At 42.6% G+C, this 72,089-nt stretch overlaps 1 protein-coding gene and 1 pseudogene across 1 annotated transcript in view; one reads left to right on the forward strand and one right to left on the reverse strand.

Moving 5' to 3' along the window:
- The first annotated feature begins 938 nt into the window (after nt 1–938).
- Nucleotides 939–29,343, forward strand: LOC150005198 (BRISC and BRCA1-A complex member 1 pseudogene; annotated as a pseudogene).
- A 40,900-nt stretch (nt 29,344–70,243) lies between these two features.
- EOMES (eomesodermin) overlaps nt 70,244–72,089 on the reverse strand; it is a 6,235-nt gene continuing 4,389 nt past the window's right edge. The window contains exon 6 of the mRNA XM_090283030.1: nt 70,244–72,089. This exon is cut by the window's right edge and continues 78 nt beyond it. Coding sequence (XP_090139156.1) covers nt 71,429–72,089 — 661 coding nt within the window. The 3' untranslated portion in view covers nt 70,244–71,428.

The raw sequence follows: 72,089 nt of genomic DNA on the forward strand, positions 1-72,089 counted from the left end.
TAATGCAACTCTGGAGGGAGATGTAAAATGACTATGGAGTGCTAAGAGGACACATTGAAAACCAAACCAAACAAAGAACCATGAGCTACTAGTGATCTGAAGAGTTTTCTTCTGCCTGGGATGACCCTGGAAGCCAGAACATTTAGCATTAACATGGCACCGTCAATAGCCTGGCTGGGTGCCCATGAGATACAATGTTTGATGTCCGCATGGGGTTGTTTGGCTGCTTTCCCCAACCCTCGTATCTGCACAGCTGTAACCAGTTTATCAGTGTCTCCCTGGCGGCCTGCTGTTTGAGCCGGGAGTGTCCAAGACCAGGCAGAGCCCAAGCCCAAAAGACCCCTCAAGGTCACCGAAGTTATTTTGCCTCTGATGTCTGGAGAAAGGCTTCTTACACCATGGTGACTTACTCTTTGTCACGATCATTTGTAAGGAGTGTTGGCAGTATGTTACTAATAATATAGTGCCAATGCTTGCATACCATTTCTTATATTATTATTTTTACTAATAGTAGCAATGGTTTATAATGAGTGTTTATAATGTCCCAGGAACTGTGCTCAATGGCCTGTATCTCATAGCTCATTCTTCCCTTAAAACAACTCTAAAAGTGGATGTGGCTGGATTTTACCACTGCTCCGGCTTCTAGGCAGATGCACAGACTCATGAGAAGTGCTCTAACCCTCTCCTAACCCTCCTGGTGCCTACAACCCACCGCAACGGGCAGGGCTGCTGAGTGTAATGAGTCATGTGGAATATGTCACACGAGTTCTCTGAATGTTGAGGCCAGGTAGGTATCACTTCTGCTAGATGATTACTAGGCAATAGCATTCTTGCCTGCTGAGGTTGAGCTGTCGTCCATGGACACCAAGAGGCAAGATACCTAATGCAGCTCCTCAGCACAGGCAACACTTCTCACTGGGATGGGCACTGGAGGCTCCATGGCACTGGGAGTCCACTCAGCTTCCTGGTGCGAGCAGCACATGATGCTCATGCCGCCTGGTGGAGGCTGCAGCACTCTGGGTCTCTACATGGACCACGTAGATCTGGTTTTTCCATTCCAGGACCCATTGGCCTAGTTTCCGTACACCAGAGCAATGGTAAAACATACCCCGACAAAGTCTCATTTCATAGGGTTGTTTGGAGCAACAACTAAAATATGAGATCTATCTCATTTTGCACTGTGCTTGGTGTGTAGCAAACAAATGTTCAAAACACAGCAACTGTTATTAGAATCATCATTGTTGCTGTTGATAATAGTAACAGCAATAATAGCAACGAGAATGATAATACAAATATTGATGTTTTACTGTTAGTCACTCATTCTTTGCAACTCAGGAATCTATCTAGTCTGTGCGTGTGAGTGTTGTGAAGTTGAAATAAAGATTTGCTCTGACCGATTATGCTTTCTTCCATGTCCTGACCCCACCTCACCCCAAAGCAAATACATTTCAATTTCACTTCACATGTGTGGAAACAGAGGCTTAGATAGGTTAAGAAAGTTGTCCCTTGGATACTTTTAGTAACTTTCCCTCCCTCTTTGCCTCTCTATATGCATTCTTGAATGGGAAAGAAAGAGATGAGGGTGAACCCTGGGAGTAAAAAACACAACACAAAGATACCTCATGGCAGTGTGTTGGGCATGTGGATTTTATCAGTCCTGTGTGTCACAGCTCAAAAATAAGGCTTCTGGAAATGTAATATGTCACTATCAAGAATGGCTCACAGGCAGTGATGATGTGACATCACTGCTGGCCGAGGAACAAAAAAATTCACCCAATCAGTCGTATAGTCAGGAAAAACAATGACCTAAAATCACTGTGATCTGTCTCTGGAATCCAGTTGTTTGCTTCGTTTTAAATAAACCCAGCATCAAAGCCACACCAGACAGGAATTCTCTTAATGATTAGAGCAGTGATTTTCAACCAGTGTCATGCAAGAATTTTTAAAATATGCAATACCTGACTATTTAGTCAGGGGTGCTGACCTCTTTTTTTTTTTTTAATCCTCATCCAAGGATATGTTTACTGATTTTAGAGAAAGAAGGGAGAGAGGGAGAGAGGGATGGGGGCAGAGAGAGAGAGAAAGAGAGACATTGATGTAAGAGAGAAACATTGATTGGTTACCTCCTGCAGGCACCCCAATTGGGGATCGAACCCACAACATTTTGGTGTATGGGACAACACTCCAACCAACTGAGCCACCCAGCCAGGACAGGGCAGACCTCTTTTCCCTTATACTGTCAAATTAAAAAAAGTACAACAGCCAACACAACCATAGCTGTCTGGTGTGAATGAATCAAAATTATACCAATTTTTTTTGTCAGATTGGCAAAAAATATCATTTTTTGGTGTGCCACAGAATTTTAGTAACTAGTTTATGTGTGCCATAAGATTTTTTTTTTTAAAGGTTGAAAATTCCTGGGCTAGAGGATGGTGGAGCTAGGATCTGTGACAATTATCTAAGAAATGTCCCCTCAGGCTGAAAGGCCAGTCTGGACTTTGGGCTTCCCCTGTCTTCGCAAGACTTTGGATCAACTCCAGAATGATTTCGGGAGTGGAGACTTCATTGTGTCATTATTACTAAGCTGTTTACATTGCTTTTCTTCATGGACTGGCCACAGGCTACTTTTCTTGTCACTAAGGGCAGGATGATAAAGTTCAGCCTTCATGTGCCTAAAGTGTACATTTCTCATAAGGGCAGGAAGAGTTACTAGAACTCAGCCTCCGCAGTCAGCAGACCTGGGCATGAGTCCAATCCCACTGCATCTTAGCTGTGTGGTATGGGGACAAGGCATTCAACTCTCTAAGCCTCAGTTTCTCTGTATGTATGTCAAGAATGATATGAGTGATAAGAGTATCCATCTTGCAGGGTGGCTGGGAGGTTTCAATGAGCAAAAAGGTTCTTAAGGTGCTTGGCACAGTGCCTGGCATGGAGTAAAACAGGGTTCACAGTGGCAGTCCTCACATCCAAACGGCCAGTGGTCAACATATTTAACAACTGGAATGGGGAGGGGAGAGACTCATCAGAATGGATGCTGTTAGAGTCACCATTCATTCTGATTTGTTGATACTAACACTGTTTTTGTTGTTAACTATTTTGTATATCACTCCTGGTATTAATCATTCAATAAATGCTGATAGTGATGATTATTATTACTTTTCTTGCAAGGAAGGGAATCAGGAGTTCATAGGGCAGAGTAGCCTGTACAATTTGTACTTGTACATTGTAGGTTGTATTTCTCAGTCCCCCATCCCCACCTCTTCCTCGTTGCCAGGAGGAAACAGCTTCACCATGGCAAACAGCATCCATGTGTCATCCATTAAGAGAGGGAAACTGTTAGTGTTTCACCTATGGTGTAGCAGATGAGTAGACTCCCTCACTCCCATAGCTGAATGCTTCCAAGAGTACAGAGCATCACTACTGAAAAGACAACTGTGTATCTTCATCAAAGAGAGGCAATTTTTCCTATTCCTTTCATGCTCAGTGGAAAAACAATGAGCTCAAGAAGATAAAAGGCAGAGAACTAACACGTGAGGAGGCCGAGATGAAAGAGATGGCTACTCCCATTTACTAAAACAAAAGTAGAAATAACAAACAATGCCACCCCGTATTCAATCAATGAGTTTATTTGTTACATTTTTACAATGGACTCGCATGGGAAATAAGATTATTTCCTTCATTATTTGTACCAGAAAATGGTGTTTCTAAAATACACCTGTCTTTTGATTCTCCCTCAAATTGTTTCTTGGGTTATCTGATGCACTGGAGTTTAACAATAACAGCTGCTTTGGCACTACGTCATTCTCGAACACGAGTACTCTTTGACGTACTCCAAAAATATGCACAAGCTCAGGTGACACGAAATAGGTTAAATGCATTAGATGCCTATGAAGCCTTATTTGTCCTAAGGACACTGAAAGGCATCATTTCATCCTTTCTCTGTGAGGTAGGGAGTGGGAGAGGTACCTGTGTCTATTTCATAGAGAAAAGAAGGGAATCAGAGCACTGGAAAAAACTTGTAGTAGGATTTTCAAGCTTCCGATGTCAGAAACTTCATTATTTCATATATATATATATATATATATATATATATATATATGTTTTTTAACAATTATGAATTTTTATTTGTCCATCTAATTTTGTGGTTTATTCTCACATTTTTCCATTTTGTGTAATACACAGAGAATTATTCACAAATTGCTTGATAATATTAAAAGAAGTATTGGGAGAAAGTTTATATTGTTGTTTTTATTTTATTTTATTTATTTTTATTGTTTTCTATTACAGTTGTCCCATTTTTTCCCCATTATTCTCTCCTGCTCTGCCCACCTCCCTCATTATTATATTTGAATTTATTACCATTTGTCCTGGAATTGAGCTAAAAATTACCATTGACAGTCAATTAATATAAAACCTTTGTCTTAAATAAAGGGAGTAAATCAGGTTCTAAGGCAAATGCAAACCATGGTAGAGATGGGCAGATCCTAGTGCGGCTCCCTGTTCATGTCCTGTGTAACCTTCCCTCCTTGAGTGTGGAAGAAACATATTCCTTGCCTTTAACCAATAGAGTATGACAAAGCTAATGTGACATGCTCCTGTGATATGGAGAAGGTTAATCTTGTTAGCAAGCATCAGAGACCATCTCTCCATTGCTGGTTTTAAGCCACTAAGTTTATGGTAATTTGCTACATATCAATAGAAAGCTAATACATAAACTTGCATCTCTCAGCACGTATCAGATGATCTTGGTGCCCAGCACTGTGGCAAATGGCATGCTGGTTACGAAAGAAATATGTAACCTAATTCCTGCCCAGAAGCCAGTTGGAGAGTGAGAATCCTCAGCAGATGGAGAAGGCGGCATAATTTATGATTTCCCCAGATCTCTCAGATGAACAGACAGAGCAAGTAGGCTACCAAAATCAAACGCCCACAGGCAACATCTACCATAAAACTGCATGGCAAGGTGTCCTCATAAACCCCAAACACAGGCAGGTGAGGACAACCTATCCAAAGCTTCAAGACCCATGTGGAATAAAGAAATGTATGGATGAAACAGAGATAAGGCAACTGGGCTTCTGACAGCCCCTCACTTACCGGAGAGCACAGCGCGTCAATCTGAGAATAACCGCTAAGTCTGGAACGGTGTCCCACAAGATCCAGCGCAGGTGTGTGTGCTAGAAGATAGCAAAGCAACAGTGTTTGACGGTGCTGAGTCCACCCAGCCCTGGGAAGTCCCCAAACTAACACAACAGGAGCTCCCTTCCAAGGCACAGCCCTACAGAGAAGAGAAACTGGGACGTAGAATCCAAACCAAGCAGGACTGGGACAATGGGGACAAAGGAGATTTTAAAAACGGGGTCCAGATATTAGTAGAAAAGGAAACAGTCCAGATATATGAGCTTTCTAAATGATTTTTGAATCAAAGAAGAAGTGACAAGGGAATGTTAGAAAGTATTTTCAACTGAATGATAATTTAAAATACGTCAAAATTTGTATATAGGGTGCAGCTAAAGCAGTGTTTAAAGGGCGACATTTAAAGCTATAGATGCTTATATTACCAAAGAAGAAAATTTAAAGTAAATTATTTAAATTTTCATATGAGGAAGCTGAGAAAAAATGAATTCAATATAAGAAAGAAAAAATAAAGTTGCTCTTTATCAATTGACTGCATTGAATTTCTCTTATTTTTTCTGTTTAGTAGTTTTCAGTGTAATGGTTTTGCACCAAAAAAGCTGAAATCAATGTGAAAGAAAACAAACAAAACCCAGAAATTTAAAAATCTTAAATTTTATTAATTAAAAAGACTAATAAAATTGATAAGTCCCAAGTAAGAAAAAGGAAAGAGAAAATAAAGATTATCAATATCAGAGATGGGAGAGATTACCTATGTAGATCCTATAAACATCAAAAAGATACTGAGAATATATTAGCAAAAACTTTATGCCAATAAATTTAATAGCAATTGAAACAGACAACTTTCTTGTGAAACTCAACTCTCAAGCTAAACAAGTAGAGAATTTTGAACAGCTCTCCATGTGTTAAGTCAACTGAGTATCAAACTTAAAAATCTTCCACAAAGAATGCTCCAAGACCAAATGGTTTCATGGGAGAGTTCTATCAAAGGTTTACGGAAAGAATAATACTAACATATACAAACTCTTTTACAAAATGGAAGTTAATGCAGCCATCTCATTTTCAGACCAGCATAACATATAAAAATCTGACAAAGACATGGTAAGAAAATTATTGACCTTTTAATGACTACAAGTGAGAAAATTCTCAAAAAACATTAACAAGTCAAATCCAGCAATGTGTAAAAAGGATAATCTATCATGACTAAGTGGGATTTATTCCAAGAATGCAAAGTTGAGTTGACATCTAAACATTAATGTAATTTGTAAAATTAATAAAATAAAAGAGAAAAATCATATAGCATTTTCATAAATGCATAAAAATACCCATTCATGGTAAAAATCTCTCAGCAAATTAGAAATTGAAAACAACTTTCTCAATCCAGTAAAGAGTATATTTTAGAAGCCTGTAGCTAACAACATATGTATTTAATGATGAAAGAGTAAATGTTTTCCCTCTATGATTGGAAACAAGGCAGGCTAGTATATTCCTACCATTTCTAGTTAACACAGAACAGGAGTTTCTGGCCCCCCCAAAAGCACAAAGTAAAAAAATTAAAGACATAGGCTTAGAAAAAAAAAAAGACAAAAGTATTTATTCATAGGCAACATGAACTTCTGAGTCAAAACTAATAAGAACTTCATCAGATCAGTGATTGCCTGAGGGAAAGAGGGAAGAGTTTTACGAAGCAGCACAGTTTTCTAGAGTGATAGAACTTTTCTATACCTTGACTGGAGTGCTGTCTACATGGATGTAAACTTTGACAAAGGTTATTAATGTGTGGATTTTATTGTATATAAATTACACCTCAATGAAGTTGTTTTAAATGAAATTTCTATTTCTTAGATCTGTCCCCTGAAAAAAACTAGTAACAGTGGCCAACCCACTGCACCTAAACTGGTGTTTGGAGAAATGGCTGATTCCTATTGGAAACATTGTACATTTACATAATCAAATGGCATCTACCACACTTTTTGTCATGCCATAAAGCAAGATAGCTCTCGTGACAACGAAGGTGGTATCAAAGGACAGATGCCAGATCTGGAACGCTCCCCACGGGGCATGCTCACTCAAGGGCTTTCCCACCCATTCCCCACATCTGGAAGGAACCCTCACACTTTCTGCAGTGTGATCCTTCTGTCCCTGACAGTTTACTAGGTGACATCAGCATCATGGCTGGGTGAGAAGCTTCTTTTGTCTCTCCTTTTCAATCTACAGCAGTGGAATATCTATAACTCAACAAAGGATTTCTCTGCTCAACACACCAAGATGCCAGAGAGATCCCTGCATCTCCACCCCCGAAGTTGGGTGGATTTGGACACAGAGAGGAGGTGATTCTTGTAATTGGACACCCTGATCGAGGTGGTTGAGCTCATAGCCCCAGCAAACCCCATAGCAGCAGTGAAGGCAACCAGTGACCCCACCCCCACCCCCCAACAGAGCACCAGTGAGGAAAAAAAAAAAAGGCAGCAGCAGCAACATAGCCTTCCACACCAGCAGCTGAGGTGGTACCACACTCCTAGAGAACTAGTAAGTAGCATCAGTTGGAGGCAGCACACACAGCTGTAGTCCCTAATGCAGCAATGGCACCCATGACCCTGGCCCCCAACTCACAGCGTTAGCACTTGCAAGCCTGAACACCACCAATACAGCGAAGGACGCCTTGATGGCTTTTCACTCCTACCCTTCTCCCACCATCTCCTCCTCCCTCTCCCCACCAACAGGGTGGTGTCCTGAGACCCTGGATGCAGTGCAGGCACCTGACATCTCAGAGACTCCATTGACAACCTCCATGACGTCAACAAGCCCGCAGCAGCAAGGCACCAACAGTTTTGAGAAGCAAGCCACAACAATGAGGGCACCCAGGTGGCCTCCCTGGAAGAGGCAGCAGAGCCTGGAGAACGCTGGCTCTCAAATATAACCAGATGCAGCACAGGTGAAGGAAAACAAAATCTTGTACTATAGCACCACCTACTGGAAACAAAAGAAAGACCTCCAATTACCAGCTAGAATCAAAGTAAACAATGCTTTACCTAAATAAAAAAATGTGCTGGCAGAGGAAAAAGTCAGCAAAGCACCATGAGAAATCATGGTAACAGTATCACACACAAAAATGACAATTCTTCAGATCACATCTAAAATCATAGGAGATTGTGCTCTGATAGAACATTCAAAATAATTGTAAAGAAACTCAATGCACTCCAATAAAGCTCAGAAAGGAAGTTCAGTGATCTCAGGAATAGCTCTAAAAAAGAACCAATCAAAAATTCTGGAGCTGAAGAAAATAAATGAGATGAAGATTTTACTAGAAAGCATTGGAAATAGAGTAGATCATATAGAAGAGAGAATTAGTGAGCTTGAAGATGGAAATCTATAAATAATTTAGGTGGAAGAAGAGAGAGAACTAAGTTTTTTTTTTTTTTTTTTTAATGAAGAAACTGTACATGAACAATCCAACTTCACTAGAAAAAGCAACATAAGGATAATGGGTATCCCAGAAAGAGAAGAGAGGCAGAAGGAGCAGAGAGCTTATTTAGAGAAATAATAATTGAGAACTTTCCAAATCTGAAGAAGAAACTGGCTATAAAAGTCAGTGAAGCTAACAGAACACCTAATTATCTCAACACAAAAAGACCTTCTTCAAGACAAATTATATTAAAACTATCAAGAGTCAGTGATAAAAAAAAAATTTCAAAGGCATCCAGGAGAAAAAGACAGTAACCTACAAAGGAATACGCATTAGGCTATCAGCAGATTTCTCTGCAGAAACACTGCTGGCCAAGAGAGAGTGAGTTGACGTATTCAAAACACTAAGTGATAAAAATTGCCAGTCAAAAATATTCTGTCCAGGAATATCTTTCAGCTAGGAAGGAAATAGAAATGCTTCCCCAGACAAGCAAAAGCTGAAGAAGTTCACTACTTGTAGATCTGCCTTTATAAGAAATGATGAAATCGGAGCTTTCCCACTTATAATGAAAAGGCAAAAGTACACAAAACTTTGAATAAAGTGATTAAAAGATAGCAAGAAAACTGCCACTCTACATCAGAGTAGGGTGTTAAACCCTTAATTATAGCATAAAGATTAAAGGGAAAAACATTACAAATAACTACAGCTACTGCAGTTTGGTAATGAACTCATAGCATAAAAAGGAATAATTTGTGACAACAAAAGTATAAAAGGGGAGAAGGAAAAGGATGAAAGCTACACAAGCAAATAAACATAGGATGCTATCAGCAGAGATGGGACTATTTTTTTAATGAGGTGTTTTATACAAACCTCATAATAACCACAAAACAAAAATCCAGAGAAAAGACACAAAATATAAAAATCAGAAACTGACAACATTGTAAATTGGTATAGTCAGTATGAAAAACACTATGGAGATTCCTCAATAAATTAAGAATAAAACTACCCTCTGATTTAGCTATACTACTTCTGGATACTTACCTGAAGAATATGAAAACACAAATTCAAAAAAATATATGCACTCACACATTCACAGCAACACTATTTACAACAGCCAAGATATGGAAACAACCTAAACATTCATCAGTAAATAGATGGATAAAGAAGATGTAACACACACACATACACACACACAGGAAGACTACTCAGCCATAAAAAAGATGAAATCTTGCCATTTGTGACAACATGAATGGACTTTGTGGGTATTGTGCTAAGTAAAATAAATCAGAGGGAAAAAGGGAAATACTGTTTGATTTCACTCATATGTGGAATATAAAAACAAATGAGCAGGCATAACAAAACAAAAACAAACTTATAGAAGCAGAGAACACATTGGTAGTTACCAGAGGAGACGAGGAAAGGGGAAGGGTGAAATGGGTAAAAGGAACTCAGTTATGTGGTGACAAATGAAAACTAGATCTTTGGTGGTAAGCATGCTGTAGTGTATAGAGATGTCAAATTATAATGTATACCTGACACTTATATAATGTTATAAACCAATGTAACCACAATAAAAAGAAAAATCAATAAAGTTTACTATTGATCAAAAAAAACCAAAAAAAAAAAAAAAAAAGGTCATATTGAAGTCCCATTGGTCTGGAGCAAATAAAGCATCAATAATGAATTAAAATTCTCAGATATGTTTAAATCCATAAGATCATTATGATACTTAAGAACATCTAATCACCTTATTAAACCCCTTTAATAATGCTACAGAAGTACTTCATTGTTTTTAAACTGGCAAATAAAGAATCAAATGTTAATCCTATCTTTACTGTGCAGAAAATTAGCCAAGAGTCAATATGAAAAGTTCATAGAAAAATTGCAGCTAATAAATAAAGAATGAGTGATAGAGGTAGGATATTACCATTTGAATTACAGGATCTAGGCAGTTCCCATATCTACGTGTAGCAGTTAAAAATTGGGAGGGATATATCAACTGCAGAGGTCCCCTCTGAGGAACAAGGAGCCCCAGCCCCAGACTAGGGTCCCCAACCCAGGGTTCCAGTGCTGGGAAGAGAAATCCCCATAACTCCTGGCTGTGCAAACCAGCAGGGATGGTGGCTGAGGGCTACTGGGATCCCAGGTTTTCCTCTTAAAGGGCTTATCTCCACACTTACTTGGACTCATTCACTCTGAGCTCCAGTCCTTGGGCAGCAGCTCAAAGTCACCTGGGACACATGGGAGGAATTGAATTATCTGGCTTCAGGACAGATTTCTCCTAGACAGAAGTTCTGGCAGAAGTCATTGTTCCTTCGCTGAACGCTCTCCCTGCAGGCTCAGGTGAGCACTATATCTGAGTCTCTGTCAATTGGCTATCACAGTTTTCCCTACCCTGATGATTCCCTGAGACTCCACCCCACCCAAATTTCAGGCCCTACCAAGCTGTTTGCAGTGGCTTTTCCATGCAAACAACCTGTCTTGGCTTATGCTTCGGACTCTTCTAAAATGTTTCAAAGGTCCACAACCCCAAACAAGCAGCCTCTGACCTCAGCATGTCTCCTACCTCTGGCTAAACAGCCGCAAGCCTGGCACTATCGGCAACTGGCCTCAGTTTGCCGCTTAGCCTCCTCCTGGGAGCTTAGCACAAGTGGCAACCATCTGCAGATTGATTTGTAGCTCGTGCTGGGTGGCCTGGGGCAGGCATAGGCAGTGGTTGACCTTGACCTGAACCTCCCCAGAGGCCCCAGAGCCAGCACACCCAGTGGACAGCTTCAGACCAAGCCAGAATGCCACCCAACCATCTTCACAAACATCACACTCATGGAGCGGACTTATTGGGCACCAGAGCTCCACTGAAGCGAGTCTGTTCTGTGCATGGGCCCCTGCATAGCAGCTCCTCTGCTGTAGTCAAAGCAGCTCCTCGCAGCCTAACAGACTGGGAGTCAATGCCTCCCATTGATTTGCCAACAGCAATCAAGGATCAACTACAACATAAGAGTGCACACAGCCCACACAGGGGTGCACCTGGAGAGCCCTGCTTAGGTGACTGGGGAGGCTGCAGGCCCCACAGGACACCTACCACATAAGGCTACTCTACCAAGATTGGGAGACATTGCAAATGCTGGCCATTCTTGTAAAGCAGCCAGTTTAAAACAAGATCATTTTTTTTTTAAGTAATCCAGTGATTACACTGAGGACATCTCTAATGTAAACAAACAGCCCTGATATTACGTGACTAGCTACTTGAAGCTTGGAATAAATTCTCTAGCAATAACCCCATACAACATTTCAAGAAGGACTTATTTGGAAGTAAAAAATTTAGTTGGAAGTGAAAATGAAATCATCTAGCCACTGTGTGTGATGAGTCAAAATGTCACCTTAGTGATGACTAAGACCTTAAGTTGCAAAGAGGAGTTTAAATAAAACTGTCTCATGAAATGCGGGATAAGAGCAAAAGGCAGTATTTCTAAGTCAAGATAGCATTTTATATAAAAAGCCACTTTAAAAATGTTTGGTGTATTAAATGAACAAATTAAACGTGTTAAGTAGACATTTCACTATTTCATCGACATCATCAGGAGTTTATACATTTAAATTGGCCAAATCCCTTTTTCTTCTGGTGGGGGCAGTTTCTCATTGGGACAGTGGGTGACTTTCCCACCTGGGATTGCCTATATTCTGATATGTATGGTAACTTAGAGGTGCTGTTGGTTAGAATATAGATTATGTGGGCGGTTACAGTCAAGGCAGGCCTCAGGAACAAAGGTGTGATGAAAATGGGCAGGTTCTGTATTAGTACGTTGGAGAACTCTCCAGGTATGGCAAAGAGGTGAATAAAGACAGATTAACAAAAGAGAGCCTGACCTGAAACTCTCCCCCAAATATTGGTAGGAAAGGACTGATTTGATTAGTGTGGAGGGCCCAAGCATAGGAAAATCAGGAAGGGACTGTATTTGTGAAGTGAGGCCCGGCTGGGAAGGCCTTGAGAGTCAGCCACAGGGCTTTGGATAAATTCTGAAGACTATTCCCAGAGAGAATGGCCCCCCGATTATAGTCAGATCTATATGGTAACTTCCATGGGCCATATACATTTTTGCCTTCATAAAAAATATATTAACAATTACATATTGACTATATTAATATAACTCAAGCTGCATATATATTTTTTCATTTATTGTTATATTTATTTTTTCTTCTTATTGTAAAATAAATGAAAATTAAAACATTTTCCTGAGCCCCTAAATGTATCATGGGCCTTAAGTACTATGTCTGCTTTGCCTAGTGGGTAAGTCAGCCCTAATTAATATTTGCGATTTTGTATTTTATATATAGTATAAGTATTTTATGTTTAAGAAATTGTTATGGTCATTATATATATACCTGTGGACAAAATCATTTTCTGTATATAGAGGGGCTGATCTCACCTAAATCACCAAATGCTTCCATGTGAGTAAAGCTGGCTTAGGAAGGATGAGACTGTTTGTTGTGTCTGCCATTTGGCTGTGACCATGAAATACTCCTCAAATGGAAAGCAGAACTTAGTGGGAGAACACAGTATGTCTGAAAGACTTATATATGGGTCTCTTTTTGGGGAAACAGCTTTCAAGACACTAGAAATGAGATGGTGTTCATCATAATGACAGTTGGCCTTGGAAAGGAAAGTCATATATTTGAGTCTGATTACCATATGCCCCTCAGAATGTCTATCACTACTTTCTTTTTGTGCTAAGTATAACCCAGAGAAAGGACTTTGGCCATTCCCAGCTGAGGGCTTTAAAGTGGTAGCAGAGAATCCTCTGGGACTGGGGAGATAATGGCCGCAGAGATCACAGCTAGAAAAAGACTAAGAGTGGGGAGTTTTGGAGAAAACTGCCAGCTTTACTTGTTCAGCAGACCTTTTCTAGAGGAGTCAGCTAGTCAGTGCCTCAATGAGAACATCCGGGTATTCTCACCATTGTAAACTTTCCTTTCCCTTTTCATTTGGGTGATCAATAATACTACTGTAAGGTTTTTGCTTTTGTTTTGGTTTTTTGGTTGTTGTTTTTCTTTGCAGTTCACAGGGTATTAATATCTTGGATTACTATGTACATTTGAAGAAGTCATAAACAGCATTTATTACCTTGGTAAAAGTCATATCATTAAAAAACAAAAACTAGTCAATGCTTTCCTCTTCAACTGTTAGAGGGTCCTGGGTCTCTTTTCCTCTAAGGGAAGTTGATTGATCCCTTAGTGAAACAACCAGGACAATACTTGGAAAAGACTTATCTGCCAGTGGGACCCAGGAAGGGCTAGAAGAGGGACGGTTACCAGCAGGGCCAACGATGAGGTTAGATTTGGGGTAAAATGGGGAAATGTGTGGAAAGGATAGGCTAGGGCCTTGTAACTCAAAGTGTGGTCCCTGGATCTATACGACCTGCACCAGAATATAGATATTTTAGCAAAATCCCCAGGAGGTTTGATACTATAACTGAAATTTGGGAAGCACTGAGCTAGGATGTTAGCTGAGAGACTGAGGGAAGGATAGATTTGAAAAGCATATGGAAGTGGCAATTAGCAGGCCTTGGTATCTTGATATTTTTAGAGAGAGGGGTCACTCAGATTTGGGAGATTAAAGAAAACTAGCAATTTCCCAACACTCATTTACCTACAAATAATTGATAGTCTAATTAAAAATCATACCTATTAATTAAAACAATACACCCACTCTCAGACCACATATTTTGTTTTGTTCATCACGTTTGATATACCCAATAGCATTATTTTTATGCATCTGAGAAAACTTGAATCATCTTTTTTTGCTCAGTAAGTCAAATTCAGGTTGTTCTTACTTATATCCATTCCCCTCATCATTATTTAGTTAGAATTTCCTTTCTATGAATTTTTTGGTAACTTTGGACATCGCTAATCATGAGGACAATTGCAAATGATGGGCCAGCTTTCTCCATACATAACCTATTCAGTTATAATTAGGTAGCATGAGGGTTACACATATGCTCTAATTATGAACCCTGTAGGATGTGACTTAGTTTAGGGGACCAGTGAAAATGGTCTTATATCTTGGGGCTATGAAAGGAATAGAATAGTTTCCATGAGCCCCTAATTCGTAGTCCAGGAATATGAAATTGAGTGACTCTGGGTTCCTCTGTTGGATGAAAGAAGAAAGAAAGAGAAAGGCATCTTATCTATAAATGGAAACAGCACCCTTCCGGTACTCATATGCCAGGCATATATCCAAAGGTTGGCAGCTTCAGTGACTCATCCGATGTTCTGACTACATGATACCAGGCTCGGGAACATTTGCAAACACCCATATAATTGAACACCTCTTTCCATTTCCATCCCATCATTTTCTTTCATCATATAAGAAATGTAGTGCTTCTTGCCCTCTCTCCCAAGTGCAGGGGGAAGAAAGCACCCGTGAACACATAACCTATCCCTTTCAACCTCTCCTCAACACCCAGCCATTTCCAAATTAGAATTCTAATTTGAACCAAGGAAAATAGTGCTCCCTGAACTTTTTTCTCCCTGGGCAAAAGGAGAGAGGATACAGTTCTTTTCTGTGTGACAAAGGTAGAGGGTGTTGAAAGCTGCAGACTTTATTACTCATACTATCTGTGATTTTGCTTTCCGAAAGAAAAAGAAGTAACTCAGAGGAATTTCAGTGCTCAAAATGCTGAGAGGTTCTAGCTAGTCCTTCATGCAACAATAGCAAAGTGAACTCAGCGCCTTACGGCTTAGTTTGTAACACTGGGCTACCTCTGTGCGTTCCAGATATTACCATTTCCCACTACAAGTTCTAAACTGGTAGCCTGAAGGCAAGGTCTGACCCACAGACAGGTTCAGTTTGGACAACAGAGGGTTTTACAAAACTTGGGCCAATGTTTTAAAATAGGGAGACTTCACATTCTCTGTATGACAAAGATCAGCTGAAACTGGCCGGTGACTTACCCTAGGGGTGCCACAGCCCCCACCACTCCCAACCACTTCTCTGACTTTGAGGCCAAGCGCCTTGGCTGTGAGATAATAGAAAACATACATAGTTTTCCTACCCCAGTTCCTGGCACGGAATTCCTAAACCCCCTGTAATTTCCTAAGTGATAAGAACACTAGAAATGTCTTTTGTTCTAACATTTGTTCTTCGGCCCCAATTCCTGACACAGAGCTTCTAAATCCCTTGTAATTTCCTGGGTGATAGCAGTGTCTTTTGTTCTAATGAGGTGGCTGTCGGTGGCCTCCTGGATGGGGGATGGTCACCAGAAAGACCAAGCCATGATTAGAAGTCTGGACTTTTCAGCCCCACCCCTCATTCCCTAGACTGGGGAGAGGGGCTGGAAATGGAGAGTATGACTATGTGAGGCAACCTTCATAAAAGTCCCAGCAGTGTGAGGTTTGGAGAGCTTCTGGGTTGGTGAACATATTTACAAGTTGGGAAGGTGGTGGACTCCATCTCCATGGAGACAGAAGCTCCTGTGCTTGGGACCGTTCCTGACTTTGCCCTAAGTATCTCCTCATCTGTCTGTTCCTTTGTATGGTTTATCATATCCTTTATGATATAATAAACTGGTAGATGGAAATGAGTGTTTTCTTGAGTTCTGTGAGCTGTTTTAGAAAATGACTGAATTCATGAGAGGACATGAGAACCTTTGATTTGTAGCCAGGTTGGACAGATGTTGTGGGTAACCTGGGGACCTACTACTTGTGATTAGCATCTGAAGTGGGGGGGGGCAGTCTTGTGGGACTGAACCCTTGGCCTGTGACATCTGCGATAACTCCTGTTGGTGTCAGAATTGAATTATAGGACACCCAGACTTGCTTGGTGTGAGGAATAAAAACCTACATCTCTGTTGTCAGAAGTGTTGGGAATGTAGCAATAGTGCGAGAGTAAAGGAGAAACAGGAGAAGTGAGTTTTTCCTATTCGGTGCCCATTTTCATTTATTGATCTTTGTACTTGGTATGTTATTTTTCTTGAAATAAAAGAAGATTTATCAGGGCCCATGCCTTCATTAAGAGTGAGCTAGCAAGAGATAAACTGAGAGTTATATTTCAAAAAAAATGGGAGCGCACAAATTTCTTTTTGGACTTAAAGAAAACTCCTGCATAATCAATAGGCAAACTGTGTGTGTGTGTGTGTGTGAGTTGAAAGATAACTTACGACCCTGGTTGCTGCCTGGGCCCTGAGGTCAATGAATGAGTGACCAGCTCTTCTTTATCTCCCAGATTTGGAGAGGAGTGCCGAAATTGCCAGTGACAACAAAAATAAGTTTGTAAAACCACCTGGCATCATGTACAAGATGTCCGTACAGTAAGGTACCTTGAACTGGGGGAGCCTGTTCAGTGGTGTTGTTTAGCGAGTGTTGTATTCCCTTCTCTGCCTTTCCCCTATCAGGTCAAAAGCAGCAGAATAAAGATCTCTGCCTCCCCCACCCATAGACCCCTAGCAGAGCACAGTAAACGGGACTACTGACTGTCATAGTCAGTTTCTGATGCTATAACTAAGTACCACAAGCCGGATGGTCTATAAACAACAGGAATTCATTTTTCCCAGTTCTGGAGGTTGGAAGTCTGAGGTCAGGGTGCACGCAGGGTCGGGTTCTGGTGAGAGCTCTCATCCAGGCTGCAGAAGGCTGATTTCTCATTGTACCTTCCTGTGGTGAAGAGCAGAGAGAAGAAGCAGCGTCCTTGAGATTTCTGTTAAGGGCGCTAATCCCATATATGAGGGTTCCACCCTAATGACCTCCCAAAGGCCCCACCTTCTCATATAAAAATATTGGGAGGTAGGGTTTAAACATATGAATTTGGGGGGAACACAAAGCTTCAATCTATAATGCTGACCCCTTCCCAGGGCAGAGAGCAGAGCTGCAGCATCTTACAAACAAACAGAAGACAAATCTACTTGGGATGATGTGTATAATAAATAGCAGCACAAGTTTTCTGAGCTCATCTGTAGGTTCCCACCTGTGAAGAAAGCTTGAGTCACAGACGAGAATTAATGTGAACTTTAAGTAAGTGCCTAAGCAAACCTGAGGGTTGGGATATTGCAGAGAGACAGACTGAAGATAATTAGTAAAACCCTGAAAAAGAAATATTCAGCCCATAGCAGAACAGAGATGATTCCCTTGGCTAAAACCCCTTGTCTATCCCCTAACCCCCAATAATAGTTGGTTAATAGAAGAAATCAGAAATTACTATAGATTGTTCATGATGAGGTCCTGGTGGAGCAGAAACAATATTCTTTTCTGTTGTTTTGGGAGAAAGTGGGGGCAGGGCAGTGGAAATGACCAGCACTTTTTATTTTCAGAGAAAAGACTCTCTTTGGTTTCTTTGGGGCAAAGGAAGGTGGAAGGTAGATTCACTGCTCTGGACCCTCGCCCTTTACAGAGCTGGTCTCCAAGGAAGATGTAGAAGAAATGTTTAGAGAAAAAGGAGCCTGCTGGGATAGGATGGATTAAGAAGCCCCAACTCTTACTCTTTTGGGGTTCAACACTTTGAGAATCTCTCTTAGATTGGGATACATTTACTGATAGCTGCTATCAGGAAAAAGCCTCAAAAATGAGCTTTTTGTGAGGGAGGGCAATATCAGGGCTGTTAGCCCGTGGTCACTGCAGGGGCAGTGGGAGAGGGTGTCGGGGAGGGTTCCTTCGGCACAGCAGATGGCTAAGGCCAAATACCCAGGGGCAGTGGCCAACCTTAAGAGTTATGTAAACACATGAAGGTTAATTAAAGGAGCTGTAACCTTGGATCAGCCCCAAACTGGCGTCACTTGACCAGCAAGAGTCTCACTGTAATAGTGGATATATCCCCAAGCCTGTGTGGGATCAGATTCAATAGCCATAGTCAAGGAAACAATAGCATGAGACCACTCTTCAGCACTCTCTCTCTGTTTGGTTTGAAGAAGCCTCTGACGTTCTTTGTCATTTCAAGCAGTGGTGAGTTGGTCCTTGAGAGAGGTTGCTGTGCTTTGTGGGAATAAGGGTATAGGTTTGAGCTCATCAACCGAGCCATAAGAGTGACGAGGTCTAGGAAAAACATAAAGACTAAATGCATATGGTTACCACCTGATCACATAGATTCTGTCCTTCTTTACAAAACTTCTGGCTGTTCTGTGTGACTTTGAGCTAAAGGAAAAGAGATACCTGGGCAAGGAGGACCCTTCTGGGTAGTTGTAGGTAAGACCGGGGCTTGGCATGGATGAATCAGGTGATTGACGCTGCCTTACTAATGTCTGCCTTAATGAGGTTCATTTGTGTCTCAATACACAGCATGGCTCATGTGTATGAGGTGGAGGTGGGGAGGGGTTGAAGATGAGTGGCAATGGGAAAGAAATATGTTTACCTTCCATAAGGGAGGTGACCACCAGCTGCCAGAAGGTGGGTGCAATTACCTACAGCAGGTACACTGCTTGCACCTACACAAGACCAACCCTGAGCAAGGCTGGTGGAGTAGGGGAAACGTGCCTGCCCCTTGGGTTATCACAGCCCTGGAGATGGGCCTTGAGGCACAGAAGTCAACACGGGAGCGGGAGCTGACTCCCCTCAACCCACCACTACAATCTGGGAGCACTGGGCTTGGGAAAACATGCCCGCCATTTAGCTGAACCTTGAGAGGTTTCAGCATGTTCTAAGGCACAGCAATCAAGTTAGCACATACCAGCACAGCTTGAAATGGCAGATAATAGGCATTAATCTTCCTAATAAATTCATTAGTCAGCTCTATGGTCTTGAAAGAGGTTTGTACACTCAGATCGTAAATTCAGCCCCAGTTAGATATTAACCTTCTCTAACTGCTCTGCCAATCTCCCAGTAGCTCTAATGGGATCAAAAGTTTCTTCAGCCTTCCATAAGATCTTGTTTTCCCTTGCCTAATTACACTGATACAAAGTTTCACAGAACATTTTAATGACATAGTTAAAAAAAAAAAAAAAAAAAGGTAATGCCTAATCTAACTTCTATGAATTTATTTACTGGAAAAAAAAAAAAAAAAAAAGAGAGAGAGAGAGAGAGAAAATGCACACAGTCATTCAGGATTCTGTGTTCCTGGGAACAGATTTCTGCAGGACACCTTTGTAGGGAGATTAGAAAAGCTATCCATCATCACTTGGCACTTTGCTCAGGGTTGTCTTCCTTCATTCCCAGGGCAGTGGCCTCTTGGTCTGTAAGGCCAGCCCTAGGTCCAGTTGTCTTGCCCTTGGAGTATAGTGCAATATCTCCTTTTTTTTTTCAAAGCTTTTATTTTACTATTTGCTCTTAGAAAAGAAGGGAGGGAGAAAGAGAGGGAGAGAAGCATCGATAAGAGAGAGAAACATCCATTGGTTGCCTCTCGTACACACCCCTACAGGGGACTAAACCCACAGCCCAGGCATGTATCCTGACCAAGAATCGAACCAGAGACCTCCCCCTTTGTGGGACGATGCCCGACCCACTGAGCCACACCGGTCAGGGCACAGTATCTCTTCTATAGGGCATCTTTAAGCTGAATCATGCACTATCTAGACAACACTTTGCAATCCCTGTACATAGAGTACTTTGGACTAGAGTAACTTAGATACCAGGAACTCCTGGCAAAATGGCTTTCAAGACCCTGCCAACTACTCCTCTCTCTCCATCTCCAGTCTTATATTTCCTTCCCCCTGCCTTGTGCTGCCTGCTCAACTGAGAAAATCCGGTTTTGCTTCTCTACTCTCTAACCTTTCCACTCAGCATCACCGCACACAGGTTCAGAATGCCCACCTCTCCCGATTCCCCCTTATCTCAGCCCCTCACCCCTATCTGTTCAAACTCTCCCATCAACCTCTGCTGTTTACTAAAACCTTTGCAGATGGTCCCTCGTACATTATCATCTCCTCTTCTTCTCCCATTACTGGGCACTTGGAAGTGAAGGATCTCTGCATCGTAGATATTGGTTTTCAAATATTTTAGAATTTAAATCTTCCAGGTAGGCAATATCCACCACCAAGTGGCAAATGAATGAGAGCCATGGCAACATGTTGAGTGTCTTTGTGATAGGCATGATTGTGGGTGATATGAAGGTGAACAAAACAGAAAATATCCTTACCTCCTCAAGCTGACATCCTGGTTGCCAAACCTCGGGTTGGGGTCGTGGGTGGTTACTGAAGTTTTCTGAGAGTAACACAGTAAGACTTTGTATTTATAAACATATATTTAAAAAAATAATGTAGAGAGGTTCTGATATATTCTTGATGAGAACACAGGGACAGGTATTCCATTAAGACTGTAATTGTCAACAAGAGAAAGATGAAGAAATGTTTAGATCATTAATGGGATCCTGCTGATGGACTTGCCCTCCCAATAAATTTTTAATACCAGCTAAGTTCTCCTTCACCTGGAACATTATCTTATTTTACACAGATAAATACATTTATTAATGCATTTCTTATTGTTTTAAAAGTTCTCATGTGCATTTGTTTTTCCATATTATGAATGCAAAATGTAAGTTTTTAAGGGCAGAGGGCAGAACAGAATATGGACGTATATTCAGTTCTTTGGTCTGAAATTTGCATGGACTCAGAGGGAATAATTAAATATTTAAGAATACACGTAGCCGAGTTCTGACCATTCAGAACAGGTACAGCTTTACTGGTGTATACCAGCTGAATATAAATCCTTGAGTGACCCCAGAAAACTGTCTCCTCTCAACTAAAGGGAAACTGATTAGATTGAATTTTCACATATTAGTAGTCTACAGATGGATATGAGTCCTGAAGTTTAATTTTATTTTGTTTTGTTTTTGGCCAGTCTAACATTATCAAAAATTAGACAGAATACACATTCTCCAGTTCACCGCAGGCCTCACCACTCTCTATAGTATTTTCACAATTGCTTTGCATACATTTATATAATCAGCCATGATACCTACCTGGCCCATGCTGACATCTGAGTTTATAGTCCCTGAATTAAAAGCTTTCCTAGGTCCCTTCTCAAAGACTGAGTTTGTTTTTGTCAGCCATTTATTTTACACAGGTTCACTACAGAAACTCCACAGTCCAACAGTGTACAGGATGATGTCTCTTAAGCCAATAAAGAAATAACATACTCCAGAGCAATGATAGATCAATTCCACTATTGTTTTAGGCAAGGGCAGCTGAAAGACATGAAGTCCAAATTTAGTTGAATTTCTATGAAGTTGGTTCTTGAGAATGATGGTTTCACCAACCACAAGCTGACTTCTGGCTACCAGTGCAGAAAACAAAAGCCCCCTGTTGCTAGAGCATGTTGCTAGGGAGTGGAGGTGCTGAAGGGCCTTCTTGGGGCCTCTACATGGCTTTCACCGCTACCAACCAGTAACTAATGGCAGGAACTAATGCCCTAAAGGTCTTGAGAGGGGTATTTAGATCAGCAAAGGGTTGCCTTGCCAAGACCAAACACTCTTGAATAGTCCTCACAAAGTCTCAGTATTTATAGTCTAACTGTCCCCTTGTGTTGTTGCTTCTCCACATTGTTTTATTTGGTAAACCATCAGTGGGGACCCTTGTGGCTGAGCTACTGTGTGCTTATCAAGGACAACAGAGGAATGGATGGCATCCTGACACAGCTTTCCTCATGCTTATATCAAAACAATTTACTCTAAAAAACAACTTCATTTTTGTAATAAACAGGTGGACTGGAAGTCATATCAAACTAATACACAACAGTCCTTCTTTCAACTCTGACAGTTCTGGTATTAGTTCTTTCTCAGTAACCTCTTAGTGTTCTGCTGTTTCCCCAGGACTCACTAAGTACCCTGGGAGACAAAAACATTAAATATATTACTTTTAGATGTCTCTTAAGCTTTGTCCTCTATCCTTCCCATGGTTTGGGACCTGGGTTCTGTTTAATTTTATCAGTGTTGGATGAGAGAGCCAGTGACAGATTTTTAAACAGGTCTGAGGTGCAAAACTTAGCAAGAGAAATATGGACACAGAAACTTTTTCCCTTTCACCCACCCAGAGAAATTGGACTTTCTGGTGATCAGTTGGACCCAGCCGTCCCTGCTCGGTTGTGCAATGTGTCATTCTAGGACAGAGGCAGGACTCAACTATGCAATCTGAAATTGTTGATCTGGTTTGGCTCACTTTTTTGGGTATGGTTTGGGGAGCTGGGGATGAAAAAAGAAGGGGAGTGTCATCCAGTACATTATCGCCTACGACCCTATTGTCATGGCTTGAGCCACCTAAAGCTGTAAAGGGTAGTTCTCTACCTTAATCTCTCTACTAACTGCCAGAGGGCCTTCTCTGGCTTCAAATGAGTTTGTAAGAGACAAGGAATTCAAGTTCAGAAAGACAATTCTTAACCAATAAAGGAAAGGAGTCCAAATAAATACCCCAGTCCTTCCTGGTTTCAGTAGGGCAATCCTTTTTTTTTTTTTTTTTTTTGAGATTTCATTTATTTACTTTCAGAGAGAGGGAGAGAAACATCAGTGTGCAAGAGATACATTGATCAGGTCCCTCTCTCACGTCTCCGAACTAGAGACTCGGCCCACAACCCAGGGATATGCCCTGACTGGGAATCAAACTGGTGACCTTTTGGTTCACAGGCTTGTGCTCAACCCAATACACCACACCGGCCAGGGCTCAGTAGGGCACTTCTAAGGCATGTTCTGCATGGTTCCTCAGAGAGTCCCCTGCTGCACTCAGCCCTGGTTTCCCAAGGCAGTGACCAAGGCATTATCATTGTGGTGGGTCAGAGGCTTTGGATCCAACTCCCTGGGTGCACATTCAGGCTCCGCAACTAACTAGTAAACTAGTTATTAACCATTCAGAGCTTCAGTTTTCTCATCTGTAAAATGAGAATAACAACAGTAGCTACCTCATACAGTCGGCATGAGGATTAAAGGAGTTCATACAAGCAAGGTGCTTACGAAGTGCCTGGCACATAGTAAATGTATAATAAGTGCTTGCTATTATTATCTAATAAATCAAGGTCTCTTGGGTGGGGCCCAGAAATGTGCTTTTAAAATACGCTCACTGAGTGATTCTCATGCACTATAAAACTTGAGAACCGCAGAAACAGAGACACACCTTTTGGCAATCCTGCACTCGAGAACATTTGAGGAAGCCCATTCTTCTCCAGCAGATAGGCAGCCAAACACCTCTTGCCTGAGAAACCTGGAGGGGAAATAAAGAGCTGGGTCACTGTTCAGAGCACTGGAGAAAACAAGGACAGATGCTTCCACCCTGGGGGTTTGCCAGAGGGGGCTGAAAGCATCCCTTTTTCATCCCTCGGTGTTAGCCATATTCCCAGGTGAGGTAAAATAAGTCCTAAACCACGTTAGTTCTTTTAAACCAGTGGCTTCCAAAGTATGGTCAGAACGGCAGCATCGGCAACAGCTGGGGGCTTATCAGAAATGCAATTCTCAGGTCCCACCCCAGACCTACTCAGTTTTAAACTCTGCGGCGGGCCTGGCCATCTGTGCTCATACAAGCCCTCCGGGTGATTCTGACACAGGCTGCAACTTGGAGAACCTCTGTCCTATATTAAGAGGATTCTCTAAAACCTTTCTCCTTTGGTTGCCAATGTCAGGGTTTCTCCAAAAGTGTTTCTTTTGATCAGATACTAGCAAATGCAGTTTTGAAATAATGAAATATCTGCTTAGTATTGATTGTGACTAATGGGGCCCAAAGGTCTTAAAGCATCCAAGGGCAGTGCAGTTAGACTTACAGGAACACACCAGAGTTTCACAATTCTAAGAATACCAGAAAAATATAAAGGTTTAGTTATAATAAGTCCTAAATATTTCTTGCATTCCACTGGGCAAAGCTTCTCACTTTTCTGGTATTTGGGCCCATTTGACCCAATGAAACCAGAAAAGCCAGCGTTCATGCTGCCTGTCACTACCAGACCCATTAAGCAGAGAGAGGGGTTGAATCTCTATGGGTGCTTTATTCAGATGGTCAGCAATCTGAGAAGACCGCGGGTTTGTACCCTAACAAATCGTCTTAAATTCCATTATAAACAGACCCCTTTTACAAGGAGAAGAAAAGTATAGGTAAGGGGTTTGGAATTCAAGGAAAAAGTTATTCAGATAAAAGCTGCAGCATTCTTTCACCTGTGTCCTGGGCAGTGGTCCTTGTGTCCTGGGTCTATGTCTCACCCTGGAGTACAAGGGCTCAGATACCATCTTGATTGCTTGCAGTCCTCCTGCGGCACAGAGGTGGGACTGCTTATGGTCTCCTGGAGTCAGGGTGGGTCATACCTCCAGTTCCTGAAACAATAGCTTTTACATACATTGATTACTAAGCTTATTCGCTGTTATCTGAAACTGAAGTTTTCCAACATTTGAGTCCCCCATCAATTTCACCTCTTTTTATCCACCTCTGACTCTTTGGCCCATTTTCTGACTCATAACTAAAATAACTTGGGATGAAAACTAATTTTTTCAGGTTACTTATGGGACTTTTTAGAAGATTTCTACTACTATTATTTAACATTTATCAAATATAACCATTTTTGTGTGTGTGTATTATCTTATTTAATCCTCATATCACCCCTATGGTAATTATTATTCACATTTTACAGGTGAAGAAACTGAAGCACTGAAAAGTTAAATGAGCTGTCTGAGGTCCCACACAGTGCGACTCAAACCAGGTGGTCCGATTCCTCACTTACTGCTGCTTAACAGTGAACCACGAGATAGAAATTATTAACCATTTCTTTGAATAACACAAATAATTGGAACACCAGTTCTATGAAATAATAAATTTGAATTTTTTAATTGCAGAATAATTTTAGATTTATAGAAAATTTGCAAAAAATAATACAGACAGTCTCAGCATGTCCATCACTCAGCTTCTTCCAATGTTAATACCTTACCTAACCATGATACACTAAAAAGATAATGACATTGGTACAACACTATTATCTCAGCTGCACACTTTATCCTGATTTTCTGTTCCAGGATCCAGTTCAGGATACCGTAGGGCATTTTTTCTCCTGTCTCCCTCATCTCCTCCAATTCATGAGAGTTCCTCAACCTTTCCTTGGTTTTTATAGCATCAACACTTTTGAAGAGGACTGGTCAGCTGTTTTGTAGAATGCCCCTCAATTTGGCTGTGTCTGACAAGTTTTCTCATGAGGAGACTGGGAAACTGAGTTTTGGGGAAGAAAAGCAAAGAGGCAAAGTGCTCTTCTCACTATATTAGGAAGAGTATGATATCAACATGACCTATCACTGGTGATCTTAACCATGATCATTTACGTAGCTGGTGTGTGGTAGGTTTTGTCATAGCAATGTTACTATTGCCACTTTCCATACTCTTCATTGGAAGCAAATCACTACTAAGTCCAGCCCATACTCAAAAGAAGAGAAATTAAGTTCCACTTTCTGGAGTGGAGAGTCTCTACGATTACTCGTTGGAATTATTCTGCATGGAAGATCTGTCCTTTCTTCCCTATTTATTTATGTACTCAACCATTTACTTATATTAATATGCACTCGGGGATATTTTGAATATTCCTTGGGTTATAATCCAATATTATCATTATTTATTTTCTTGTTCAAATTGTTGCAGCTTTGGCCATTGGGAGCTATTGCAGGTTGGCCCCTGAGTCCTTTTGAGATGCTTAATACTCTTTATTTATTTATTTTTTGAGACATTTTTAATTTTTGGAACTACAGGGTGCCCTGAGTTCATTTTCTCTGTTCCAGCCATTTCTCCAAGCAGCCCTGGTTCTTTTTATTGGAAAATAGCCTTTAGAAAGCAAGATCTGGATACTGGTTGTGTTCACTGCTGCTGGGTATCATTAGTTCTAGACCCTGGTGGCTGACAGAGCAAAGAAATATAGTCTGTATACTAACTCATGTATGCACATGTACATCTATTTAATTCTATATCTATTTTTATATCTAGTTATCTGCATGTATTCATATTAAATACATATTAAAATAATATATATAGTAATTAATATATTAACAAATAAAATACAGATGTATATTAAAGCATATATACTAAAATAAACATGTCATACTAACATTTCCTACCTAATCCAGCACCATCAAGGACATTCTAGTCTTACCCTCTTATTTATGTATAACTTTCTGTGACATTATTTAGTTATTTGTTCAACCCATAGCTCTGCAAAAAACAAATTTACCAACTAGAGTAAGGTGTTAGGTGGAGTTCTTTGTGTCTTTAGTCTTTGGTTCCTGAAGTACCATTTTTAGAAGTTAGGCAGGTCAACTCCTTTTTCCCCTCCCCCTTCAATGAGGTTCTATTATTCATTTGTCGCAGTTGGCATTATATTCTGGAATGTGATAGATTTTTTAAATAGTTCATTTACAAAAGGATTTATTTAATATTAGGATTCCTAGTATTTTCATTATATTTTAGTGTATGTATATATGCAAATTATATGTGTTCTCTGGGGGAAAATATCTGTAAATGCAGGAAAACAAAAATAAAATATAATAAGTCACCAGGAAGCCTATTGCCTGGTAATAATCATGGTCAAAGTTTTAAGATACATTTCATATAATTTTGAACCTGCTTTTTACCTTTACTATATTACGAACATAAGGAGTATTTTGACTTTTAAAACCACAAATTAAAAAAAAAATTTCTGTCCCTTACCCCAGGAATTTCAGATTAGCAATTAAAGATGCCAGCCAATGTTAATACATTCCTATCAATAAACATCTGTCTCCTGGCAAAGGGAATTGATTAATACAATGTGTGCAAACATTAATTGATGGTGTGAATTAAGAATCAAATCTCTATTTTAAAGATGTTATTCATGCAGGGCAATCAAGGAAAGTATTTAACCAGATTTGTTCATGAGTTCCATTGTGTGCTGTTGAATAGCTAATTTATAACTGCATTAGTCTGTAAAGTAATCTATTAACAAAATTGGAAGTAAAATTGGGCATAGATTCATCATCTCAGTCAGTTGTGGATGCTCACTGAAGAACATTCTCCCTGCAAATGAGGTGGAGACCTCATTATCATGCTCAGCAGACTGGGGAGCACATATCTCTTCTTCATTCTCTCAGTGCTGAGTGACGTTCCAGCAACCCAAGTAATTCATTTAAGTTAGTGAAAGACTCGAGTACATGCTTAATCTTCTTTGGTGTTAATGAATGTTGTCTTTGGTTTAAGAGATGTTTCATAATTTACTGAATCAAAAAATCAATTGCTTATCAGTTTTGTAGAGGTAACTGCACCTTCTGCTTGGAGCCCTTGGCCTTTGTGGAGAAAAAGCTGGGCCCCTGAGTCATCATTGTTTTTCAGAACCTTTGCTTTCCTGCTGTTGTTTGGACTCATTAAAGGTCAGGAAAAAATACCCAGGGAATTCATCCAAGGACTACTGTCAAGATAAAATTCAGAGAGAGCTAGAAAGTCCACAACTAACTGGAAGGGGAGGAAAGAGCCCGAGATGAAATATTCTTTTTCTTCCTTCCTTCCTTCCTTCCTTCCTTCCTTCCTTCCTTCCTTCCTTCCTTCCTTCCTTCCTTTTTCTTTCTTTCTTTCTTTCTTTCTTTCTTTCTTTCTTTCTTTCTTTCTTTCTTTCTTTCTCTCTTCCTTCCTTCCTTCCTTTCATTCTTTCTTCCATTCATTCATTCATTCAGCCAACCAAATACCCATCATTGATTCAGCCCTGACAACATGCGAGGCACCATGCTAGGCACTGCCAACATGGAAGTTAAAGATTTGGGGTGTCACGCAGTGCTGCATCACTTCCAGCTGTAAGGAGTGAGAGGAGGAGGAGGCAAAAGTGGAGGAGGAGGAAGAGGAGGCATCATCTGCCAAGCCATGTTCCCACACACAGTGCACCCCTGAGGGAGCCGAGGACCCGGACGGGGGACCCAGGCCAGTGAGGGCAGCTGCAACGAGGCAGAGGGTGAGGCAGCCACTGCTGATGATATGAACCTCCACCCTCCAGGAGCCGGCCCCAAGCCCTGCTATGTGCCTTGCCAGCCCCTGAGGTCCAGCTGCGGACATTAAGTGTCAACTGTCCTGAAGGCGATTACCTACCTGGACAAACGCTGCTAAAACCGGATTCACTCATGGCTGACAAACCAACACCCTCAGCATCTCCCAGAAGGTGATCAGAATGCTCCTGCCAACAAAACACAGGACCGACAAGAGCCACAAATCCGTGCTGCTGCTGCTGGCCAACGACTACAGGGCCTGGCTGTCCAGCATAGCCTCGGACCCCCGGGAGCTGGGCAGCTGCCTCGGACCAGGAGACAGCCTCCCATTCCACCTTCAGTCTAGCAGGTGGCTTCAGCCTCATCCAGCAGATGGCAGAGAACATGCAGAGGATTCGGCCCCCATACATGGTCCGCATTGCCCTCATCAGCAGCCCGTTCTTCCTGACAGTTCGGTGAAGGCCACGTTCCAGTGCCTGTGTTTCCTCTTCAACATTGTTTATACCCACAACAGTGCCCATGAGAAGGAGCAGAAGAGCTGGAAGGACATGTTTGCCTTCGTGCACAGCCTGGATACCAAGGGTACCAGCTACAGTATGAGGTGGTGGTGGCCAGGCTAGTCCTCAAGCTGTACAACTGCATGGCCAAGCTGTCAGCTCATCCGCGGCAGCTGCCCTGCCAGAGGCACACCTCCTGCAGGACCATGAGGTGCCCACTGAGGCTGAGGTCACTGTCTGAACCATCCCTGTTCATCTCTGCCTTCTTGTACAGTGAAACCCTTGGCCTAGAGTGCTGGTTCTCAAACTAAACTCTGTGGGACCCCTGGGGTTCCAGGAGGTACCAGGCTACCTGGAGGACTCTGGAAGGAAACCTAAGATTCTAGGAAACAGCCCAGGGATTAGGGGCACCCATTTGCCTCAATTTCCAGCCCACACCTCACTCCCAGTTTGTCTATTATAATTTTTGTTTTTCCCTGTGTGATTTTATCATCAAAATAAATATCTGAGACTTTCTAATTCATGTCAACAACAGCAACGACAAAAGGTCTGGCTCGGGGTTGACAAGAAGGTGGACAAGTGAGTACTTTCACATACTGTTGGTGGAAAAGCAAATTAATATATCTTTTTGTGAAGGGTGGTGAAAATTTGATAGTACTTATCACTCCTGGAAGTGTGTATGCTCTATTATCAAACAGGTCCAATTTTGAAAATATATCCTATGAAATACACTGGATCTTTATTATTCATGAATTCTATATTTGCAAATTTGCCTACTCACTAAAATTTATTTGTCATCCAAATTAATACACATGGCACTTCTACAGGCATCCATGACAAGCTCTGTCCACAAGCTGATCTCAGTCTCTTCGAGAGCCACCCACTAGGTAGCAAAATGAGGCATCTGTCACAGCCCGCTGCTCCTGTCTCCCACCCCCTACTGAGCAAGCAACTCAGCTCCGGGTTTTCTTGAACGATGGAAAGTAGATGTAAGGGAGGCTGTGTTTCCCAGTCCCCCAGTCTGCAAACCCAAGCCTCGAGTGTAAGTAGTTGTGTTAGAGCCAGGATGCCCCACCCTGCTTTCCAGCCCCAGGGAGCGGGAGTGGCCCTCCATCCAGTTGTGAGGAGTGAGGAGGAGTGGGGATGGAATTGGTCCCAGAGCAGCTGTAATAATCTTTTTAGCTGTCAGGTTAAAGATCCATGTACTTCTGTGTGTGTATATGTGTGTGCATATGTGTGTGTGATGCTTGTCAACAGCTTTTCCAGTTATGAAGGGGGAATTTTGGTGAAAAAGCTGGGCCGTGCCTCACAGCATACACTCATGCTCAAGAACAGGTGCTAAGCAAATGGATGGACCACTCATGTTCAGTTGGGCTGACCCCATGGTTAAAACATCTGCTTAGTTAGTCAAGATTGACATGTCAGCCTGTGAGCGAAGATCCACGTTCTGAGACGTGTTTGCGCTATTTCTGAAGCAAAGACAGACTCTGAGTGGACACGTTGCACCTCGCAGGGTTTGCCAGGCATTGACATTCATAGCTGTGAGGTCTCTTCAGTCCTCTTGCTTTGTTTCAGGCAAATACATTCAACTGTAGCTTCGCCAGACATGCACGTGGGGTGCAGAGCTTCGTCATCAATCCCAGAGCCAAATCTCTGGGTATTTTCGAGTGCCGGTTCTCCAATTTGGCTACATCCTGTTATCACCCAACTTAAACACTACTGGGGCCTGCGCCTCTGCTCAGGAGAATCTGGTCAAACTGGTCTGGGGTGCAGCCTGGGCACCTGGATTTTTAAAACCTCACCAGGTAACTCAATATACAGCAAACTTTACTAACCACTGCCTTAGGGTGTTGTGACACCAGATTGTGCGCCGGCGGGGTGTGTGTGTGTGTGTATGTGTGTGTGTGTCACACTGGCTTCTCAGAGGTGCCTCATCCATCTAAATTGGAAACTTCTATGAAAACGTCTTATTCAGAGAGACCATAGAAATGAAAGGGGCAGCTTCTCCTAACCATTCTGTTCACAACACAGAGGCAGGGAGACCAGCTGAGCGCAGGGCAGAGGGGCAGCAGCTGACTTGCTGCGCACCTCCTACATACGAGGTGATCCCAAGGAGAACACCTGGTGGGGAGTGTGAAGTCATGTCATGTTCTGAATGGCCAAGGCTAAAATGCTCCAGGCTGCTGTGGGGCTCAGTGACGACTTGTACAAAGTGGCAGTGGGCTCCAATGATGGCGCGAAAATAACCAGAATGAGTGCTTCTAAGATATGTTCCCTATGCTTGTGCATTTGTTACAAACAACCAGTTATGTCTCAAGACTGACACCTTGCCCTGGCTGGTGTGGCTCGGTGGATTGAGTGCCAGCCTGTGAACAGAAGGGTCGCAGGTTCGATTCCTGGTCACAGCACATGCCTGGGTTGCGGGCCAGGTCCCCAGCTGGGGGCATGTGAGAGGCAACCAATAAATGTATTTATTGCGTACTGATGTTTCTCTCCCTCTCTTTTTCCCTCCCTTCCCCTCCCTCTAAAAGTAAATAAATAAAATCTTAACAAAAGACTGACACCTCTTACTGCAGTGGCGGTGCATTTAGCGCTGACATGCTGAGTGGAATGCAGGCCGAGAAGCATTGCCACATAGAAGAGGTAGCCAAGAGAGCCCACCCCCCACTACACCACCACCATGCAACCTCTTCAGCTTGGCCTTCTAGTCCACCAAAGTATCCTCAGAACAGTAGCTGTATGCTCGGATTGGCAGATACCACCCCAATGTCTGAAGCTGTGTTTGTCACGACGTCCAGGACTCACCTACAGATTTCCAAATGCTGTTCCCATTCTAAGGCAGGGAGCCATTCTGTTCACTTTTCAGAAGCAGTTTCCTGAGGACAAGGGAGGCAGGACTTCACTTCTCCCCACAGTTGGCCCGTCCCTTGGGGATTCAAGCTGATGCCAACAATTAGCTCCGCTACAGCTTAATCTCATTTCAGATTCTCCTCCCCATATGTCATTAATCCTCAGTGTTGCCTAAATCTGGAACAAGATTCAAAGGTTTTCCCAAAGCGGCATTCTTAGAGGGGACACCCGTGTAGGTCAAGGGTTATGAGGAAAGGAAAAAACAATCTCCAAAGGAGCTTCTTTGCACTTGGAGGTTGCAGTGTTAACAGGTGAGATTTAATGAAATTTTGGCTGCAAGGAGAAATCCTTCACTATAACCCCTTATACTGGTTTCTGGTCCTTTGTCTCGCTTTACATTTTCCTCCCACATTTTTATTGATAAGGAAGTAGTGTTTGAAGTCCTTGAATTTTTCTCTTAGAATACCCTCTCAGGTATGGTTTCCTTGGCCTGTGTTTCTGGAGATCACTGATTATACTTAGGACCTTTTGTAAGTCTGTCTGGAGATCACTGATTATAACTAAGACTTATTCTCATAATTCATGGAGAAACTCCATTTGACCCTGCAATGTCATGGGTGACTCAACTTAGAAGACCAATGAATACTGTTGAAACTTCAGCAAAATTTCTTCAATACTCATAACCTCCTCATGTTTTTAAACCCTCTCTTGCTACTTTCTGTTAAACAGTTTCAGAGAATATGGCAATTGGCTTTTTGTCATCCTTTGACCAAGGAATAAGAATCTACCTTTCTGGCCCAATTTCCTCCTCCTTGACTTTGTTGAGTTAAAGCAGGAATGGGAAGGGGCTCCTTTTGGGAGAAGGATACCAAGGCTTGTTTTTAGTGACCGAATCTAAAGTGTAGAAGGACCTGATTCACAAAAGGGCAAGAGCTACTGCCAGAATGTGAGGCAAGAGGGAAAGGGGGGTGGGGTGGGGTGGGTGCAAGATCTTACAGGCCCTGTTAGCTTGGCTCTGACAAGGAAATACTGGGCTGCTGAGTCTGAGAATACGACAAGGGCTCATCCTGCCTAACCGCAAGCAAGCAAGCGCTGCCCTCTGCCACCTCCGCCCCAGGAATTCATTTTTCCTCTCACGGTAAGCCAATGCAAACTGTATTATATCTGAATGAGTCAGAAGGAACTAGATTCCTGAGGCCTTTCAAAAGCCACATCCCAGGTTAAAGGCTTAATCCTCCAGAACCGGAGTTTTTCTTTTTTTTCCCTGCTACATTAGCAAAGGGAAGTTCAGACACTAGGAGACTGGTCACCTTCTCAAAAAGAAATTTGCCACAGACTCACGGATGTTCAAAATGTGAAACAAGTTTCCCTTTAAACAACAATTAATATCAATGTGTAACAGTTCATCTAAAATGACTTGAAGCCACCAATTTTGGCTGAGGAGTGAGGATATTAGGAAAAGTTGAGGGAAAAGCAACAAAGGAAAAAAGTGAATCAAATAGGCTTTCACTAATGGTCCTGGGACCCATGTGAGCCAGGCATGGTAACATGTCAAGCAGAAAGAAATACAATCCAGGATGCAGAAAATGCTTCACATTTTACTTAAGAGTGGCACCTCATATAAGATAGGGGACCCTCTAAGGGGCTCCTGTGCTCCCTACATTCACAGCACTCACAAAATTACACTGGTCCCCCCTGCCACACACACACTTGTAAACTCCTTGAGGGCAAAGATCATGACCTCCTTGACTTACGTAAAAACAATGCGTGCACAGGGTGTCTGATGCGTGTTGGTAGCTGTTCCTGTCTGGGAATGACAATATGAACAATATTATCATTGGTGTATCATACACCCCAAGGTACGTGGTGATAATAAGCTATACTTCGTGGGACCTCTGGAATCTTACAGCCCACCTGGGTAATGATGAAAACGTGCTGTTTAAAAAATAAATAAACACATGCAACTGTGTTAAGTGAGGCCCTGGCGTTGTACAAACCCAGTTTCCAGATGAGTACAGGGAAGGGGAAGCCCACAGAAGAGCTAAGATTACATAGCAACTTAGTGGCCAGACTTGGATTTCCAGGGCCTTATCAGGAAGGCCCACTGTTGTCACCGAATTTGCTGCCTCATTGTCACTTAGATAAGAAAGGCTTTGTCAGTAGAATCTTTCATCATCTGTCCCTCAGAGAGGGATAGAGAAGAGTGTGGGTTTCCCTAGTCCTGTGCCCAATGTCCCATTTGTTCAGCTGTTCAAGGTACTTATCACTGAAACCAGCGGCTTCGGAGGCAGAAATGGGCCCAAAGATTTCTTGGCCACGAGACCTGTGACTCATGCTGCACCCATTAGAGCTCCGTCAGGTGATGGGCAGGGAGGGGGGATGGCTTCCCTTCCTGGCTCAGATCGGGGATATGGTGAGCTTTGGCAGCACTCTGCCTGTTCATGGGTAAGTTGCATGAGGTGAACTCAGGCAACTGGAAAAGAAATGTCTGGGTTAGGACTAAAATGCCATAAGAATACAGGTGATTGTCAGTAAGTATTCATCACAACCTATGATTGATAGAGTAGTTAGTACTAATGGTAGTTATTATTCATTACTAGTACTTATTTCTATACCTGACATAGGGTGGAGATGGAGAATAAGGCTTGGAAAGAAGAGTGTTGGGCAGCACTGAGGATGGACAGGTGCCCGCTTCATGGTCTTGTCAATTCTGTGTTCTGGAAGCCTCAAGCCTGGGAGGCCCATAAATGCCACAGCCCCCTGCTGGCCACAAGTCACAGTGACATCTCTGAACGTTCATGGAAGACCCACTCCTTCATTCCAGAGGCAGACCGTATAGGATGACAGAGCTGGGCGGACGCATAGAGACTGCGGTGTGGGAAAGGGAAAGCGGCTTATTAGAGCTCACATTACTTCTTACAGCCACAACCTGCACTGGGCACAGCCACATGCTCTGCCTACAGCCTCTGCGACCGCAGATATTGATGGAAAGGGTGTACCTGCCTACACGCTGCTGGGTGCTTTCTTGGAGAATCAAATGACCAGAATAAGCAGCTAAAGATGTAAAATTTGTCCTAAAAATGTATCAAGTCCTAACACTCTACGTTCTCCTTTTTTACCCCCAAAATAAAATGTCTTGTTTTATTAACAAGGAAATGATGATAAAAACCTAACTCATGCAGTAATAACTTGTGTAGGAACATTAACCATCTGAAGTGTGTGAGGGAGCTGTGAAGTGAGTAGAAAAGATTTTAGGCTTTGCGTTCAAACACAGGAAACTTTGTTAAATCTTACCCAGACTTCAAGTGATTCTAAAAAGCTCCGTGACATGATTTTCTAGCCCCAAACAGACCAGTTGAAGGGAACTAAATAAAACGTGAGTACTATTAGAGTTAATCATGGTGCCACAGGAAAAGAGGGACTAATGATTAAAAATCTTCTCCAAAATCAATTCCGGGAGTAGAGGACAGAAATGTTGGGTCATCCAGTGCCCAGCACACCTCTGCAGCATGGCCGCAGGGGTGGACTCTGCTTTTGTGCGACCGGAAGCTTATGCAATTTAAGGGATTGTCATTAGGAAAAATAATACGAAGATACAGAACACAATTGGGCATAAAGGGGAATATTTGTTTGCAGTGGGAAAGTGCACACACACACACACACACACAAATTATTGGTTCCTTTCTTCTGAGGCTTGTCAGCAATTTGGCAACTTACCAGAACACTGCGCAGTGCCCAGCCAGCGCTAGTTCTCCTGGCCTGAGATAATGAGGGGGTTTTGGTGCTTATGCTTCATCAGTCTCCCAGGGAAACTGCATGCTTCCCTTCAGATCTTTTTCATTTAAAAAATTATCATACAATAAACTTGACCACTGGTAGAGTGTACAGTTCTAAGAATTTTCACACTGGTAACCACCACCACAACCAGGATGCAGGATCGATCTCTCACTCCCCCATCCCCCCAAAAAACTCCCTCATGCATAGGTGTATACATTTTGAAACAATATGGAAAGAAGCAATTTCTGTTAGCTGTGACATTCATTACTAGGAAATACTTCATCTCCTCCCCAATGGTGGCCCAAGGAGATGCTGCTGTCACACGAATCCATGTCACATTAGACAACAAATAGTAGCCGTGCTTCAGGAACGATTGTCTAGACTCTTTTCTAGATTCTTCTTTCCACCTGGTGGAAGCTTATCATTTTTTTGTCCTCACCTTTCCCCACTGTTTTTCTGTTTTGTTTTTAATCTTTAACTTCTTTCTGAAGGTATATCTTAAAAAAAAAAAAAAAAAGAAAGAAAGGCACTGCGTTCTCCAACAAAATTAAACCAGGAACTCCGAGTGTTGGCCACGGAGAGAGAACGTCCACGTGGGGATGAGTGCGGGTGAACCAAGCAACTGGGACCGGGCCTCCTTTGCCAGCATGGCTTCCACGCTGTCTCACTTTGAACCCAGCCTCACCATCACCACGGTGGCCTCAGTGACCTTCAGGGGCTCTAATCCCTCTGGGTCAGTCTGACCCATTTGGAAAAATCCTATTCTCATGGATTCCCTGATGAAACTAAAAAGGGGGTAATCAATACCACAGAAACCAAACAATAACAACAAAAAAAGTAGCAAGCATGAACTGCCAATGAACAGAAAACCAGACAACAAAAAAAAAAGTAGCAAGCACGAACCGTGCAATGAAACAGTCTCTGTTCCTCTGGCTCGTGAGCTTTATCCTAGCTCCCCAGCGTAAGTTGCTGCACCCCGACTCCAGGATCCGGCCTGCACCAAGGCAGCAATGATGCAGCAAAGGGTTCAGAATTTGGGCCCTGAAGGGAAATCACATTCAAATCCATACTCTACTGCTTAGTGGCTGTGTGACTTTGAACAAGTTACTTAACCTCTCTATGCCTCAGTTTCCTGCCTGTATGAAAAGGATGTACTTCATGGTGGTGTTGTGGGGAATAGGTGAGATCATTCTTGATAACCATTTAGGATGGAGTGTTCGACACACGGTAGCTATTATTTTTACCTGGGGACACTGATTTCAATTCAGATTTGAAAGGATATGTGTGCTCTTTGGGTGACTGACAATACAGATGATCATACTTTTTAAGTGTGACCCCTCCACCCACTCCCTCCTATTTATCTACAGAAGGTTGGCTTCTCCCTAGAAAAGCTCTATGCTCATGACATTTCTGTAGCCACAGAGCAAGTATAACATCCAAACTAGATTTATAGAGCTGTATGAGGACTATTCTTCCATAGATTTCTAAGCCTCTTGTTTTTTTGGAAAGAGATTGAACCAACTATTCATAATCAGTAACCTTAATCCATTGCAGGAAAACCGATTCCTCTTGAACTTTACCACACAGAATGCTTCCAAACGCATAGACTGAAAAGAACGTGGACATTTTCTCTAGTTTGTGATCTATAACCAGAGCTACCCAGCAACAGCGTGTGTGGAGAACAGCGAACTAGGAAGCTCCCCCGTGCCTCTCTGTGGAGCAGGTAAAATAGATGTCACCAAGTCCTGGGCTGTAGGTAAAACCACTGCCCCCTAGAGGCGAAGAGACGGCTGAAAATAACAAGGCTTTTATGAGTCCTTGAAGAAAGTCTGACACCCGTAAAGGAGAGCACTATTACAACACAACACAACACCAAACCAAACCTCTGGGGAATCCTTTCTGGTGCCATAAACCCTTCATTTACTCAGGAAACAATTTTTGATCATTTACTTACTTCCACAGGATAGATTTATGGGTCTGTGTGCTGTCCACCCCTCTGCCTTTTCCCAGAATTGTAATTAAGAGTCATTGCTGAAAACAAAAGTCAGCAGGAAGCCAGAGTCTCTCCTCAAAGAACCTGCAGCTTCTCCTAGAACTTGCTAAGACAGCGGTTCTCAACCTGTGGGTCGCAACCCCTTTGGGGGTCGAACGACCCTTTCACAAGGGTCGCCTAAGACCATTGGAAAACACATATATAATTACATATTGTTTTTGTGATTAGTCACTATGCTTTAATTATGTTCAATTTGTAACAATGAAAATACATCCTGCATATCAGATATTTACATTACGATTCATAACAGTAGCAAAATTACAGTTACGAAGTAGCCACGAAAATAATTTTATGGTTGGGGGTCGCCACAACATGAGGAACTGTATTAAAGAGTCGCGGCATTAGTAAGGTTGAGAACCACTGTGCTAAGAGGAGACAAGTCTACCGTCATCAAGATTCTACAATAAACCAGCTACACTTGTCATTCTTGCCCCATTCCTCGTTACCAAAAAGATAAAAGATAATTTCTAATAAAATCATAGCTCTAAAAAAAGCCCCCAAATAAGAATATATAAAAAAATAAATAAAAGTATTTTGGAACAAGACCTGTTGACTGAGGAAAATAGCATTTGGAACACTCTATGCAGCCATATGACATTCGCTGACCTAAATTAGCAGACCAAAAAAAAAAAAATCAAGCCACGGTTCATGAAGAGAAATCAACTTTTCCTGGGCCCTGAGTTCCGAGAATTTATTACCAGATTCTTGCTTATCATAAAGAAGGTCCCCCACAGCTGCTGTTTTTTTTTGTTTGTTTGTTTGTTTTACAGGAAATGCAAAGACATTTCCCATGTGACTTTTGTGAAAAGCCCAGTAAACAACACCGGTCAGGAGAGAACAATGCCAGAGGAACAAGCCTTCCCGGCCTGATCCTCTAACCAGGACTGAACACAGCACACCTGTGGCTTGTTTCAGGCTCCACAATCATGATATTTTCCTCACAAAGAAACTCTTAAGCACCAAGCTGAGCTTCCTGTTACTAATCCCCAAAGCATTTCTATGAGATAAGAATAGGAGAGCAAGAGTAGGCTCCGCCCCCGCTATTTTAAGAACAATTTAGAAAGATGATTTGGGTTCACTCTGCCAGTCCCTCCCCTCTTCTACTACCACAAATCCTAAGGAAACAAAATCCCTACAGGAAAGCAAGCTTTAAAAATCCATAATGCGCAGCAGGTACAGAGAGACACTGTAAGTCATAAGCATTCAGTAAGGAGAGAAAAAAATAAATGGCATTAATTTCTTTTTGTAGTTTAGGCTTCACACACACACACACACAAAATGTACTCTATATATGTAAGGTCTGAGAACTGTTGGCTGTAAAATAATTTTTACATTTCTAAAAAAATAATAAACAAACAATAAAAAAGTAAAAATTAACAATAGAAGCATGAAATGAGGTGGCAATGGGGCACAGCGCACAGTGTACTATGTCTGTCTGCTGTCTTCCAAAGGCCTTGGCCAGGCACAGAGCTGAGGCCTAAGAGAGTCAGTAGCACATGCTGGATGCTTTTTGTGGGTGGTTACCATGGGAACCTGCCTCTCTGCTCAAGTGCTGAGCATCTTTCAGCAGCCACATCCTTGTGTTCTCCTGGCCCTCAGCAGAAGTGTTAGGAAGGAGGTATGATGAGGGGAGGGGTCAGTACCGATGAGGGACACAAAGCAGATAGACTGCTGCAGGGTCAGGAAAGATGTCGCCCACTCTCTTGGAGGTCTCAAGGGAGAGGTGAAAGATGGATGGGCGTTAGATATCAGCCCTGCTCTATATCCTGCAACAAATTCATTCATCCATTCATTTATTCATTCACTTACTCATTCTTACACTAAGCTAATTTTGTGGAGCAACAACTTTACTCCAGTGTGTATACACTGGACGTTGGAGATGCAAAGACTAGTGAGCTACAAGTCCCCACCCCAAGCGAGCTCACAGTCTACACGGGTGACACACACACACACACTTAACCATAATACGGTGTTAGTACAAAAAACCATGTGTAAAATATCATGAAACTGAGATTATTTCTGAGGGCTGGTGTGTGGAGCTGGTAAGAGAAAGCTGCACCGAGAGGTTAATACTTGAGTGGGGTTTTGTGAAGGTTGGTAAATAGACCAAAAGGGGAATAATGTCCAGGCAGGGCACAGCCTGAGCATATGCTGTGTGTCCCACCTGTGAGGTACTCCAAAACTACTGCTAATAATAGCCCTTACAGCATGCCCAGCTACTGTACCATGTACTTTGTATGTGTTATCTCAGTCCTCACAGTGACTGTAGAGGAAGTACGGCTATCCATTTTGCAGATCAACTAACTGAAGCACAGAGAAGTAAAGTAACTTGCCCAAGGTCACACTGGTATTAACACGTTGCGTACCGGGGAATTTAAATGCCTTTTAGAAATGACAAGAATTCTCGCCACCCGTACTCAATGTATTAACATCGGTGGCAGAGCCAGGCTTCTAGTTCCAAAGCCTATGCTCTTAACCTTGGTACTTTGCTCATCCCATTGCTCTGGAAAGGCCAGATCATAGGATACATGGGAAAAGAGGAGATACAAGAGCCAAGATTTCTGGGAAGCAAAGCTAGGGCTCAATTATGGTATCCTCCAGTACTAGAAAGTTGGAAGTTTATTTTTTGGTCATAAGAAGCCATCAGGGCCTGGCTGCTGTGGCTGAGTGGATGATTGAGTGTCGGCTTGCGAACCAAGTGTCGCTGGTTCGATTCCCAGTCAGGGCACATGACGAGGTTGCATGTCAGGTCCCCAGTTGGGGGCACGAGTGAGAGGCAACCACACAATGGTGTCTCTCTCCCTCTCTTTCTCCTTTCCCCTCTCTCTAAAAACAAACAAATAAATTGTTAAAAAAAAAAAAAGAAGAAGAAGAAGCCATCATGGGTTTTTAAGCTAGAAAGTGTCAAAATGAGAATTGTATTCTGACGGTGATTCTGGAATTCATGTATAGGATTGAATGAGGGAGAAACAGGCTGAAGATTTCAGTGGTGAGGAGAAAGACAGAGGGATTTTAAAATTGGCAAGACTCATGTCATTGGTTCATCACAGTCCCTGGCACATAGTAGGCATCCATAAATATTGGTTAAATAAATGTGTCAAAGTTGGCTTAGTTGGCAAGCAGACCCTGAATTAAGGGTTCCAGTGTGAGTAGTTTATTTAGGAGGTGCAGGAAACAGCAGGAAAAAGGAGTGTGAAATGAGACAGGGAAGGAAGCCAGCCAGCGAAGAGTACATTTGCTGAGCCAGCTACTAGGTGGGCAGCTGGAGCTTAATCCTTTGGGGCGATTTCAGGAGTTAATATAGAACACACCTCAGAGTCATCCAGTGAGCAGAGTGAGGGTGTTGGGGTATTTACATGTCAACTCAATCAATGAATAGTTGAGGCTGTTCCTGGGGGGTGTTATGATAATTTCCTGGCACCAGAACAGGGAAGGGGAGTCAGGCACATCAATGCAGCTGGAAATCACTGGGGTGCATGCCCATCAGGCATATGTGGATGGGGATGGACAGGCTTTGCTATAAAACCAACCATGGGCGGAAGTTCAAAGAGAGTAGAAATGGTGTAGAATTGTGAGATATCATTTTCCCAAGAGAATTTAACAATGAGTTTCTTTTAATTTCCTCTCACTAAGACATAGATGTGTTTTTCTTTCTCCAGCAGGGATTGTGTTCTCAGTGGTGGGAAACTGCTGTTTCAGATCCTTGAATTTTATTACTTGGGTGAGCTCCAGAAAACTTCACAACACAGCATGAGGAGCTTCTGTAGAAGACTGTACCACTCAAACTTGAGAGCTAGAAACTTTATCAAGCAGCCCCAAACCCAGCTCTTATAACTGAATGTTTGCACAAAACTTAGAATATCTGTTAAAGTTTCTAACCCGAGCTAACCGGAAGCTAACGTGAGATTTTATTTTATTTTTCTACTCTGAGAAGTATTCATCTGAGAAGGAATATTTCTCCCTATTCCCACCAGCTCCCCTCACTTGTCCCTCACCTTGGCATCCCTCCCACCCCAACAAAGTCTTGCCTACTCAGTTTTTTCTGTTTTCCATTACAACTGCATTTATGAAGGTAGATCTCCACCTATTCTCCGACCTGAACAGATAAGAGCTGCTTCCAAACTTGTAACACTACTGTGTCTCCTCATGTGGGAATCCAAAGAAACAGACCTGAAGCATCTTCTGTTGTGCAAAACCAAGGGTTTTTGTTTCCACTCATGCTCCTAGGGCTGCCTCAGAGACTGATGCCTTGGCTGTGTGGCTAGAGGGTGACACTGTTGTTACATTAACATAATTTACTGAGTGCTTTAGCATATATGATACTGTCAATGCACGTTTCAAACTTTAAGACAACCTTGCAAATATAACTCTCTTATCCAACCTGTTTATCAACGGCAGAGAGCAGGTGGCAGACCTGGTGAGCGGAGTCAGGTGAGAGACTCAGAGACACACAGAAGGGAGAACTGTCTTCTTGGCAATGTTCCTCTTGTCATCACATGCCTCCTTGACAAATGAAAATTTCTTCTACTAGCTTTACAAGGAATCAAAAGTTACAGCCAACACCTAAACAAACACAAGTGGATTTATTTAACGAGTTAATACCAAATATAAACCTGTCAAAACCGAGACAGTTGAAAATCATGAGAAGACCACAATGCAAGTTTACCTTCACCCACCTTCAAGACGCTCCTGTCACTTTCCAGACATTGCCTCATTTACGCTTTCACCCGCAGGAGGGAGGACAGTCCTGGCAAGTTAGGAGTATTCCCTGTCCCTGGATGGAATGGAAAAGTAAGGCTGATATTGAAAATTCTAGTATCTCAAAAGCGCAGCAGAATGATCAAATCACCAAGCATCACCAAACTAAGGTGGATGCAAGAACAAAAAAGACACAGGTATCTTTGCAGACCAGACAGTGAGAGAGAGCCTTTCACACAGCAGAATATCAACTGAAGCTCATTAGAATGGGCAAGGCTCATTAAAGAGAGCCTCAGACAGGGCCATGACTCATGGAAGGCAGCTCAAGTGTGGTCCAGAGCAGCATGTCCTCCCTGAGGCTACAACTGCTAACGAGATGGTGGGTGAGCATCTTCAAAGGCTCCTGGAGCAAAGCCATGGTTTTCCAGCCAGGCATGCACAGAAAGTGTTGTTCTGATCCACAGCCAGAACATAGTGTAGGCCTCAAAGATAACCTGTGGCTGAGCAAGTCAACCAGGACAAACAGGTGGGTGAGTACCGTCATCGCCCTACATGATCAAGGGCTCTACCACTAGTATCTATTCTAGTCTAATTCCACCAACTAGCAAAACATAAAAGAAATAGAGGAGATGACTACCCGAGTCTAAGGCCAGGCTCTGTCACCTACTATCATTATAATCTTGGGATAGTAACCATTCTAGGCCTTGGTTTCCTCATCTGTAAAATCAGGATTTTACAGAATTCTTATGAGGATTAAATAAGATAATAGATGCAAAGAATTTAGTATAATACCTCTCAGTCAACAGAAACTATTATCATTACAGTAGTAAGTCATGTCTATGTAAGAGCAAAACTAATGCACAAAAGTAAAATGAATATATAAGGGGTGTGTGTGGGGGGTTTGTGGATAGCGGTGGGAACTGAGAGTTACTGTGTTACCTTAATTAGGCCTTACGGTTACCTTGGGCATTATATTAAGATCTGAGCTTCCTGGAATCTAAAGGAAAAAAAAAAAAGAGTCATTAAGGCCCGCCTATTCTTATTACTTTAGTAAATAAAAAATTGATATGTAATTCATCCTCAGTAACTTTGTTTGCACACGGGAGTAACACTAATCCCCCCTCTGCCCCATTTGCTTCTCTCATTTCCCAACTCCTGAGAAAATTACCTTAATTCACCTCGTTCAGGAGTGTCCCCACTGAAGCTCTGCTTCTAAGAGACTTGACCTAAGGCACCTCTGTAGCAAGGAGCCTGTGATTCACTCTAGAGCCACCTCACCAGTGCAGGTTAAGCCTCAATAATTGTTTTGCCACCGTTTCCTTAAGATCCCTTGTGAATGAAGATTAGATGAGTTTCTGTGGAAATACTTAGCACCACTATTTATAATAGTGCAAATAAATCATAATTCGAGGTCTAGGAAAGAGAGCTGAATTTTAGAGTTTTATTTTCTCAGGATAAACTTTATTGGCTTTGTGTATATCTTCAGTGAACCCCACGGCAGCAGACACACTCTCATATATTTTTCTTCCATCTTATCGTGTGTGTTCACATAAAGAATAGCTTGATGATCTGAATTGTAAGTACTCCAATTATACGGTAGATTTGGGGGCAGAAGCAAAACTTTTTAAAGACTGGTTTTCGCAGGAGGCATTTCCAGTTCCTTTCTCTGTCCTCTATTCGTAACAATCACCTCAACCACTGATGTCTCCTTAACCCTGCTAGTCTCTTGTTTGGGGAATGACAAAGGTCTAATCGTCTAAAATGAGAGAGAAAATTAGGAAGCACTTTCAAATGAAGATAATTAAGCAACCCTACCATTACACTCAGAACAAAGGAAGTTACTAGCCTTTTAAAGGAAATTGATTTTTTAGCATTTGAGTGGATGACATACTGCAGGGATTTTGCTCACTGGCCCAAAAGAAAAAATTTATGGTTCCGAGTGAGTATGTGACTCCATATTCATCATTTCTTTATTCTTCAAATCTTTACTGAAGGTTCTCACACATTGTTAGCAGGAATAGAAATTGGTAGAATCTTATGGAGAGTGACTTGGAAAAGTCTATCAAAATTACACACTTTGATATCCATCATGATCCCAGAAATCCCATTCTAAGAGTGTATTCTGTAGGTCACTTAACATATGCACACAGGTATTGTATGCAAGATTGGTTATAATAGAAAACGGTAGGAAATGACCCAAATGTTCATCAGTAAGAAACTGGTTAAATATATCTATACACACTCAGTACAACTGGAAACAAGATAAAATAGCTTTGAATGAACTGATACAGACAGATTTTTAAGACAAATTTCAAAAAAGCAAGGTATAGGACAGTATGCAGAGCCAGCTACTATTTATAAGGGAATAAAGGAGCAAAGAATGTATACTTATTTGCATGGACCCGGATCAAAAATCTCTGGATATAAGAAAGTAATAACAGTCATTTCCTTATTTCAGGGTAGAGACAGAATTGGGCAGATGGGCACCGTGGTGGAAGGGAGACTGTCCTCTGCAATACTTTCTATAAGTTTGATTTTTGAACCGTGTTTAAATGTATTTCTATCTAAAGACAAATAAATAAATGCAATTTAAAATCATCTTTAGAAAAATGCTTATTATGTGTAGAGAGCTTTGGTCAACGCACAGCTCTGCTTCCTAGGAGTTTCTCACCCAGTTAATGAGATAAAAGGCAATCAGCAATCATAACACGGTGGTAAAAATGCTGACTCAGTGATACACCGCGTTTCACCATATCTAAAACACTGTTAATTTTAAGTCACAGGATTATACAATATACCAAAGGATAAGAAAGAACGTGGAAAATTAAATTATGGCACAATGCTTCCTTTTTATTTGGAACTTTCATTTCGTACCTAATGAGAGCTCTCTCTTAGATGCTCATTTATACCTTGATTTTTTAAATCATATATCACTTTTAGGTGATAGATAACATGAAACAAGAAAAATTAAAGTGAAATAAAGAATTTTTAAAAAGTTTTCATTACAGTCTAACTCTTTTGACTTTTTTTCACAAAATGCTATCGAAAGCATTGGTGAGACCGTGTTTTTTTTGAAGTGTTCCACTAATGTTTTCAGAATTTCCTTCCAAGTTGCTGAAATTTTATCTGCAAATTGAGGCACACACTCGAGCAAACACAACTGTGTCATGACTGCTACACGGTCACTAGTGTTTGCAACATGAATCCAAATTTTGGCACATTAAATGTGGGGGAAAAAGTGTTTCTTATCATGGCTTAAACATGGGAGATGAGGAATTTCAGGACAGAAGAGATCTCTGGGCTCTGTAGAAAACTCTAAGATAGGCAGCTTAAGGCTGGACTTCAAAGAATGAGAGGGATTTTGGAAACAGAAATGAACAAGATGAATGAGTCATGTAAGACAAATAACCTAAAAAAGAAGTAGGACCCTGGCTGGTACAGTTCAGTGGAGTGAGTGGCAGCCTGCAAGCCAAAAGGTCGCTGGCTCAATTCCCAGTTAGGGTACGTGTCTGGGTTGTGGGCCAGGTCCCCATTTGGGGGTGTGCGAGAGGTAACCAATCAATCTTTCTTTTGTACATTGTTTCTCTTTAAAATAAATAAGCAAATAAAAATAAACTGTTCTGGCCTTTCCATGAAAATCATTTTAAAAACCACTTTTTTTTCCTACATTTGTATGTATGTGATACTATATCAGTCACTGGGTCTGGCTGAAATGATTAAAGGCTTTAAAAATAATTTTATACTTGAAATAAAAATTGAAAACCAAAAATAAATACGAAACATATTTTCTTTCAATCCTGACATATTTGAGTCTATGTAAGATATATATTATTTCAAGTACAGGCTTGAGCATTAATGTCTAGACGAACAAATTGTCTTGTAGTTTAAAACAATGGACTAGTGCATTTGCATAGTTTTCAGGACCCTAATGATACAGATGCTGGCTGAGTGTAGCTTTGGGCATCTTTCATCAATGCCAAGCCTTCAGAATGAAAAAGAACATGGCTCATGGCCAGATACATCTGCCAAGTCCCAATTTGCAAGCATAATTCAGCTCATTTGAGCTTCTGTCTTGATCCTGAGTGTTGTTCTATTAAGAAATAATAGAAAAACAACATTGCTTCTTGGTTGGAGAAAGCTATAACTTTGGTTGCTATTATCCTTAGGGACAAAAATATCCAGAAATACATTTAAATTCCCATTTCCTATTGGATTGGCTGACCTCTTAGGAGGTTCATTCTGAAAGACAGGGTTCTTTCCCTGGGATGAGTCATGAATGCCAAAGTATTATTCTATCTCAATAATTTGGTCAAATAAGCATTTGTAGCTGTAGGGAAATAGTGCAGTCCTAACTTCATGAATCAGGATTTTCTAGTGGTCCTTTCTCTGAGGGCTTAAATTAATCAACCAAAAGATCACCTGTTAATAAAAAGTATCATAGAATAGACTTCTGAGATTTAGAGTCAAATATAGAGGCTATATTGTGTTCAAGAATCTCTGATATTTATGTAAAAGAATTTAAAAACTCCATTCCTTTCTTTTGGTAGTAGCGTCCTGATTTCCTTTGTGAAAACATTTCCCACTCACAGCTCATGAGGTTCAGGTTGGACTGTTCCCATCAAGTAGGTCTAGGAATGGCACATGACGCAGATCTGGCCATCAGAGACTTCCATGCCACTGGCGTGGTAAGTGATTCATGGATGGGCACTTGACCCAAGCCAGGCTAATGAGAATTCAGGACCTTTTGCTGGCACTGATGGAGAAAAGCGGCATCCATTGTGCCAGTAGAATTAAATTCTGGAGCTCCCGGTAGCTCTGTCTACATGGAGTGCCTACCTGGTTATAGAGCCATTGCTTAGAAGAGCAGAGCTAAGGGTTAGTGTGACAGTGTCGCCATGGCCTCTTTGAGAACTGACATCAGCACTGTGCCTTGGATGACTCACCTCAGTTTTGTTTGTAACTTGAGTGGGGTTTTGGCCACTGGCAACCAAAAGATTTTTAACTGATAACACCAGTAATGCAGTATATTTAGTATGTTGTTAAGGAAGCCTATCCAGAGGTTGCTGTTCCTCTAGTTCTCTGAGTCGTCTTTTTTTTTCTCTCAAAGTCCAGTTAAAATACCATTTTATCCTTACAGTCTTCTAGAAGCCATCAGACCTTAGTGAATTCTTCCTCATTTGAATTCTTGAAGCATTTGTTATCAGTTTTCAATTACTATCTCTGCTTGTTTGTTTCTAATACACATATATTCGCATATACTCTTTCCCCATATTGATTATAATAATCTCAAGATTAGGGGCTACATGTAATGCACCTGTTTATCTCTGGACTTTGCATAGATTAGGATCTAATAAATATTTGTTAGTGATACATATAAAGGACTGTGGCATCTGTGACCCAGTTTTGTTATTCCATCTCAACTACCCCAAGCACATACCTGGCATATGCACATATCCACACCAAACACATATATACCTTGTACACATAACCTCCAATCAAACATGGACACATCATGTCCATGCATATACCATGTATATACCTCCAATAAAACATGGACACACCATAGACATATGCCCAATATATGCATGTATATACTACGTACACAAACCCCCAATAAAATGTATACCCACGTATATATGCCCAGTATGTACATGCATACTCAATTCACTGAGGTGGAGTGAGCTCCTAAGTGTGTATTTGCCATGAAGTCCCTATTCGGGAGAGAACAATTCCAGCAACTGAGATCTTTAGAGCTTATGATGGCTCAAGTATGCCCCGAGAACTACTTGGTTTCCGCCCCCAACATCTGAAATGAAAAGGAGTGGTGAGGGAGAGGGCCATGTTGTTACAGAAACAGGGGAGTCCAAAAATCCCCAGAGTTTGCTGCTGGGGGATGGGGAGAAGTAAGCAGCTTTTCAAGTGCTTCCACATGCCTGAGGCTGGTGGCTACTGTCTTTCTTATGCAAATGGCTTTAATGCATCCAAAGCCTCAGGCAGATGGGAGGAGTCTTGAACCAGGGGACGGTGTGGAGAAAGCACACAGAGCCTAGGTAAGGGTCTGTGAATGGTCAGAACTGTTTGCAACGCCCACTGCGTTAGATGACGCAGTCAGGGATATATAAGCAGCTGCAGACATTTTAGCGGGGACTCTCTGGGACTGTCTCTCAAGCTCTCGTTCGGGCTCTGGCTCTCAAGCTCAGACTCTCGCTCTGGCTCTGGCGCTCGGACTCTCTCAGACTCTCTCTGGCTCTTGCTCGTGCTCTCACTCTGAGACACTCTCGCGCTCGCTCTCTCGCTCTCTCGTGTGCTCCCTCCACGTGGCTTGGTGAAGGGGCCTTCTCCATGTGGCTTGGAGAAGGGGTCTCCAGGCTGCTTTAAGAGGCTCTCGCCATGCAGTTTTGAGAAGGAGAGAAGATCCACCCGGTTTGCAGAAAGAAGGCAGTTTGCAAGGAGGCTGAGAATCCAGGTGGTTCTGCATTGAGAGCTGGAGGGCACCACAGCACAGAAAGGACCTCCCCAATCAGATTGAATGATTGGCAGCTGCTGGTAAAGCTGAACTGTGTTGGGAAAGTAGGGAAACGGTTTCTCTGACTTCCCTAAAACTAGCCTGGTTTGGAAGGGGGGGAGGCAAGGATATGTGTTTGTGGGTGTTTTAAAGAGCATAAGACTTAACAACGGAAATCCGCAAATAACTAAATCTATATAACTGTTAAATAAACAATTCGTTTTCTTTTCACCAAACTCTGGTATTGAGAGTTATAATTTTGGCGGCGGGCAATCGGGCCCCTAACTAAAGAGCCCGTGGGTTTGTTTTCAACTGGAGCAGCCCAGGGGTTCTGTAACAATTTGGCGACCCAGATGGGACATTAATAATTGCCCGTGGCAGGTCGACCCCCTTGAGAGACACCCTCTGAGGGCGCCGACCGCCTAAGCACGCCAGTGTGGTGAAAAGAAAATAGAACTGAGAAGGGATTAGAGAAGTAAGATTGTTTGCTAAAACTTATTTCTGTGTATTTCTAAAATAATGGCATTGTGGATACTAGATTTGTTTGTTCGATTAGGAGAATTCCTGGAAGTAATAGAATTATGGATGCCGGAGTGGTATATATGTTTTCTAGTCCTTGGGATTGTTTTGGTTATAGCCATTAGCATGTATGTCTGGGTTAATAAGAGCAGTTCTGGGCAAGTCCCTGATGGCAGCCCGCTGGGAAGAATTTTGGAAAATTGGGATATGTACTGTCGTTATCCTATGACTAAGAAAATATTAATTTATTACTGTAACACTGTTTGGCCTGAGTATTTTCTGGGTGGTAAGAAAAGGTGGCCTGTGAATGGTACCCTGAATTATCATGTCATTAAGCAATTGAAAAGGTACTGCCTGCAATCAGGAAATTGGGAAGATGTTTATTATCTAAATGCATTTGCAGAGTTGCATAATAAGACCTTAGCAGAAATGGAGGCCCAAATAATGGTGCAGAGAAAAAAAGAGGTCGCAAATCCTTTTCCTGAGAGTCAAACGCCGGAAGAAAGGGAGAATGAGGAAGTAGCCCTCTTTAATTCTCTAAATCCGGGAGACAAAGGCCCTAATTTGGCACCAAGCCAGGCACAGGTGGGGGCGGTTCAGGAGACCATAGCTTCCGCAGCAGTGGCTCCACCTCCTCTGCAGGAGGCCCAGGCTTCCGAGGTGGCGGTTCCTGTGGTGCAGCGCCCTCTGCAGGCGGCCGCAGCTCCTGCAACGCCAGTGGCGACGGCACAGCACCCTCTGCAGGTCGGGGTTGCTTCCACCATGCCACCTCCAGAGACGGAAGTGGCTTCCGCGGTGCCTGCCCTTTTTCAAACTCAAGGGATTTCTCTTGCACCACCCTTTTTGGAGCCAGCCTCTGAAGTGACTGCAAAGTCAATGACTCCACCCTTACAGGAGGAGGAGAGGGTCTCCCCCGCCAGAACCCGCCAAGGAACTCAGTATAGTCAGGGGACCTCCCAATTCGGAGCAAGCCAATTCCCTCTACGGCAGTACCCAATAGGTGGAATAAATCAGCAAGGTCAGCCCTCTGGCTACTATTGGGCCCATACTCCGTTTTCCACTTCAGATTTGCTAAATTGGAAGAATTCTAACCCCTCATATAGGGAAGATCCTCAGAAAATGGCAGAGCTTGTTGCCTCCATTTTTGCCACTCATAACCCGAACTGGGCAGATGTACAGGCTCTCCTAAATATTCTGCTAACTGGGGATGAGAAGCGACTGGTTACAAGTAAGGCTAATGAAGAGGCTCAGCGTCTCCATGGAGAGGATCCCCATGGGACCCCCGACCCAACTGTGGCAATTCCTTGGACAGAGCCTAACTGGGACCCAAATGGTGGAGGCCTAGTTCCTTTGAAACACTACAGGAAGTGTATATTGGAAGGACTTAGAAAAGGGGTACCCAAGCCAAAAAGCCTGAATATGGTACAGACTATTCAGCAAAAACCAGATGAGGATCCTTCTGAGTTCTTAGAGAGGATCTATCAAGCCTATAGAAAGTACACTGATGTTGATCCACAGGCACAAGAGAACTTAAGAATGGTGAACATGACATTTATTGGGCAGAGTGCCCCAGATATTAGACGGAAACTCCAGCGTATAGATGGGGTATTAGAAATGAGCCCCTCTCAGTTAGTGGACATCGCATTTAAAGTTTACCATGCAAGGGGAGTAGAAAAGAGAAGACAGGACCTGATGTTCTTTAAAACAGGCTGGAGAGGCCAAAGGAAGAAACAGGACCCTAAAGAGAGGAGGAAAGAGCCATTGGGCAAGGACCAGTGTGCCTATTGCAGAAAGAAGGGCCATTGGAAAAATGAGTGTCCAAATCGTAAGAAGGGAAGTAGAAATGAAAACCCTTGCACCCATTCGGACCTGGGGACAGAGTCTTACTGAAGACCTGGAAGACGCAAGGTCCCGAACAGCAGCTGGCTGAACAATGGACTGGTCCCTATGATGTTTTGCTAACAACACATTCTTCGCTGAAGCTGCTGGAATCAAGCCCTGGATACACCACACACGGGTAAAACGAGCACCGCCTGAGGAGGACACAGACCCTGCTGCTGTGACTGACACCGAAAGGGAAAGTTGGACCTGCACTCCGGAAGAAGATTTGAAATTACTCTTTCGAAAAAAAGGACAGTGAACTGAAACACAGATTAAAAGTGTTTCTTTTGCTTTAGGCATGTGCTTGCAAATCTAGGGAATTTTAGCTGCCAAATACTGAGTTTGGGTAGAGTCCTTTACAGTGTGGAAAAGAATTGGAAATGGGTTATGGTTAAATCTGAATGGGTAAATATATAGAAAGGTTGTGAAAGTTTTTAAACCTTGGAAAAGGGAAACCTCAACTACTTGTGGTCTAATTGTATGGTTACTGTACCTCTGTATTGGCATTTAGCCATTGGGGACCTATAAAAGGTCATTTGGAATTCCCTGTGTTGGGATTGGCATTAGCCATTGGGGACCTATGAAAGGTCATTCGGAATTCCCTGTGTTGGGATTGGCATTAGCCATTGGGGACCTATGAAAGGTCATTTGGAATTCCCTGTGTTGGGATTGGCATTTAGCCATTGGGGACCTATGAAAGGTCATTTGGAATTCCCTGTGTTGGGATTGGCATTAGCCATTGGAGACCTATGTAAGGTCTAGAATTCTCTGAGGCCTAGGAAGGGTCTGGAATTCTCTGTATTGGTACTGGCCATATAATCTGAAAGGAAAATTGAGGTTTCCCAGAGAAAGTTAAAAAAACTTCACATGTAGGAAAGTGAACAAAAGAAAGTATAAGGCATGGAAATGCAATTTTGGGAATATTAGAAGGACAAGGATTTTCCTTCACATTGTGTATTTTTCTCCTTACCTGATCCCTCCAGAATTTGGCAATTTAAAGGAGTAAGTAATTACATTAGGTTTCTTTGCATAAAACTAAAAAGACCAGTTGTTAATAAAGGTATTGTTAACCAAGACTTTGACTGGAATGACATGCCTGAAGGAGGCATGCTTAGGCTCTGGTTGTTACCAGAAAGCCCTGAAGAACTGAACTTGACTTTTGAAGCTAAGGAAAGCCCAGAAGGAAAAAGGCCTGACACCTTGGTTGGTTGTGCGGTTCATGGCAGTCTTTCCAGGGAAGGAATGAAGGTTGCTTTCCTGAAAGATGGCTAGAAGGAACCTCAAGGCACAATGGAAAACCCAAAGGATTTGGGAAAGCAGGTGTTTGCAGGCAAGGCTGAATGGCAGGTGTGTGGCTCAGCTTCTGTGCCCTGATGGGCAGACTAAAGTCAACATGAAGGTTCCTTGTATAAGTTCCAGCAAAGTAGACTTAAAGATCATATGTGATCAATCACTGCTCTTGTTGTGTTTATGCAAATGAACAGGCTAAATTAAAAAAACTGGACTTAATGCAGTCCCTTTACTGGCAAGGAGGGTAATCTTAAGGAGAAAAATCATGACTCAAGGAAAATCACAATGCTCAGTGCAGCTAACTGTCTATAAAGTTTGTTTTCCATTTGAAAGTTAAACCAAGTCTGTGACATTATCAAGGATGCTTTATTTACAGGCAAGAAGAATGTCAAATGCCTTGCAACTGGATGTCTTCCCAGTAGGACAGTCTCTCAGATTAAGAGACTGGTTTGTGAATCGTGTTGTGTGATTTAACATGCATGTTCTTTCTGTTTTCATAGGGCATAAGCCTATGATCTCTACCTGAGTAATTATCTGTACATATAGGCCTCACTTAAGAAGCCCATCTGCATTGCCACCTCCTGAGACTCAACGGTTTGGCTGAACTAAGTGGCTGAGTTGGTGAAGTATGGGGTGGTCTGCAGGCTTCACTTTAAAACTGGTTTCTTTTCTGTCCTAATGGCTTGGACAGAAAGGGCCCAGAGGTCTGAGAGGGGGGAAATCCAAAATTTATACCCCTCAACCCAAGCTAAGTATAGTGGGCAAAAGGGCTTTGAACAGGTGTGACGTGCCCTGCACACCTTCCTCCAAAGAAGCCATTTCTTTTCCTAACGTGGAACATTGAAAAAATTAATCCCTGCCTTTTGTATATAGTGGTTATAGGTTGAATTGTGTTTTTTTAACCCTGTTGCCAAATCTGTTGCCCTCAGAATACGACAAGAATGCCAGCTTGTCCAGCAGTACCAGCCCTTGGAAACCAAGCATGCTGCTACCCAGGAATAGCCAACTGACCTGGACTCTGCAAGATTCTTCCCCATGTGGGAAGGGCACCCTCCCTTACATCCCCACTCTTATTAGGGATTTCTAGACCCAAGGGTAGGTAAGACGACGACCACGTTCAGCAGGAAGCAGTTAGAGGAGCATGAGATCTTCGCCCATTGTCCTTTATAAGATTATAAAGTGTCTAAGTCTGAGAGGGGGGAAACTGTTACAGAAACAGGGGAGTCCAAAAATCCCCAGAGTTTGCTGCTGGGGGATGGGGAGAAGTAAGCAGCTTTTCAAGTGCTTCCACATGCCTGAGGCTGGTGGCTACTGTCTTTCTTATGCAAATGGCTTTAATGCATCCAAAGCCTCAGGCAGATGGGAGGAGTCTTGAACCAGGGGACGGTGTGGAGAAAGCACACAGAGCCTAGGTAAGGGTCTGTGAATGGTCAGAACTGTTTGCAACGCCCACTGCGTTAGATGACGCAGTCAGGGATATATAAGCAGCTGCAGACATTTTAGCGGGGACTCTCTGGGACTGTCTCTCAAGCTCTCGTTCGGGCTCTGGCTCTCAAGCTCAGACTCTCGCTCTGGCTCTGGCGCTCGGACTCTCTCAGACTCTCTCTGGCTCTTGCTCGTGCTCTCACTCTGAGACACTCTCGCGCTCGCTCTCTCGCTCTCTCGTGTGCTCCCTCCACGTGGCTTGGTGAAGGGGCCTTCTCCATGTGGCTTGGAGAAGGGGTCTCCAGGCTGCTTTAAGAGGCTCTCGCCATGCAGTTTTGAGAAGGAGAGAAGATCCACCCGGTTTGCAGAAAGAAGGCAGTTTGCAAGGAGGCTGAGAATCCAGGTGGTTCTGCATTGAGAGCTGGAGGGCACCACAGCACAGAAAGGACCTCCCCAATCAGATTGAATGATTGGCAGCTGCTGGTAAAGCTGAACTGTGTTGGGAAAGTAGGGAAACGGTTTCTCTGACTTCCCTAAAACTAGCCTGGTTTGGAAGGGGGGGAGGCAAGGATATGTGTTTGTGGGTGTTTTAAAGAGCATAAGACTTAACAACGGAAATCCGCAAATAACTAAATCTATATAACTGTTAAATAAACAATTCGTTTTCTTTTCACCAAACTCTGGTATTGAGAGTTATAATTTTGGCGGCGGGCAATCGGGCCCCTAACTAAAGAGCCCGTGGGTTTGTTTTCAACTGGAGCAGCCCAGGGGTTCTGTAACAATGTGGCAGAGAAAAGGAAGTCTGAATGAGTAATACCCAACCGAAACGAGGGCCGGTGCTACTGACCAGCTCCAGAGTAAAAGCCATGAAATGAATTTTTGCTGCATTTTGAGTGCATGTTAGAGCCGACACACAGCTGCACCCAGGCACAGGCCCTGAAATACAGGGCTTGTAAACAAAAGGATCTGGGTGGGTAAGAATTTCAACAGCAATGCAAAATATGACTCAGGCCTCGGTTCTGCCCCGCAGGCATTTCCAACTCTCTGACCTTGGTTTCATCATCACTTTCACGCTGCGAAGCTCGGAAAAGACTTACAAGGAGCTAGGCGTATTTTCCTTCCCTTCCCTCGGGCTTCTCTGTGTGAGTGGGGTGGAAAGCTATGTAAGGCAATGTGTACCAAAGTAAAGATGGGCTTTAACCAAAGTTTTAGAGAAAACAGCCAACAGGTAGAACGCTCAGGGTCCAGAAGTCCCTGGGAGGACAGTGGTTTGGTAGGGACTGCCATTGCAATCAGTATCAAAGGGCCCCTCTTTGTAGAATTTCACAAACAGTTATAGAACAGCCAAACTTTACTGAGTATGCACACGTGCAAGGGCCACACTAAGCACTTCAACATGTCCCTTCACCCAACCCTTTCTTCACCTGGATTCAGTCATATCAAAATTCTGATTTTACAGATGGGGAGATTGAGGCTTACAGAGGGTAAGTAGCTGTTTTAAGATTGAAACAGTTCTAAGACTCAGGATCTTCTTCCTCCATTCCTATAACCTCTCCATAATATTTACTCTCTGTGAAATGATGGTACCCAGAGAAACAGCTTTTCTCTTTTCTTGGCAGGCAATCTTAGGGAAGACATGATAAAATTACAAAAATCGAAGTGCCTCCTAGTTTCTAAGGACCTCAAGTGCCTAACATGTAAATAAAGGCTTTAAGTGACGTGTACAGAGCGGCCACAATTCCTGGCTCCCAGGGCATAGCCACCTTGCCTCCTTCGTTCTCTGCATGGACCCTGCTCTGAGTAGCCTTTTTCCACTGGTAAATTTCCTATTAAAACAGATGGGGATATGGGACAGGCCATCAGACATAATCAGAACTAGGCTCTGAGTAGAAGGGTACTTGGAAGAAATAGAACCAAAAGAATGTCACATACATTCAAATGACAGAGGTGAGCCTGAGGTCCATGAACCCAAATAGGCTGCAAATAAAGAGTCTTTGCATGAGCACAGAGCCAAACAAGAGAGGCCCATTCCCTCCACCTAGATTTACAGACGTTCATTTTCCAGGGTTTGGGTTTTGCCATCAGTTTTGTTTTTCTTAAATGATCTCTACTCCCAGGTCTGGAGAACAATGCCTTTTCCTTCACCCCAGCTGCACTTAGGAACCTCGTGGATCTAGTTTAGCTTTAAACCACTGAGAAAAGGCTGGGGCAGCCAGAAGCCCAAGGCTTCCAGCATCCTCAGAATGGCGACTCCTGTAGTCAGGATCATCTCTCTCTCCTCTTGCCCCTCCCCCACTGAGTCCAAGTAGGTTCTGATTGGAATCAGGGCTAACTAGACTGACAATGACACAGAACTGGGCACTTGCCTCTCCCTGTTGGGACTCATCAGAGAACACTGGCTGCCTGTTCGCTCAGCCCACCAGACCGCGGATGATTGTCCCACAGCTCGTCCCTGGAACTTTGCTACTAGCAAGGCAGGCGTGAAAGCACTTGAGCACAGTGAAATCATTACGTACAGCTGCACACTGCCTCGTTACTCACAGCAGCGAGCTTAGAACTCCAAGCCACCAGAAGAACTCATCCTATTCCCAAGCTCTTGTGACCATTTCCCAACTCCTGTGTCTCCTGGTCTTTATACCTAAGTGGCTGCAGATCTTAGAAGGAGTAAAGAAAACACAAACAGCTATTCCTGAGTCACCATTTCTTTCCTTCATTTTTCTGCGGAAATCAGAAAGTGACCACAAGAAATGAGGTGCTCTAGGGCACACGGGAGGTGTTTTATGACCTCCTATCTAATCACTTGCCTACAAAGGACGTAAGACTGTCCACAGTTAAATGTGCAAGGAAATCAGCTTGTGGTTCTTCCCGTTTGACTGGGCATCTTCATTTTCCCTCTCTGAGAAGGAAGTGGTGACACAAATCTGCCCTCTGGTGGACAACGACAAGAATTAAGGATGAGAAAAGGAGTGAACGCCCGTAGAAATAGGATGAAATGAGAAATGAGACTTGGCTGAGTTTCCCAGAACTAACCAGCTGATTGAGATTTTGCCAATACTGCTGAGACTGAATATGCAGATCATGTCTGCCAAAATCTGACTTGTTATTCCATAGGTGTAATGGCTTCTCCGCGAAGGAATGACTTTGGAAGGGAGAAATCATTGGGTTAGGAATCAGCTGTGCCTGGCAATGAAGAGTCATGTGACTTTAGGTGGCTCAATCCTCAGCTGTTTCATATACCAAACTGGGATAATAGTACCTCTATCATGGGAGTGTGATGAGAACTAAGGACATTTTGAAAGCGTTATTTGTGCGATGATTACACTTCACGGACTCAGGCACATGGCGCAGTGTTTAAGCACCCAGACTCAGCAGCAGCAGATCTGGGCTGAAATTTGGCTCTGTCATTCACTAGGTGTATGGCCTGAGGCACGTTTTCTGACTCTCTCTGTGCTTCCATTTCCTCGCTTGTTACCTGAGGACAACCTACCTGCCTTACAGGTGAACCCAGGCTTGCAAAGTGGTTGAAACACTAACACATTGCAAAAATTTGTTAAAAATTCATCATATTCTACTGTCAGACAAAAGAGTGTGTATTGAGCACCTACTACATGCACAGCACAGAGTTAGAAGCACAGAACTGTTTTTAGTCTAGCCAGGGAATAATAGTAAAAATAGCTAAGATTTATTAAGCACTTAAAGTGCCAGGCTTAGAAGCACTTTCTCTGTACCCTCATATTTCCCTGTTTAATATTACTATTAAACAGCAGCTAGGAGAACAAGAATTAAAAAAGATATTAAAAAAAAACAGCAGCTAGATAGAAAAGCATACACTGTATGACTTATTGATATGAAATGTTAAAAAGACTAAATGTAACTTAAGGTGATAGAACACAAATCAGGGGCAGCATGTGGGGACTGGGATTTGACTGGTGAAAGATACAAAGAGAACTTCCCAGATCATAGAAGGTACTACATCTTAATTGTTTATGTGTATCTGTTAAGACTCATTGCACAACATACTTAAAATGAGTTTATTTCATTTGGGTATGTTTTACTTCAATAAAGTTGTTTTAAAAAGAAACTTGAGAAATACTGATAAATTGAAATGTATGAAATTTAGTTGGCTCTAGGTTAGAACAAATATTATTTAAAATTTAAGATAATTGGATACTTACAAGAAAGTTATAGCCTGTAATGCTTTCATCAGTAAAAATTAAGAAGCAAAAACAAATGAACTAAATAAGCATAAGAAACTATAAGAAGAATACTATAGACCCCATTAGAAAATTTTAATAAAAATAACATTAGAACTAATTAAACAGAGAAAAACCCAAAGAAAGATAAGAGAGAAACATTAAATATGTAGATCTCTGAAAATCCTGGGGAAACACACATTAGAAATGATAAAAATTTATGAAATTATAAAAAAGCTACAAATAATGGTATATCTAAATATAAAGTGACTGTAAGAGACTACTAAAAGAAATGCATGATCTTTAGTAAAATATTTCTGAAATGAACCCAGAGAGGTAGACATTTTGAAGCAATTGTTAAAAGAATAACGGGCTAACATGATAGCTGGTAAACAGCCAGTGTCTCCCACATGCCCCCGCTGCCACATCCTCTCCCTCGGGAGCCCTGTGGAACCCCACTGCCCAGCCACACTCACACAATCTATTGATCCAAGGGTAACGCCAAGCACAGTGGTGAAGCACCGGCTCTATAGCCAGTGCCTGCCTCATCATATCACACTACCTGTAGGAGCACACCTTCCTTATAGCAATCTGAGCCTAGAAACGAATCCCATTTTGCCTGTAAACCCAAAAATAACATGGTTTTAATAATTACTGGGTTTGTAGAAATGCAAGTTCCACTTAAATAAATGGAAGATTCTATTTTATTTGGGTCAAAATGTTACTGGGAGTTGTCTTCCATTTCAGCCTCATGGTACTTGGATCGCCAGCCCACACACTTGTATCAGTCTACAGTTTTTATAGTCATATTTGTATTTCTATTCCTAGTCAAATATTTAACAACTCATGTTTTCCAGTAGAGTTGTGCCCAAGCACTTTCTTATCAAATGTTTTCATGGCATTTTATTATGAATTACTTTTTCAAATGTCTCCTTTATATTCCAGCTGATCATATTCACTTTATAAAATTGTGACTATAAGCAGCAGTTATATTATCTATAAACTTCCTTTCAGGATAATAAAGGGGTGCTATGAACTGAGTTGTGTTTCCCCACCCTTCACCCCACTCATATGTTGAAGACAACCCCCAATGTGATGGTATTTGGAGATGGGGCCTTTGTGAGGTCATTAGGGTTAGATGAGGTCATGAGAGTGGTGCTCTCTTATAACTAGAGACACCAGAGATACAAAGTCTCTCTCTCTCCCTCTCTCAGCCCATGGCACCAAGAAAAGGGTATGTGAGCACACAGCAAGATGGCAGCCACCTACAAGCCATGAGAAGAGGCCCCAGAGTGAAACCCATCTTGCTGACACCTTAGTCTTAGATGTCCCAGCCTCCATAACTATGAGAAAATAAATTTCCATCACTTAAGCCACCCAGTCTGTGGTGTTTTGTTATGGTAGCACAAGAAGACCAATACAGGGCGTGTTATGAAATATTTTTATAAAAGGGGAGTAGGGATTAGGACTAACAGGACTGATTTCACACCAAAGTTCTTCCCATAAGACACCCATTCAAAAAGAAATTGTTCAGTTTTGGGAACCTGGCTTCTCCCTTTGTACAGCATCCAGACTTTCTCAGGTGTATTATCTCTCCCTTCCTGTATTGCATCTGAATGACCTGACCTCCTATTGGGAAGTTGAAGAAGAGCTGTTCTTCTCCTTGTACCTAATACTGCCAACTGTGGGCAGAAGACCTGAGTTCAGCCAGTTGCAATTTCCCTTCCATAACTTTAAATCCTGAAAAGACTGATGTATACATGGAAGGAAACGTCACACGGTAGCCTAGTGCCAAGACTGGCTCTTCAGCCTTTGTCAATACTCTTCCAATAAATTCTCCCTGTGATTTAAGAAGGCATTGTTTTAGAGATCCTAACCAAAGCAGTAAGAACAGAAAACAAAAAAGAGTTACATGTAGTAGAAATAAATGCACAAGATAGCCTTTATTTTTTGATGGCATGATGGACTCTCTTGAAATCCTAAGAAACTTTATTCAAATTTTAGTATAAACCCAAGAATTTGGTAAGAGGACTGATACAAGTTTAAAATGAAAAATTAGCGCTGAACTGTGTGGCTCAGTTGGTTGGGCATTGTCCCATAAAGCAAAAGATCACTGGTTTGATTCCTGGTCAGGCACATGCCTGTGTTGCGGGCCATTGATGTTTTTCTCCCTCTCTTCCTCTCTTTCTTAAAATAAATTAATACAATAGTTTTAAAACTGGAAAATATCAATAGCTCTTCAACTATAAGTTATAAGTAGAAAAATAAAAATTACAAAATCTACTCACACAGAAAAAACCCATACAATACACAGGAATAAATTTAGCAACGGTAGATTAGGACATAAAGAAGAAAAGCATAAAATAGTAAAAGATCTAAAATAAGACCCCATAAGTGGACATACAATCCTGGATGGAAAGGGTAAAATTGCAAAAATTTTAAAAATCACAGCCTGTTCTGTTTTGTTTTCTTCTTCTTCTTCTTCTGAGGTGAAATAAGTTGAAAGGTGTTTTCCTTAGTGGTTGCACCAAGTTAGTCTTTTTTCTTTTAATGTTCTATTTTGTAGTTTCTATTCCTCTGTCTTTAAGTTTACTAATGTTTTCTTACATAATGTATAATATACCATTCACCTCAATCAGTGCATTTTCCATTTCAGACATTTATAATTTTTAACTCTAGAAGTTCAATTTGGTTCTTTTAAAATATCATCTCTATGTTTACTTACCATGATCAAGCTTTTTTCTAGCTTCTTGAACATATGGAACAGAGTTATAATAATTGTTTATAATTATTTTATTTTATTCCATCACCATGTATCCCCTTTCACCCTCCTCTGCATCCAACCCTCTTACAACCACCATGCTGATGTCCATGAGTTCTTTCTCAGCCTGCTCTCTATCTATGAGTTTGTCTCTACTATACTTGTTATTTCAGTTTGTTCATTTGATTCCACATATGAGGTAAAGCAAATGGTACTTGTCTTTCTCTGCCAATTTTAAAAATTATCCTTATCTAGTAATTCTATTATTTGTGCCATTTGGGGTTGGTTTTGATGTGGTTTTTTTTTTTTTTTTTTTTTTTTTTTCCTTTTTGATGTGGGTCATATTTTCAGGCTTCTGGACTTTTTGATTGGATGCCTTAAATTAAAAATGTTTTTCTTGTTATGTGTTGGCTGTTATTTTTATTACTATAAATATAGCTGGGCTTTTTTTCTGGGATGTAGTTAAGTTTCCAGTTTTGCTTTTAAGCTTTCTGCAGTGAGCCCAGCACAGCATGTAGTCCAGAGCCACGATAGTTCACTACTGAGAACAGACAAGACCCATCTGACTACTTTTCTTAATACCCTAAGTTTTCTACTCTAGCCGGTGGAAAGAGGAACTCACCCCAGTCGGTGCAAACACTGGATATTAATCCTTCTTAGCCAGTAGTGCTCAGCTGGGGGCAATTTTGCCCCACAAAGGACACTTGGCCATGTCTAGAGACATTTTTGGTTTTCACAGCTCTGGGGTGGGGGTGGGGTATTGCTACTGACATTTAGTTGGTAGAAGCCAGGATGCTATTAAATATCCTACAATGAGGCCCCCAACATGAGGAATTTTATCTTTCCCAAAAGGCCAATGAGGTTCGGTAACAATGCCTAATCCCTCTGGGTGGTTTTTCCCTGAGCTTTGGGCAGTTTCTTCATAGGCAGGTGCTAATCAGCACTCAGAGTCAAGGGGGAAGCGCTTCTTCTCTGAAGCATTCTCCTCTCTGGAAATCTGCCCTGAGCTCTCATAGCCTCCACTTCCCCTGGCCTCAGAATTCTGTGTCCTCACTTAAGGAGACTGCTGGGCTTTGTCTGGGCCCCCAACCCCACCCTGAATGCAGCCTGGAGCAATCTTAGGGTTCTCCTCATTTGTTTCTCTTCTCTAATGGATTGCTATTCTACCTGTCTGATGTTCAATGTCTTGGAAGCCAATTTTTCTTATATTTTGTTTTGTTTTTCATTAAAAATTTTTTTCGAGATGGAAAGATAAATCACATCTCTGTTACTCCATCTTGTCTGAGAGAAGTCCTGCTTTTGATATTTTTGAGAGTTTATTGGAATTAAATCGTTGATCTAGATTGGGGGTGAAAGCTAGTTGTCCACAGCTGAATTTTTCTCAAGAAGTGTTTCAGTTGTTTAATTTTTTTCTTTATTTTATTTTTGTATTTTTTAAAATTACCATTTACCCCGCATATCCTCTTCCACCTCCACCCACCCCCCCTTGCCCCCTGCAATCACCACACTACTGTTGCCAACACTGAAAATGAATGGATTTTTCATATAGGAATCCAGGTTTCCATTTATTCTTGAAATATCTTTTCTGGGGATATCTCAAAACAACTGGAGGATATTTAGAAGGCCAACCTTTAGCAATCAAGGCATTGTTGGGGGTTAAAGCTGGGTTAGATATCCTCCTCACCGCCCTCAGATCCATTCTCTGTTTTTCTCCACTACCCTATATCCAGAAGGCTGACTTCCAGGGCTGCATCAACAAACCTCCTGGCCCTACACCTTCCATTTGGGTTCAGTCAATCAGAGGCACTGGCAGGGGAAGAGGCTGGGAGGAGTCTGGCTTCCTCTTTGTTGGCTTACTGAAGGTTGGCCAAGTCCTTTGTAAATGCCCTCATCTATATGTACTGTACTTCTATGGCAGTGGTTCTCAACCTTCCTAATGCCGTGACCCTTTAATACAGTTCCTCATGTTGTGGTGACCCCCAATCATAAAATTACTTTCGTTGCTACTTCATAACTGTAATTTTGCTACTGTTATGAATCATAATGTAAATATCTGATATGCAGGATGTATTTTCATTGTTACAAATTGAACATAATTAAAGCATAGTGATTAATCACAAAAACAATATGTAATTATATATGTGTTTTCCCATGGTCTTAGGCGACCCCTGTAAAAGGGTCATTCGACGCCCAAAGGGGTCACGACCCACAGGTTGGGAACCACTGTTCTATGGTTTCCAGTGACCCTGCCTAAATGCAAGAGGGCTAGGAAACAGAGAAACCAAGAGAATGCCTGGTGAACAGTACTGCTATGACTACAGAGACTTCAGCAGAAATCTTGCTTCCTCAGGACCAGGCTAAGAATGTGGCTTCTAGGTTGTTTCCTAGAACTCTACTGGAAAAGAGGACATGGCAGGGCTCTGGAATCCTTGCTTTACCCTTTCCCAGCAAGTTTCATTTTGTTGAAAGGGAAAGAGGAATAAGAGGGAGTTATTTTGAGAAATCCACCCACGGATTAAGAATTAATTGTATTCCTAGAGACTCTTCTGCTTACATTCTGTTTTTCAGGAAAGCATTTCATCAATATGATTAGGATCACCTCCCTCAATCTAGTCTATTTACACAATCTGTTTTGACAGCTCTGAGCAGAAAGGTCCCTAAAGGAAATATTAGATACCCACCCTATCACTTTACACAAATCATATTTTGCACTCTGTGATCTCAGCTTAATGATATTCAGCTCTGGAGCACAAATACATCCCCTTCCCCACATACAAGCACGTATATGCCTTTTTGCACACTAATTCAACCCACTTTTTTTGGTGCTTTTCTGTAACAAGAATGTGGTCTCTATCTGAAGCTTTCTAGTCTAATTAGTTGATTAATTAGATCAACAATCACCTTTTGAGCACAGCAAAAAATTGGAATCCTGGAAGAAGTAAAGTGTCAAAGAGTGTTCTTGAATTTTAGAATTGTAAGATAAAACCTGCCTGCCAAGATTAAGAAAACTGGCAAATATGTAGGGTGGAAGACATATAGTCTGTGTATTCACTACCCCAGAGCTGAGTGTAGGTCAAAGTGCAAGAACAAGCAGATGCTATTCCATGACAGGCTTAGACTGTAGGAAAAAAAAAAAAAAAAAAAAAGAACAGTTAATCATTGAACCAATTAGACTTCAAGTCTTGCTCATCCCCTGTAAAACAACAGAAACAATAATAAAAACTATGCTCTAGAATTTTAAGTTTTCATGACTAAGTATTTTACAGGCCTCTAAAATGTTTATGTTTAAAGTATAAACTTATATTTTATACTTACGGTACGCCCCAGAACCCATAGTACACTGCAGAACCGATGGGCTCCCTGGGGGCAGGGCACCCATGTAAGCACTGTGACCCTCGGATCTGCCTCTGTGTGGTGGGATGGGTGGAACTAGATCAGTCCTTATGGTGCCTTCCAGCTTCCCAGTTCAGTGACTAAAGGACTGATTGTTGGTCTGGGGACTTAGGAAGCAGACCAATCAACAGAAGGCCGTGTTCCCAGGGCTTATTACCAGAAAAATGGTAACAAGCACAGGCTGTTGCAGCAAATACTCTGACTGCCTGGGGGCCTGTGGAATAGGCTGCCATTTGGTGTCTGGGATGGGGAAGGGGAGGGGATCAGAGCAATGGCCATGTACCTGTTAAAATCGACCCTTGTTATTAGAATTACCATGATACTCTCAGTAACCAAATCCATCCCAGTTCCAGAAGTCTGGGCTGTGGGTTGTGGGTAATAACCTGGCAGTCCCACAGACTCTCTCCCAACTAATTTCCTTGTCAGATCCCTTCTTCAAACCTGCTTCTTACTCCAAACTAAGTGTAAGAAACCGCTTTCTTTACTTGTCAAGGATGAAATCCCCATCTCCCCTTAACAAATTATGTGAGATAGTCCTTTTTATTACTTATGATTTTCATGTGATCCTCTTATCATTTTTTAAAATATATTTTAAGAGGATTAAAAGATTGATAATTTTCCCTGGGAGTGGAAAAGCAAATAGAAACAGACTTTATCACTTGGTTATGCACTGGTTTCATATGATTTCTTAGCAATTTGTGTGTAGCAGGCTGTTTCAATAAATGCGCTTCATCAGCTAAATCTTACCAATTAATGTACTTTGTGCATTTTCTCACTGGATTTTCTATGGCCCTTGTTCGTCAGAGGGCCACAGTTGTTTTCTTGGGATGATATGCGAAGAGCAGAGACCCTGACTTCTTTGTTTACTAAGTTTAATGTCTCATTCCAAGTGTCACTGAGACTCACTATCTCAAAGAGGTATCTGCACCTCCATGCTTATTTCAGCATTATTCACAACAGCCCAGAATTGGATACAACCTAGCTGTACATCAACAAATTAATGAATAAATGAAAACTGGCACATATATGTCTCTTACACAATGTTAGATGTCAATTATATCTCAATAAAGCTGAAAAAAATGTTCAAAAGTATCATTGAGTTAAGCTTTTTCATTTATATATTGTGGCTAATAATAGCTGTACTGAAATTTACCTTTGTCAAACCTTTAATAAAATGATGGATCTAGCTGACAATTAGCAGTGGACAATGGCATGATCCAAGGAGAGACAATCCAAACATCATAAGTCTCCTGATGGAATTCTATGAGCTATGTATGAATATTGTTGCCAGAAACATAGAACCTGAATCAGATCAAGTCTTTGTGCCTAGTTACCACTTTGTTGGAAATGCAAGGGTCAGGGGATGATGTTATCACTATGGGAATGCAATCAGCAAAATCCAGAACCTGGAAAACTAGACAGAAAAAACGCTCAGACTCCTTCAACGGATTGCTAGAAAAAGCAAACAGGGTATCAACAGGAAGACATGTAGATTCAGAGCATTAAGTGACACATCAACCAGATGTGTGGGACCTGTTTGGACCCTGATTCAAACAAACCAACTGTAAAACAAACAAAAACAATAAACAAACAAGAAAAACAACAAAATGTTTTGTTTTTTACATATATAAATATTTTAAAATACATATACACTATATATATTTTTGAAGAATCCTTTTTTGTTAGGGCTATATATGGAAATAACTGGATTAGATGACAGGAATTTTTGTGATTTGCGGTGGAAAAGAATGGGGTGAGATTATAGGATGAACCAAGAGCAGCCACGAGTTTATGGTCGTTGCAGCTGGAAGACATCACACGGGGGTTCCCTGCTCTCCACGTTCCTGTGTGTTTGAAATTTTCTGTCATTGTTTTTGAATTAATTTTTTTACAAAAGCTTTCATTTTCCAACGCATCACAAATCATGTTATAAAATTAGTAATTAATGATGTCTACTAATACTTGGAGCTACTCAACAGTTCACACGCAGTTTATAATCTTTCTTCCTCCTGGATACTACTTGGCGAGGTAGGTGCTCGAATCAATACATCGCAGATGAGAAATGATCAAAGAAACCAAGAGCAATTACAGCTAGTAAGCTTCAGCCCAGGACTAGAAGTTTAAGTTTTAGCATTCCAAATCCGGGTTCCTTCACACACAAAGAGAAGCTTTAAAATAGAACAATGGGAGTGAGATAAGAACAGACTTTTTGTTTTTTTGTTTTTTTTTTGTTTGTTTTGTTTTACAGAAGCTTCAGGACCTTACGTGAGTGGAACGGCTGGGGAGATCCTTACTCTTCGTGGCCACCAGATGGCGAAGGCTGCTCGCTGCCCAGAGAACCGCGGCCCGCAGCCCGGCGCGGAGACCGCTGCGAGACCCGAAGGCCAAGGGCAAGACGCTGAGTCGTCTTTCCCGCCAACAGTGCGGGGAAACCTGAGTCGAACCTAAAATTACAAAAGTTACTGTTCGAGCCTTGTTGCCTCCACAAGAGCCTGTAGAAGGGAATTTACGGATTTGTAAGGAGCCAAGAAGGGGCGCATGGGTTAAAGCTGGGGGTGCACGCCCTGCTGTCTGAAATAAGCAGTGACCCTGCGCTTTGCGGATGATCTGGGACCCAGCAGAAGCGGGGCTCTTCCGGGGCCATCGCTGAGGGCCTGCTCGGTACCTGGCGCAGCTAAATTCTTCCCCTGGCGAGCTCGATGCGCGTCCTCCGGGACACGCAGAGGGTGTCTAGCGCCGATGGAGAAAGGGTCAGAGGGCTCAATGGATGGCCAGGAGTTTACTTTTCCTTTAAGCCGTAATAAGGAAACATTCGGTGGTCCCCAAGGTCAGAGTCCCTATCTTTTTTTTTTTTAAGTTTAACTTCACGCTGCCACGAACCACTCATCTTAAGGACGGTGGAGGAACTCCAGCTCGTGCTGGGATGGGGCGGGCGGGAACCCCCGAGACCACAAACTGTATGTGCTTGGCCCAGGCCTCTGCGAGTCTTAGGATGGAGTCCGACCCTCGACAGAGACAGGTGCAGGTGAAAGGATTCCGCGGGTTCGAATCCATGCGGGCTGGACCTGTGAAGCGCGCCTATTAGTAAACCTAAACTGGAGGGATGGGGGTTTCACAGAATGGGGCTCAATCGGACTTGCCAACATAGTTTCGCAAACCGCCTTTTTAAAGAGCCTCCAGATAATGCCGAAACCTCCGCAAGGTGAAAGCTAAACTTTTGGAGTCGGTGTGCAGCGGGGCGGAGGCCATTGCGGCGCCTGCGGGAAAAGGGGAAGGACGCAGAGTCCAGGCGAGTGGAAAATGAGTGGTTTCCGTTTTTGTCCCTACTGGAGCCTCAGTTTCGATTAAAATCAAGAGCCGTGAGGGAATGGTTTTATTCCGAGCGTTTCCATGACACCTGCGAGCTTTTATAAGAACCCGCATCACCCCCCTCTTCCCACTCGTTTGGTTCAGAAAGAAAGAAGGGACTGCCCTTGCACCCAAGTTTAAAATTAATCCCCGGTGACTGGTAAGGACCGAAAGCTGCTGTGGAGCTTCCACGCGCTCCATTGCGGAGCTGGGAGATGCGTTGCTGCCGATTCTCGGCGGGCTCCAAACTCAGGCCCTGGTTCACAGACTGAGACTTGGAAGCCTTAGTATGCAGCTGCGCTTCCCCCCACCACCTCCCGTGGCTTTTCCGACTGTCCCTGCCTTTCCCAGTGGGCGACTCCCCACCCCATACCCAGAATAACTACCGTACGTCCCAGCAATTCTCAGCTTCAGCGCCGAGGAGGGAGAGAAATCCTGGCACCTCGGGGGCGAACTCGTGCCGGCGGGTTGGGGGGTTGGAGGAAGGCCCTGGTCCCCCTCAAGAGTTCTCCCCAAAGCAGAAAAGACTTCCGGGGACTACAGGTGGGCTGCTTTTTTAAAAAACTCTAACAACCAAAAAGTGTATGACGAGGTAAAGGACACTTGTGGAAAATGACAAACAGTATTTCCAACTCAGAGTCGAGTCCTTCGGCATTTCGTTTTTCTCTTCCGTTGCGGTTTACTTGTCTTAGTGTATTTTTGTTTGGGGCAGAAACGGAGTTGAAGCAAGTCAGCAGACTCCCAAGCCGGTGCCTGCACGCTGCGCAGGGAACGCCGCTTTCTCGGGAGCAAACTCAGGGACCCTGGCGGAGAATGTAAACAAACCCGACGCCGAGCCCTTGATCTTTATTTAAATAGAGGCTTGTTTATCGGTGTCATCCTTGGAGGATTAATTAGATACATCTCTTCACAATTTGGTGTCTGACACTCCATCTTAGGAATGCCTTATCACAAGGTGTTAATTGGGGCCACTCAGCCACTAACGTTTCCATTAAACACTGTGAGGGACTTTTCACAAGTACCAGGTTCTTTTTACTGTACGGTGCAAAAATATACAGGACTCAATAGACTGGGGCCAGAGTCGGCTTTATCCCGGCAGTGATTAGCAATTTCGGGCTTTCTAGGGGGCAGAATAGGAGAGCGCCCTTTCAAAATTCCATAGCATCTCCTAACACGCTTTGATTCCTTGGGGATGGGAGACGGACGCGCTGAACAGGTTAGGGGGCCTCCTCCCGGAGTCTGAATGTCATCAAGAATACAAACATGACTCAGTTATCTAAGTTAACTTATTCAGTAGGCTATTTTTCTAAATCTGAGATCACGTTCATTTTGGTGGTAGAAGGATGCCTGTGTTTGAAGTGGTAGCAAAAGTGTAATGTGAAATGCACTTAGTAATGAAAGCACAATAAGTAGCCTTGCTTGTCAAATAAAACTCAAATACATAAGCCAGATTGCAAAGCTTTCGCTTCTAGCACAGGTAAAATTCTGGGCAGGTTTGGCAAAGCGTTTTTTGAACCTGTACGACCAGTGACGCGGCGCTCGAGTCCGAGCGCTCAAGGATACCGGCGGCGCGAAGAACTCGGGCCCCCCAGAGGGTGGAGGGACTGAGAAACTGGGGAGAGGCGATGTACAAGCTCCCAGCGACCTTAATAGGACGCGGAAGGGGAGGAGGTCCCGGCTGATTGCTCGCCTCCCAGCAGCTAATCCTCTTAGTCGCTGCATTTCCGCGCCACAGTTAGCAGAATGACCCTCCCAGCCAGACCTTTACCCCGGGAGGGTCAGGAGGGGGCTGGAAAGATTTGCAAGCTGGGCATGAAGCCGTCTGCTGATAAACCTGGCGGGACGTCTGGCAGGCGGACAAAGGGTCCTCCGCCCCATCCTTGGTTTAACTCTCCGGCGGGCCCAGGGCTCAGCCAGAGGATGGGGTAGCCACCGCCCTCTGGGGGGAATGAGAGCCAAATAAACGGAGCTAAGCGCGAGGCTGACGGCTCCGGGATCGCTGTTTGCTGAGTGGCGGGACGACTGGAATCCTCGTGTGTAGGTGTCACGTCCGCGCCGCAGCCCCAGAGTCCCGGGGCGAGTTCGGCTGCCCGCAAGGCGCCCGGGCCAGCAGCTACCGAGGCGCGCAGCCCCGGGGCTCCGCACAAAAGCCGCAGGAGGGAGCAGAAACTGAGCTGTGGGAGGCCACCTCCCCGCCGCTCCTCACGTACCCGGAACTCGTGGGCGCTCAAAGGGCCGCGGGGGTTCCCAGGGAGCCCACATGGGTTGAGGACCGATGGTCCCAAGTGAGCCTGAGAAAGAGCCCACGGCCCACGGCAGGGCCGGGAAGCCAAGGGGCCTATTTTTTTCCAGGTTTGGATTAGCCTGGTGTAGGCAGGCAATCTTGCATGGGGGCAACCTCCACCCTCCAGTCCCAATACCCAGTGTCCAGACTTCCCAGGGGGGTGAGGAAATACTCCCATTCGTGTTCGAGGGAAAAAGATAAAAAGCATCCCCTCATGACTGCAATGTCCATATAGAGATTCTAGAGCCTTCCATGGCAGGGAGAAGGGCTGGTGGGTCAGTGTTCATGCCCGGAGAAGGGTGAAAGAGGAAGCAAAGTAAGATCTTTAGATTAGAACCCACAGTACAGAAGACAGAGCTATGCCTGTTCCCTTAATGAACCACATTTATTTTTTAAAAATGACTAAGACTGTACATAAAAATCCAAGATTTCTAAAAAGTCTATAGGAGCTGTGGCATGAGGTTTTAGTTAATTCACATTACCAAGTTGGGTGGTAGTGGGGATGGCAGAGGAAGAGGATGAGATAGGACTTTTCCTTAGACATGGGTTCAAGTTAAGTACAGAGTAGCTGAATACATTCTTAACTATTTTAAAAATAAACAGAATATTCCCAAATAGAAGCAGGAGGATGAGGAGAGAAACTACCCCTCCGTGCTCCTGCAGCTGCTGTTAGGTGATCTGTAAATTCTTTTCAAAGCCAAAGCACCAATTTTACATAATCTCAGACACCTATGTAGACAATTTGTACAATATATTCCACATTATTCTACAGTGTATCTAACCACACACAACTGTACACTTTAAATTTCTTTATCCTCTTTCTGACTTTCTTTTTTTCTTTCTTTCTTTCTCTCTTCTTTTTTTTGGGGGGGGGTGACTCCCTCTTTTGTCCTCTCCCGAGCCTTATGAGCCCCCCAGGCACATGGCAGAGGCCTAGCAAGTGAGGCAATCCTGAACTGGGGCAAAAATAGCTTGTTCTGAAAGCCTGGGAGGAATCAATTGGATAAAACCAGTACCTTCACAAGTTTTTCTTGTCTCCCAGGCCCAATGTCTTTTGTCCCTAGCAGAAGGTAAGAGCAAAAAGTCCCCTGTTGAAGTTTAAGGACCAGCCCCTCTTTTCTAAAAGCAAAATACCTTACCGATTCTGGGCTTCTATATGCTTACAGACTGAAAAATATTGTAGAAATAAGAACCAAAGCTTTCAACTCATTTGATACCACCCAGCACTCACTCAATCTTCACATCCCTTTTCTCTGAACATTTAGTGTTTCCAATAAATAAATCCAGAACCTTGAATAACCTTCAAATTTTAAAACTGTCAAGTCCTCCATGAACTTTATTTTAGAAAGAAAAATAAAATGCTAGGCTTGTTTCAGTTACCTGCAGCAATCAAAAAGCTTTGGCACCTTCTTTTAGAGAATTGCACAGAACAGGATGCATCAAGGTGGAAGGCAAACATCTTTTTGGCAACCTAGGCAAAGAAGACAACAAAAAAGACCACCAAGTCCATCCGCAAAAACTTAGCTCATTTTTATAGGTTAAAATAACTCTTTAGGGAGTTGTGTAAAAAGCATAATACCCTCCCATGCCTTTTGAGGTGTCTTTACTGTACTCTTCAGCATTAATGTCCTCACACTTTATGGAGGGAGAATTTTCATTACTAGAGGTGCTGGGAGACAGCCGCCTTCGCTTACAAGCACTGGTGTATACCCCCGAATCATTGGAATCCAGAGACTTGATGGAAGGGGGTGTCTCTATCCAGGAAGAGCTAATTTCTTCTTTGACTTTATCCTTGGAGAGCTGATTTTCAGAGAACACAGGGGGGCTTGTTCTGGAGGTCCATGGGAGTCCAGCCGCCATCTTCCTCTGGTAAGAACCTCGACCTCCCCACCCTGCCATTGCAGGGAAGGCCGGGTCAGGGTAATACCCCAGGGCATGGGATGTCTGGAGGGGCAAGGATTTAATACCATATGGGAGCAAGGTGCTGGAAGTATACTCAGACTCATAGGAACTGATGTCTAGTTTGTTGGTCCCAGGTTGCTGGACAGGTGTGACAAGCCACCGCTGGGGAGGGTTGGCCACCTCTTCGTTCTGTTGGGGTGAAAGGAGGCCATTGGTCTGTGGCACGGTTCTCTCGCCATTATAATATCGGGCTTGAGGTAAAGTGTTGACAAAGGGCTCCGGAAAGAAGGACTGAACGCCGTACCGACCT

This window comes from Furipterus horrens, unplaced genomic scaffold, assembly GCF_987537825.1.
Source record: "Furipterus horrens unplaced genomic scaffold, mFurHor1.1.pri manual_scaffold_7, whole genome shotgun sequence".
NCBI classification, from domain to species: Eukaryota; Metazoa; Chordata; class Mammalia; order Chiroptera; family Furipteridae; genus Furipterus; species Furipterus horrens.